Source organism: Gobio gobio, assembly GCF_949357685.1.
Source record: "Gobio gobio genome assembly, chromosome: 4".
NCBI classification, from domain to species: domain Eukaryota; kingdom Metazoa; phylum Chordata; class Actinopteri; order Cypriniformes; family Gobionidae; genus Gobio; species Gobio gobio.
The window spans coordinates 19,244,387-19,316,475 of record NC_137100.1 but is presented as its reverse complement, the minus strand read 5'-3'; positions in this window follow the sequence as shown (position 1 = coordinate 19,316,475).

Here is a 72,089-nt window from a genome sequence, read left to right as displayed (position 1 = left end):
GTTAAATTTTTCTTTTCTTTTTACATATTATGGCTGTACAAAGTCCATATTTGACCTACTGAACAAATTTTTGTCCCAAAGGTCAAAAAGTCACTCATCGACTTTCCTTCTGGTTCCAATAAGTAGCTAAAGGGTCTAGAAAAGGTTAAAAAAGTTTTTTTTCTTTTTACATATTATGGCTGTACAAAGTCCATATTTGACCTACTGAACAAATTTTTGTCCCAAAGGTCAAAAAGTCACTCACTCATTGACTTCCCTTCTGATTCCAATAAGTAGCTTACAGGTCTAAAAAAGTTTGGAATTTTTTTTTTTTTTTTACATATTATGGCTGTACAAGAAGTCCATATTTGACCTACTGAACAATTTTTTTTTCCAAAGGTCAAAAAGTCACTCATTGACTTCCCTTCTGATTCAAATAAGTAGCTTACAGGTCTAAAAAAGGTTTGAATTTTTTTTTTTTTTGTTGTTTTTTGTTTTTTTTTGTTTTTACATATTATGGCTGTACAAGAAGTCCATATTTGACCTACTGAACAAATTTTTGTCCCAAAGGTCAAGAAGTCACTCATTGAATTTCCTTCTGGTTCCAATAAATAGCTAAAGGGTCTACAAAAGGTTAAAAATGTTTTTTTTCTTTTTACATATTATGGCTGTACAAGAAGTCCATATTTGACCTACTGAACAATTTTTTTTTCCAAAGGTCAAAAAGTCACTCCTTGACTTTCCTTCTGGTTCCAATAAGTAGCTAAAAGGTCTACAAAAGGTTATTATTTTTATTTTATTATTATTTTTTTTTACATATTATGGCTGTACAAGAAGTCCATATTTGACCTACTGAACATGTTTTTGGACTAAGAGTCCATACACACTAATTCACTATACATACTTATAGACTTCCCTTCTGATTCCAATAAGTAGCTTACAGGTCTAAAAAAGGTTAGAATTTTTTTTTTTTTTTTTTTTTTACATATTATGGCTGTACAAGAAGTCCATATTTGACCTACTGAACAAATTTTTGTCCCAAAGGTCAAAAAGTCATTCACTCATTGACTTCCCTTCTGATTCAAATAAGTAGCTTACAGGTAAAAAAAGGTTTGAATTTTTGTTGTTGTTGTTGTTTGTTTTTTTGTTTTTTTACATATTATGGCTGTACAAGAAGTCCATATTTGACCTACTGAACAATTTTTTTTTCCAAAGGTCAAAAAGTCACTCCTTGACTTTCCTTCTGGTTCCAATAAGTAGCTAAAAGGTCTACAAAAGGTAAATATTTTTTTTTATTTATTTTTTTTATTTTTTTTTTACATATTATGGCTGTACAAGAAGTCCAAATTTGACCTACTGAACATGTTTTTGGACTAAGAGTCCATACACACTAATTCACTATACATACTTATAGACTTCCCTTCTGATTCCAATAAGTAGCTTACAGGTCTAAAAAAGGTTAGAATTTTTTTTTTTTTTTTTTTTACATATTATGGCTGAACAAGAAGTCCAAATTTGACCTACTGAACACATTTTGGTCCCAAAGGTCAAAAAGTCACTCATTGACTTCCCTTCTGATTCAAATAAGTAGCTTACAGGTTAAAAAAGGTTTGAATTTTTGTTGTTGTTGTTGTTTTTTGTTTTTTTGTTTTTTTTACATATTATGGCTGTACAAGAAGTCCATATTTGACCTACTGAACAAATTTTTGTCCCAAAGGTCAAAAAGCCACTCATTGAATTTCCTTCTGGTTCCAATAAGTAGCTAAAGGGTCTACAAAAGGTTAAAAATGTTTTTTTTTTCTTTTTACATATTATGGCTGTACAAAGTCCATATTTGACCTACTGAACAAATTTTTGTCCCAAAGGTCAAAAAGTCACTCACTCATTGACTTCCCTTCTGATTCCAATAAGTAGCTTACAGGTCTAAAAAAGGTTTGAATTTTTTTTTTTTTTTTTTTTTTTTTTTTTTTACATATTATGGCTGTACAAGAAGTCCATATTTGACCTTCTGAACAATTTTTTTTTCCAAAGGTCAAAAAGTCAATCCTTGACTTTCTTTCTGGTTCCAATAAGTAGCTAAAAGGTCTACAAAAGGTTAATTTTTTATTTTATTATTATAATTTTTTTACATTTTATGGCTGTACAAGAAGTCCATATTTGACCTACTGAACATGTTTTTGGACTAAGAGTCCATACAAACTAATTCACTATACATACTTATAGACTTCCCTTCTGATTCCAATAAGTAGCGTACAGGTCTAAAAAGGCTAGAAATTTTTTTTTTTTTTTTTTTTTTTTTTTTTTTTTTACATATTATGGCTGTACAAGAAGTCCATATTTGACCTACTGAACACATTTTTTTTTCCAAAGGTCAAAAAGTCACTCCTTGACTTTCCTTCTGGTTCCAATAAGTAGCTAAAAGGTCTACAAAAGGTAAATTTGTTTTTTTGGTTTTTTTTTTACATATTATGGCTGTACAAGAAGTCCATATTGACCTACTGAACAATTTTTTTTTCCAAAGGTCAAAAAGTCACTCCTTGACTTTCCTTCTGGTTCCAATAAGTAGCTAAAAGGTCTACAAAAGGTAATTTTTTTTATTTTATTATTATTATTATTTTTTTACATATTATGGCTGTACAAGAAGTCCATATTTGACCTACTGAACATGTTTTTGGACTAAGAGTCCATACACACTAATTCACTATACATACTTATAGACTTCCCTTCTGATTCCAATAAGTAGCTTACAGGTCTAAAAAAGGTTAGAATTTTTTTTTTTTTTTTTTACATATTATGGCTGTACAAGAAGTCCATATTTGACCTACTGAACAAATTTTTGTCCCAAATGTCAAAAAGTCATTCACTCATTGACTTCCCTTCTGATTCAAATAAGTAGCTTACAGGTTAAAAAAGGTTTGAATTTTTGTTGTTGTTGTTGTTTTTTTTTTTTTTTTTTTTTTTACATATTATGGCTGTACAAGAAGTCCATATTTGACCTACTGAACACATTTTTTTTCCAAAGGTCAAAAAGTCACTCCTTGACTTTCCTTCTGGTTCCAACAAGTAGCTAAAAGGTTTACAAAAGGTTTTTTTTTTTTTTTTTTTTATTTTTTTACATATTATGGCTGTACAAGAAGTCCATATTTGACCTACTGAACCAATCTTTGTCTCACAGGTCAAAAAGTCACTCATTGACTTCCCTTCTGGTTCCAATAAGTAGCTAAAAGGTCTACAAAAGGTTTATTTTTTTATTTTTTATTTTTTACATATTATGGCTGTACAAGAAGTCCATATTTGACCTACTGAACAAATTTATGTCCCACAGGTCAAAAAGTCACTCATTGACTTTCCTTCTGGTTCCAATAAGTAGCTAAAGGGTCTACAAAAGGTTAAAAATGTTTTTTTTCTTTTTACATATTATGGCTGTACAAAGTCCATATTTGACCTACTGAACAAATTTTTGTCCCAAAGGTCAAAAAGTCACTCACTCATTGACTTCCCTTCTGATTCCAATAAGTAGCTTACAGGTCTAAAAAAGGTTTGAATTTTTTTTATTTTTTTATTTTTATTTTTTTACATATTATGGCTGTACGAGAAGTCCATATTTGACCTTCTGAACAATTTTTTTTTCCAAAGGTCAAAAATTCACTCCTTGACTTTCCTTTTGGTTCCAATAAGTAGCTAAAAGGTCTACAAAAGGTTAATTTTTATTTTTTTATTATTATAATTTTTTTACATATTATGGCTGTACAAGAAGTCCATATTTGACCTACTGAACAATTTTTTTTTCCAAAGGTCAAAAAGTCACTCCTTGACTTTCCTTCTGGTTCCAATAAGTAGCTAAAAGGTCTACAAAAGGTAATTTTTTTTATTTTATTATTATTATTTTTTTTTTTACATCTTATGGCTGTACAAGAAGTCCATATTTGACCTACTGAACATGTTTTTGGACTAAGAGTCCATACACACTAATTCACTATACATACTTATAGACTTCCCTTCTGATTCCAATAAGTAGCTTACAGGTCTAAAAAAGGTTAGAATTATTATTTTTTTTTTTTTTTTTTTTTTTTTTTTTTACATATTATGGCTGTACAAGAAGTCCATATTTGACCTACTGAACACATTTTTTTTCCAAAGGTCAAAAAGTCACTCCTTGACTTTCCTTCTGGTTCCAATAAGTAGCTAAAAGGTCTACAAAAGGTTTATTTTTTTTATTTTTTATTTTTTACATATTATGGCTGTACAAGAAGTCCATATTTGACCTACTGAACATGTTTTTGGACTAAGAGTCCATACACACTAATTCACTATACGTACTTATAGACTTCCCTTCTGATTCCAATAAGTAGCTTACAGGTCTAAAAAAGGTTACATTTTTCTTTTCTTTTTACATATTATGGCTGTACAAAGTCCATATTTGACCTACTGAACAAATTTTTGTCCCAAAGGTCAAAAAGTCACTCATTGACTCTCCTTCTGGTACCAATAAGTAGCTAAAAGGTCTACAAAAGGTTACATTTTTCTTTTCTTTTTACATATTATGGCTGTACAAAGTACATATTTGACGTACTGAACAAATTTTTGTCCCAAAGGTCAAAAAGTCACTCACTCATTGACTTCCCTTCTGATTCAGATAAGTAGCTTACAGGTCTAAAAAAGTTTTGAATTTTTTTTTTTTTTTTTTTTTTACATATTATGGCTGTACAAGAAGTCCATATTTGAACTACTGAACACATTTTTTTTTCCAAAGGTCAAAAAGTCACTCCTTGACTTTCCTTCTGGTTCCAATAAGTAGCTAAAAGGTCTACAAAAGGTAAATTTGTTTTTTTGTTTTTTTTTTTACATATTATGGCTGTACAAGAAGTCCATATTGACCTACTGAACAATTTTTTTTTCCAAAGGTCAAAAAGTCACTCCTTGACTTTCCTTCTGGTTCCAATAAGTAGCTAAAAGGTCTACAAAAGGTTAATTTTTTTATTTATTTTTTTAATTTTTTACATATTATGGCTGTACAAGAAGTCCATATTTGACCTACTGAACATGTTTTTGGACTAAGAGTCCATACACACTAATTCACTATACGTACTTATAGACTTCCCTTCTGATTCCAATAAGTAGCTAAAAGGTCTACAAAAGGTAAATTTTTTTTTTTGTTTTTTTTTTTTACATATTATGGCTGTACAAGAAGTCCATATTGACCTACTGAACAATTTTTTTTTCCAAAGGTCAAAAAGTCACTCCTTGACTTTCCTTCTGGTTCCAATAAGTAGCTAAAAGGTCTACAAAAGGTAATTTTTTTTATTTTATTATTATTATTATTTTTTTACATATTATGGCTGTACAAGAAGTCCATATTTGACCTACTGAACATGTTTTTGGACTAAGAGTCCATACACACTAATTCACTATACATACTTATAGACTTCCCTTCTGATTCCAATAAGTAGCTTACAGGTCTAAAAAAGGTTAGAATTTTTTTTTTTTTTTTTTACATATTATGGCTGTACAAGAAGTCCATATTTGACCTACTGAACAAATTTTTGTCCCAAATGTCAAAAAGTCATTCACTCATTGACTTCCCTTCTGATTCAAATAAGTAGCTTACAGGTTAAAAAAGGTTTGAATTTTTGTTGTTGTTGTTGTTTTTTGTTTTTTTGTTTTTTTTACATATTATGGCTGTACAAGAAGTCCATATTTGACCTACTGAACACATTTTTTTTCCAAAGGTCAAAAAGTCACTCCTTGACTTTCCTTCTGGTTCCAACAAGTAGCTAAAAGGTTTACAAAAGGTTTATTTTTTTATTTTTATTTTTTTTTTACATATTATGGCTGTACAAGAAGTCCATATTTGACCTACTGAACCAATCTTTGTCTCACAGGTCAAAAAGTCACTCATTGACTTCCCTTCTGGTTCCAATAAGTAGCTAAAAGGTCTACAAAAGGTTTATTTTTTTATTTTTTATTTTTTACATATTATGGCTGTACAAGAAGTCCATATTTGACCTACTGAACAAATTTATGTCCCACAGGTCAAAAAGTCACTCATTGACTTTCCTTCTGGTTCCAATAAGTAGCTAAAGGGTCTACAAAAGGTTAAAAATGTTTTTTTTCTTTTTACATATTATGGCTGTACAAAGTCCATATTTGACCTACTGAACAAATTTTTGTCCCAAAGGTCAAAAAGTCACTCACTCATTGACTTCCCTTCTGATTCCAATAAGTAGCTTACAGGTCTAAAAAAGGTTTGAATTTTTTTTATTTTTTTATTTTTATTTTTTTACATATTATGGCTGTACGAGAAGTCCATATTTGACCTTCTGAACAATTTTTTTTTCCAAAGGTCAAAAATTCACTCCTTGACTTTCCTTTTGGTTCCAATAAGTAGCTAAAAGGTCTACAAAAGGTTAATTTTTATTTTTTTATTATTATAATTTTTTTACATATTATGGCTGTACAAGAAGTCCATATTTGACCTACTGAACAATTTTTTTTTCCAAAGGTCAAAAAGTCACTCCTTGACTTTCCTTCTGGTTCCAATAAGTAGCTAAAAGGTCTACAAAAGGTAATTTTTTTTATTTTATTATTATTATTTTTTTTTTTACATCTTATGGCTGTACAAGAAGTCCATATTTGACCTACTGAACATGTTTTTGGACTAAGAGTCCATACACACTAATTCACTATACATACTTATAGACTTCCCTTCTGATTCCAATAAGTAGCTTACAGGTCTAAAAAAGGTTAGAATTATTATTATTTTTTTTTTTTATTATTATTTTTTTTTTACATATTATGGCTGTACAAGAAGTCCATATTTGACCTACTGAACACATTTTTTTTCCAAAGGTCAAAAAGTCACTCCTTGACTTTCCTTCTGGTTCCAATAAGTAGCTAAAAGGTCTACAAAAGGTTTATTTTTTTTATTTTTTATTTTTTACATATTATGGCTGTACAAGAAGTCCATATTTGACCTACTGAACATGTTTTTGGACTAAGAGTCCATACACACTAATTCACTATACGTACTTATAGACTTCCCTTCTGATTCCAATAAGTAGCTTACAGGTCTAAAAAAGGTTACATTTTTCTTTTCTTTTTACATATTATGGCTGTACAAAGTCCATATTTGACCTACTGAACAAATTTTTGTCCCAAAGGTCAAAAAGTCACTCATTGACTCTCCTTCTGGTACCAATAAGTAGCTAAAAGGTCTACAAAAGGTTACATTTTTCTTTTCTTTTTACATATTATGGCTGTACAAAGTACATATTTGACGTACTGAACAAATTTTTGTCCCAAAGGTCAAAAAGTCACTCACTCATTGACTTCCCTTCTGATTCAGATAAGTAGCTTACAGGTCTAAAAAAGTTTTGAATTTTTTTTTTTTTTTTTTTTTTACATATTATGGCTGTACAAGAAGTCCATATTTGAACTACTGAACAAATTTTTTTTTTCCAAAGGTCAAAAAGTCACTCCTTGACTTTCTTTCTGGTTCCAATAAGTAGCTAAAAGGTCTACAAAAGGTTAATTTTTTTATTTATTTTTTTAATTTTTTACATATTATGGCTGTACAAGAAGTCCATATTTGACCTACTGAACATGTTTTTGGACTAAGAGTCCATACACACTAATTCACTATACGTACTTATAGACTTCCCTTCTGATTCCAATAAGTAGCTTACAGGTCTAAAAAAGGTTACATTTTTCTTTTCTTTTTACATATTATGGCTGTACAAAGTCCATATTTGACCTACTGAACAAATTTTTGTCCCAAAGGTCAAAAAGTCACTCATTGACTCTCCTTCTGGTACCAATAAGTAGCTAAAAGGTCTACAAAAGGTTACATTTTTCTTTTCTTTTTACATATTATGGCTGTACAAAGTACATATTTGACGTACTGAACAAATTTTTGTCCCAAAGGTCAAAAAGTCACTCACTCATTGACTTCCCTTCAGATTCAAATAAGTAGCTTACAGGTCTAAAAAAGGTTGGATTTTTTTTTATTTTTTTTTACATATTATGGCTGTACAAGAAGTCCATATTTGACCTACTGAACACATTTTTTTTCCAAAGGTCAAAAAGTCACTCCTTGACTTCCCTTCTGGTTCCAAGAAGTAGCTAAAAGGTCTACAAAAGGTAATTATTTTTTTTTTTTTTTTTTTTACATATTATGGCTGTACAAAGTCCATATTTGACCTACTGAACAAATTTTTGTCCCAAAGGTCAAAAAGTCACTCACTCATTGACTTCCCTTCTGATTCCAATAAGTAGCTTACAGGTCTAAAAAAGTTTGGAATTTTTTTTTTTTTTTTTTTTTTTTTTTTTACATATTATGGCTGTACAAGAAGTCCATATTTGACCTACTGAACACATTTTTTTTCCAAAGGTCAAAAAGTCACTCATTGACTTCCCTTCTGATTCAAATAAGTAGCTTACAGGTCTAAAAAAGGTTTGAATTTTATTTTTTTTTGTTGTTTTTTTATTTTTTTTTTTTTACATATTATGGCTGTACAAGAAGTCCATATTTGACCTACTGAACAAATTTTTGTCCCAAAGGTCAAGAAGTCACTCATTGAATTTCCTTCTGGTTCCAATAAATAGCTAAAGGGTCTACAAAAGGTTAAAAATGTTTTTTTTCTTTTTACATATTATGGCTGTACAAGAAGTCCATATTTGACCTACTGAACAATTTTTTTTTCCAAAGGTCAAAAAGTCACTCCTTGACTTTCCTTCTGGTTCCAATAAGTAGCTAAAAGGTCTACAAAAGGTTATTATTTTTATTTTATTATTATTTTTTTTACATATTATGGCTGTACAAGAAGTCCATATTTGACCTACTGAACATGTTTTTGGACTAAGAGTCCATACACACTAATTCACTATACATACTTATAGACTTCCCTTCTGATTCCAATAAGTAGCTTACAGGTCTAAAAAAGGTTAGAATTTTTTTTTTTTTTTTTTTACATATTATGGCTGTACAAGAAGTCCATATTTGACCTACTGAACAAATTTTTGTCCCAAATGTCAAAAAGTCATTCACTCATTGACTTCCCTTCTGATTCAAATAAGTAGCTTACAGGTTAAAAAAGGTTTGAATTTTTGTTGTTGTTGTTGTTTTTTGTTTTTTTGTTTTTTTACATATTATGGCTGTACAAGAAGTCCATATTTGACCTACTGAACACATTTTTTTTCCAAAGGTCAAAAAGTCACTCCTTGACTTTCCTTCTGGTTCCAACAAGTAGCTAAAAGGTTTACAAAAGGTTTATTTTTTTTTATTTTTTTTTTTTTACATATTATGGCTGTACAAGAAGTCCATATTTGACCTACTGAACCAATCTTTGTCTCACAGGTCAAAAAGTCACTCATTGACTTCCCTTCTGGTTCCAATAAGTAGCTAAAAGGTCTACAAAAGGTTTAGTTTTTTTATTTTTTATTTTTTACATATTATGGCTGTACAAGAAGTCCATATTTGACCTACTGAACAAATGTATGTCCCACAGGTCAAAAAGTCACTCATTGACTTTCCTTCTGGTTCCAATAAGTAGCTAAAGGGTCTACAAAAGGTTAAAAATGTTTTTTTTCTTTTTACATATTATGGCTGTACAAAGTCCATATTTGACCTACTGAACAAATTTTTGTCCCAAAGGTCAAAAAGTCACTCACTCATTGACTTCCCTTCTGATTCCAATAAGTAGCTTACAGGTCTAAAAAAGGTTTGAATTTTTTTTATTTTATTTTTTTATTTTTTTACATATTATGGCTGTACGAGAAGTCCATATTTGACCTTCTGAACAATTTTTTTTTCCAAAGGTCAAAAATTCACTCCTTGACTTTCCTTTTGGTTCCAATAAGTAGCTAAAAGGTCTACAAAAGGTTAATTTTTATTTTTTTATTATTATAATTTTTTTTACATATTATGGCTGTACAAGAAGTCCATATTTGACCTACTGAACAATTTTTTTTTCCAAAGGTCAAAAAGTCACTCCTTGACTTTCCTTCTGGTTCCAATAAGTAGCTAAAAGGTCTACAAAAGGTAATTTTTTTTATTTTATTATTATTATTTTTTTTTTTACATATTATGGCTGTACAAGAAGTCCATATTTGACCTACTGAACATGTTTTTGGACTAAGAGTCCATACACACTAATTCACTATACATACTTATAGACTTCCCTTCTGATTCCAATAAGTAGCTTACAGGTCTAAAAAAGGTTAGAATTATTATTATTTTTTTTTTTTTTTTATTTTTTTTTTTACATATTATGGCTGTACAAGAAGTCCATATTTGACCTACTGAACACATTTTTTTTCCAAAGGTCAAAAAGTCACTCCTTGACTTTCCTTCTGGTTCCAATAAGTAGCTAAAAGGTCTACAAAAGGTTTATTTTTTTTATTTTTTATTTTTTACATATTATGGCTGTACAAGAAGTCCATATTTGACCTACTGAACATGTTTTTGGACTAAGAGTCCATACACACTAATTCACTATACGTACTTATAGACTTCCCTTCTGATTCCAATAAGTAGCTTACAGGTCTAAAAAAGGTTACATTTTTCTTTTCTTTTTACATATTATGGCTGTACAAAGTCCATATTTGACCTACTGAACAAATTTTTGTCCCAAAGGTCAAAAAGTCACTCATTGACTCTCCTTCTGGTACCAATAAGTAGCTAAAAGGTCTACAAAAGGTTACATTTTTCTTTTCTTTTTACATATTATGGCTGTACAAAGTACATATTTGACGTACTGAACAAATTTTTGTCCCAAAGGTCAAAAAGTCACTCACTCATTGACTTCCCTTCAGATTCAAATAAGTAGCTTACAGGTCTAAAAAAGGTTGGATTTTTTTTTTTTTTTTTTTTACATATTATGGCTGTACAAGAAGTCCATATTTGACCTACTGAACACATTTTTTTTCCAAAGGTCAAAAAGTCACTCCTTGACTTCCCTTCTGGTTCCAAGAAGTAGCTAAAAGGTCTACAAAAGGTAATTTTTTTTTTTTTTTTTTTTTTACATATTGTGGCTGTACAAGAAGTCCATATTTGACCTACTGAACAAATTTTTGTCCCAAAGGTCAAAAAAGTCACTCATCGACTTTCCTTCTGGTTCCAATAAGTAGCTAAAGGGTCTAGAAAAGGTTAAAAAAGTTTTTTTTCTTTTTACATATTATGGCTGTACAAAGTCCATATTTGACCTACTGAACAAATTTTTGTCCCAAAGGTCAAAAAGTCACTCACTCATTGACTTCCCTTCTGATTCCAATAAGTAGCTTACAGGTCTAAAAAAGTTTGGAATTTTTTTTTTTTTTTTTTTTTACATATTATGGCTGTACAAGAAGTCCATATTTGACCTACTGAACAAATTTTTTTTCCAAAGGTCAAAAAGTCACTCATTGACTTCCCTTCTGATTCAAATAAGTAGCTTACAGGTCTAAAAAAGGTTTGAATTTTTTTTTTTTTTTTTTTTTTTTTTTTTTTTTTTTTTTTACATATTATGGCTGTACAAGAAGTCCATATTTGACCTACTGAACAAATTTTTGTCCCAAAGGTCAAGAAGTCACTCATTGAATTTCCTTCTGGTTCCAATAAATAGCTAAAGGGTCTACAAAAGGTTAAAAATGTTTTTTTTCTTTTTACATATTATGGCTGTACAAGAAGTCCATATTTGACCTACTGAACAATTTTTTTTTCCAAAGGTCAAAAAGTCACTCCTTGACTTTCCTTCTGGTTCCAATAAGTAGCTAAAAGGTCTACAAAAGGTTATTATTTTTATTTTATTATTATTTTTTTTTACATATTATGGCTGTACAAGAAGTCCATATTTGACCTACTGAACATGTTTTTGGACTAAGAGTCCATAAACACTAATTCACTATACATACTTATAGACTTCCCTTCTGATTCCAATAAGTAGCTTACAGGTCTAAAAAAGGTTAGAATTTTTTTTTTTTTTTTTTACATATTATGGCTGTACAAGAAGTCCATATTTGACCTACTGAACAAATTTTTGTCCCAAATGTCAAAAAGTCATTCACTCATTGACTTCCCTTCTGATTCAAATAAGTAGCTTACAGGTTAAAAAAGGTTTGAATTTTTGTTGTTGTTGTTGTTTTTTGTTTTTTTGTTTTTTTACATATTATGGCTGTACAAGAAGTCCATATTTGACCTACTGAACACATTTTTTTTCCAAAGGTCAAAAAGTCACTCCTTGACTTTCCTTCTGGTTCCAACAAGTAGCTAAAAGGTTTACAAAAGGTTTATTTTTTTTTATTTTTATTTTTTTACATATTATGGCTGTACAAGAAGTCCATATTTGACCTACTGAACCAATCTTTGTCTCACAGGTCAAAAAGTCACTCATTGACTTCCCTTCTGGTTCCAATAAGTAGCTAAAAGGTCTACAAAAGGTTTATTTTTTTATTTTTTATTTTTTACATATTATGGCTGTACAAGAAGTCCATATTTGACCTACTGAACAAATTTATGTCCCACAGGTCAAAAAGTCACTCATTGACTTTCCTTCTGGTTCCAATAAGTAGCTTACAGGTCTAAAAAAGGTTTGAATTTTTTTTTATTTTATTTTTTATTTTTTTACATATTATGGCTGTACGAGAAGTCCATATTTGACCTTCTGAACAATTTTTTTTTCCAAAGGTCAAAAATTCACTCCTTGACTTTCCTTTTGGTTCCAATAAGTAGCTAAAAGGTCTACAAAAGGTTAATTTTTATTTTTTTATTATTATAATTTTTTTACATATTATGGCTGTACAAGAAGTCCATATTTGACCTACTGAACAATTTTTTTTTCCAAAGGTCAAAAAGTCACTCCTTGACTTTCCTTCTGGTTCCAATAAGTAGCTAAAAGGTCTACAAAAGGTAATTTTTTTTATTTTATTATTATTATTATTTTTTTTACATATTATGGCTGTACAAGAAGTCCATATTTGACCTACTGAACATGTTTTTGGACTAAGAGTCCATACACACTAATTCACTATACATACTTATAGACTTCACTTCTGATTCCAATAAGTAGCTTACAGGTCTAAAAAAGGTTAGAATTATTATTATTTTTTTTTTTTTTATTTTTTTTTTACATATTATGGCTGTACAAGAAGTCCATATTTGACCTACTGAACACATTTTTTTTCCAAAGGTCAAAAAGTCACTCCTTGACTTTCCTTCTGGTTCCAATAAGTAGCTAAAAGGTCTACAAAAGGTTTATTTTTTTTATTTTTTATTTTTTACATATTATGGCTGTACAAGAAGTCCATATTTGACCTACTGAACAAATTTATGTCCCACAGGTCAAAAAGTCACTCATTGACTTTCCTTCTGGTTCCAATAAGTAGCTAAAGGGTCTACAAAAGGTTAAAAATGTTTTTTTTCTTTTTACATATTATGGCTGTACAAAGTCCATATTTGACCTACTGAACAAATTTTTGTCCCAAAGGTCAAAAAGTCACTCACTCATTGACTTCCCTTCTGATTCCAATAAGTAGCTTACAGGTCTAAAAAAGTTTTGAATTTTTTTTTTTTTTTTTTTTACATATTATGGCTGTACAAGAAGTCCATATTTGAACTAATGAACAAATTTTTTTTTTCCAAAGGTCAAAAAGTCACTCCTTGACTTTCTTTCTGGTTCCAATAAATAGCTAAAAGGTCTACAAAAGGTTAATTTTTTTATTTATTTTTTTAATTTTTTACATATTATGGCTGTACAAGAAGTCCATATTTGACCTACTGAACATGTTTTTGGACTAAGAGTCCATACACACTAATTCACTATACGTACTTATAGACTTCCCTTCTGATTCCAATAAGTAGCTTACAGGTCTAAAAAAGGTTAAATTTTTCTTTTCTTTTTACATATTATGGCTGTACAAAGTCCATATTTGACCTACTGAATACATTTTTTTTCCGAAGGTCAAAAAGTCACTCCTTGACTTTCCTTCTGGTTCCAATAAGTAGCTAAAAGGTCTACAAAAGGTTTATTTTTTTTATTTTTTATTTTTTACATATTATGGCTGTACAAGAAGTCCATATTTGACCTACTGAACAAATTTATGTCCCACAGGTCAAAAAGTCACTCATTGACTTTCCTTCTGGTTCCAATAAGTAGCTAAAGGGTCTTCAAAAGGTTAAAAATGTTTTTTTTCTTTTTACATATTATGGCTGTACAAAGTCCATATTTGACCTACTGAACAAATTTTTGTCCCAAAGGTCAAAAAGTCACTCACTCATTGACTTCCCTTCTGATTCAGATAAGTAGCTTACAGGTCTAAAAAAGTTTTGAATTTTTTTTTTTTTTTTTTTACATATTATGGCTGTACAAGAAGTCCATATTTGACCCACTGAACAATTTTTTTTTCCAAAGGTCAAAAAGTCACTCCTTGACTTTCCTTCTGGTTCCAATAAGTAGCTAAAAGGTCTACAAAAGGAAAATTTTTTTTTTTTCTTTCTTTTTTTACATATTATGGCTGTACAAGAAGTCCATATTTGACCTACTGAACAAATTTTTGTCCCAAAGGTCAAAAAGTCACTCATTGACTTTACTTCTGTTTCCAATAAGTAGCTTAAGGGTCTAAAAAAGGTTAAAAATGTTTTTTTTTCTTTTTACATATTATGGCTGTACAATAAGTCCATATTTGACCTACTGAATACATTTTTTTTCCGAAGGTCAAAAAGTCACTCCTTGACTTTCCTTCTGGTTCCAATAAGTAGCTAAAAGGTCTACAAAAGGTTTATTTTTTTTATTTTTTTTTTTTTACATATTATGGCTGTACAAGAAGTCCATATTTGACCTACTGAACAAATTTATGTCCCACAGGTCAAAAAGTCACTCATTGACTTTCCTTCTGGTTCCAATAAGTAGCTAAAGGGTCTACAAAAGGTTAAAAATGTTTTTTTTCTTTTTACATATTATGGCTGTACAAAGTCCATATTTGACCTACTGAACAAATTTTTGTCCCAAAGGTCAAAAAGTCACTCACTCATTGACTTACCTTCTGATTCCAATAAGTAGCTTACAGGTCTAAAAAAGTTTTGAATTTTTTTTTTTTTTTTTTACATATTATGGCTGTACAAGAAGTCCATATTTGAACTACTGAACAAATTTTTTTTTTCCAAAGGTCAAAAAGTCACTCCTTGACTTTCTTTCTGGTTCCAATAAGTAGCTAAAAGGTCTACAAAAGGTTAATTTTTTTATTTATTTTTTTAATTTTTTACATATTATGGCTGTACAAGAAGTCCATATTTGACCTACTGAACATGTTTTTGGACTAAGAGTCCATACACACTAATTCACTATACGTACTTATAGACTTCCCTTCTGATTCCAATAAGTAGCTTACAGGTCTAAAAAAGGTTAAATTTTTCTTTTCTTTTTACATATTATGGCTGTACAAAGTCCATATTTGACCTACTGAACAAATTTTTGTCCCAAAGGTCAAAAAGTCACTCATTGACTCTCCTTTTGGTACCAATAAGTAGCTAAAAGGTCTACAAAAGGTTACATTTTTCTTTTCTTTTTACATATTATGGCTGTACAAAGTACATATATGACCTACTGAACAAATTTTTGTCCCAAAGGTCAAAAAGTCACTCACTCATTGACTTCCCTTCAGATTCAAATAAGTAGCTTACAGGTCTAAAAAAGGTTGGATTTATTTTTTTTTTTTACATATCATGGCTGTACAAGAAGTCCATATTTGACCTACTGAACACATTTTTTTTCCAAAGGTCAAAAAGTCACTCCTTGACTTCCCTTCTGGTTCCAAGAAGTAGCTAAAAGGTCTACAAAAGGTTAAAAAAAAATTTTTTCTTTTTACATATTATGGCTGTACAAGAAGTCCATATTTGACCTACTGAACAATTTTTTGACCCAAAGGTCAAAAAGTCATTCACTCATTGACTTCCCTTCTGATTCAAATAAGTAGCTTACAGGTAAAAAAAGGTTAGAATTTTTGTTGTTGTTGTTGTTTGTTTTTTTTTTTTTTTTTTAACATATTATGGCTGTACAAGAAGTCCATATTTGAACTACTGAACAAATTTTTTTTTTCCAAAGGTCAAAAAGTCACTCCTTGACTTTCTTTCTGGTTCCAATAAGTAGCTAAAAGGTCTACAAAAGGTTAATTTTTTTATTTATTTTTTTAATTTTTTACATATTATGGCTGTACAAGAAGTCCATATTTGACCTACTGAACATGTTTTTGGACTAAGAGTCCATACACACTAATTCACTATACGTACTTATAGACTTCCCTTCTGATTCCAATAAGTAGCTTACAGGTCTAAAAAAGGTTAAATTTTTCTTTTCTTTTTACATATTATGGCTGTACAAAGTCCATATTTGACCTACTGAATACATTTTTTTTCCGAAGGTCAAAAAGTCACTCCTTGACTTTCCTTCTGGTTCCAATAAGTAGCTAAAAGGTCTACAAAAGGTTTATTTTTTTTATTTTTTATTTTTTACATATTATGGCTGTACAAGAAGTCCATATTTGACCTACTGAACAAATTTATGTCCCACAGGTCAAAAAGTCACTCATTGACTTTCCTTCTGGTTCCAATAAGTAGCTAAAGGGTCTACAAAAGGTTAAAAATGTTTTTTTTCTTTTTACATATTATGGCTGTACAAAGTCCATATTTGACCTACTGAACAAATTTTTGTCCCAAAGGTCAAAAAGTCACTCACTCATTGACTTCCCTTCTGATTCAGATAAGTAGCTTACAGGTCTAAAAAAGTTTTGAATTTTTTTTTTTTTTTTTTTTACATATTATGGCTGTACAAGAAGTCCATATTTGACCCACTGAACAATTTTTTTTTCCAAAGGTCAAAAAGTCACTCCTTGACTTTCCTTCTGGTTCCAATAAGTAGCTAAAAGGTCTACAAAAGGAAAATTTTTTTTTTTTTTTTTTTTTTTTTTTACATATTATGGCTGTACAAGAAGTCCATATTTGACCTACTGAACAAATTTTTGTCCCAAAGGTCAAAAAGTCACTCATTGACTTTACTTCTGTTTCCAATAAGTAGCTTAAGGGTCTAAAAAAGGTTAAAAATGTTTTTTTTTCTTTTTACATATTATGGCTGTACAATAAGTCCATATTTGACCTACTGAATACATTTTTTTTCCGAAGGTCAAAAAGTCACTCCTTGACTTTCCTTCTGGTTCCAATAAGTAGCTAAAAGGTCTACAAAAGGTTTATTTTTTTTATTTTATTTTTTTTACATATTATGGCTGTACAAGAAGTCCATATTTGACCTACTGAACAAATTTATGTCCCACAGGTCAAAAAGTCACTCATTGACTTTCCTTCTGGTTCCAATAAGTAGCTAAAGGGTCTACAAAAGGTTAAAAATGTTTTTTTTCTTTTTACATATTATGGCTGTACAAAGTCCATATTTGACCTACTGAACAAATTTTTGTCCCAAAGGTCAAAAAGTCACTCACTCAATGACTTACCTTCTGATTCCAATAAGTAGCTTACAGGTCTAAAAAAGTTTTGAATTTTTTTTTTTTTTTTTTTTTTTTACATATTATGGCTGTACAAGAAGTCCATATTTGAACTACTGAACAAATTTTTTTTTTCCAAAGGTCAAAAAGTCACTCCTTGACTTTCTTTCTGGTTCCAATAAGTAGCTAAAAGGTCTACAAAAGGTTAATTTTTTTATTTATTTTTTTAATTTTTTACATATTATGGCTGTACAAGAAGTCCATATTTGACCTACTGAACATGTTTTTGGACTAAGAGTCCATACACACTAATTCACTATACGTACTTATAGACTTCCCTTCTGATTCCAATAAGTAGCTTACAGGTCTAAAAAAGGTTAAATTTTTCTTTTCTTTTTACATATTATGGCTGTACAAAGTCCATATTTGACCTACTGAACAAATTTTTGTCCCAAAGGTCAAAAAGTCACTCATTGACTCTCCTTTTGGTACCAATAAGTAGCTAAAAGGTCTACAAAAGGTTACATTTTTCTTTTCTTTTTACATATTATGGCTGTACAAAGTACATATATGACCTACTGAACAAATTTTTGTCCCAAAGGTCAAAAAGTCACTCACTCATTGACTTCCCTTCAGATTCAAATAAGTAGCTTACAGGTCTAAAAAAGGTTGGATTTTTTTTTTTTTTTTTACATATCATGGCTGTACAAGAAGTCCATATTTGACCTACTGAACACATTTTTTTTCCAAAGGTCAAAAAGTCACTCCTTGACTTCCCTTCTGGTTCCAAGAAGTAGCTAAAAGGTCTACAAAAGGTTAAAAAAAATTTTTTTCTTTTTACATATTATGGCTGTACAAGAAGTCCATATTTGACCTACTGAACAATTTTTTGACCCAAAGGTCAAAAAGTCATTCACTCATTGACTTCCCTTCTGATTCAAATAAGTAGCTTACAGGTAAAAAAAGGTTAGAATTTTTGTTGTTGTTGTTGTTTTTTTTTTTTTTTTTTTTACATATTATGGCTGTACAAGAAGTCCATATTTGAACTACTGAACAAATTTTTTTTTTCCAAAGGTCAAAAAGTCACTCCTTGACTTTCTTTCTGGTTCCAATAAGTAGCTAAAAGGTCTACAAAAGGTTAATTTTTTTATTTATTTTTTTAATTTTTTACATATTATGGCTGTACAAGAAGTCCATATTTGACCTACTGAACATGTTTTTGGACTAAGAGTCCATACACACTAATTCACTATACGTACTTATAGACTTCCCTTCTGATTCCAATAAGTAGCTTACAGGTCTAAAAAAGGTTAAATTTTTCTTTTCTTTTTACATATTATGGCTGTACAAAGTCCATATTTGACCTACTGAACAAATTTTTGTCCCAAAGGTCAAAAAGTCACTCATTGACTTTCCTTCTGGTTCCAATAAGTAGCTTAAGGGTCTAAAAAAGGTTTGAATTTTTTTTTTTTTTTTTTTTTTACATATTATGGCTGTACAAGAAGTCCATATTTGACCCACTGAACAATTTTTTTTTCCAAAGGTCAAAAAGTCACTCCTTGACTTTCCTTCTGGTTCCAATAAGTAGCTAAAAGGTCTACAAAAGGAAAAAAAAAAATTTTCTTTTTTTTTTTTCTTTTTTTTACATATTATGGCTGTACAAGAAGTCCATATTTGACCTACTGAACAAATTTTTGTCCCAAAGGTCAAAAAGTCACTCATTGACTTTACTTCTGTTTCCAATAAGTAGCTTAAGGGTCTAAAAAAGGTTTGAATTTTTTTTTTTTTTTTTTTTATTTTTTTACATATTATGGCTGTACGAGAAGTCCATATTTGACCTTCTGAACAATTTTTTTTTCCAAAGGTCAAAAATTCACTCCTTGACTTTCCTTTTGGTTCCAATAAGTAGCTAAAAGGTCTACAAAAGGTTAATTTTTATTTTTTTATTATTATAATTTTTTTACATATTATGGCTGTACAAGAAGTCCATATTTGACCTACTGAACAATTTTTTTTTCCAAAGGTCAAAAAGTCACTCCTTGACTTTCCTTCTGGTTCCAATAAGTAGCTAAAAGGTCTACAAAAGGTAATTTTTTTTATTTTATTATTATTATTATTTTTTTTACATATTATGGCTGTACAAGAAGTCCATATTTGACCTACTGAACATGTTTTTGGACTAAGAGTCCATACACACTAATTCACTATACATACTTATAGACTTCACTTCTGATTCCAATAAGTAGCTTACAGGTCTAAAAAAGGTTAGAATTATTATTATTTTTTATTTATTTTTTTTTTTTTTACATATTATGGCTGTACAAGAAGTCCATATTTGACCTACTGAACACATTTTTTTTCCAAAGGTCAAAAAGTCACTCCTTGACTTTCCTTCTGGTTCCAATAAGTAGCTAAAAGGTCTACAAAAGGTTTATTTTTTTTATTTTTTATTTTTTACATATTATGGCTGTACAAGAAGTCCATATTTGACCTACTGAACAAATTTATGTCCCACAGGTCAAAAAGTCACTCATTGACTTTCCTTCTGGTTCCAATAAGTAGCTAAAGGGTCTACAAAAGGTTAAAAATGTTTTTTTTCTTTTTACATATTATGGCTGTACAAAGTCCATATTTGACCTACTGAACAAATTTTTGTCCCAAAGGTCAAAAAGTCACTCACTCATTGACTTCCCTTCTGATTCCAATAAGTAGCTTACAGGTCTAAAAAAGTTTTGAATTTTTTTTTTTTTTTTTTTTTTACATATTATGGCTGTACAAGAAGTCCATATTTGAACTAATGAACAAATTTTTTTTTTCCAAAGGTCAAAAAGTCACTCCTTGACTTTCTTTCTGGTTCCAATAAATAGCTAAAAGGTCTACAAAAGGTTAATTTTTTTATTTATTTTTTTAATTTTTTACATATTATGGCTGTACAAGAAGTCCATATTTGACCTACTGAACATGTTTTTGGACTAAGAGTCCATACACACTAATTCACTATACGTACTTATAGACTTCCCTTCTGATTCCAATAAGTAGCTTACAGGTCTAAAAAAGGTTAAATTTTTCTTTTCTTTTTACATATTATGGCTGTACAAAGTCCATATTTGACCTACTGAATACATTTTTTTTCCGAAGGTCAAAAAGTCACTCCTTGACTTTCCTTCTGGTTCCAATAAGTAGCTAAAAGGTCTACAAAAGGTTTATTTTTTTTATTTTTTATTTTTTACATATTATGGCTGTACAAGAAGTCCATATTTGACCTACTGAACAAATTTATGTCCCACAGGTCAAAAAGTCACTCATTGACTTTCCTTCTGGTTCCAATAAGTAGCTAAAGGGTCTTCAAAAGGTTAAAAATGTTTTTTTTCTTTTTACATATTATGGCTGTACAAAGTCCATATTTGACCTACTGAACAAATTTTTGTCCCAAAGGTCAAAAAGTCACTCACTCATTGACTTCCCTTCTGATTCAGATAAGTAGCTTACAGGTCTAAAAAAGTTTTGAATTTTTTTTTTTTTTTTTTTACATATTATGGCTGTACAAGAAGTCCATATTTGACCCACTGAACAATTTTTTTTTCCAAAGGTCAAAAAGTCACTCCTTGACTTTCCTTCTGGTTCCAATAAGTAGCTAAAAGGTCTACAAAAGGAAATTTTTTTTTTTTTCTTTCTTTTTTTACATATTATGGCTGTACAAGAAGTCCATATTTGACCTACTGAACAAATTTTTGTCCCAAAGGTCAAAAAGTCACTCATTGACTTTACTTCTGTTTCCAATAAGTAGCTTAAGGGTCTAAAAAAGGTTAAAAATGTTTTTTTTTCTTTTTACATATTATGGCTGTACAATAAGTCCATATTTGACCTACTGAATACATTTTTTTTCCGAAGGTCAAAAAGTCACTCCTTGACTTTCCTTCTGGTTCCAATAAGTAGCTAAAAGGTCTACAAAAGGTTTATTTTTTTTATTTATTTTTTTTTACATATTATGGCTGTACAAGAAGTCCATATTTGACCTACTGAACAAATTTATGTCCCACAGGTCAAAAAGTCACTCATTGACTTTCCTTCTGGTTCCAATAAGTAGCTAAAGGGTCTACAAAAGGTTAAAAATGTTTTTTTTCTTTTTACATATTATGGCTGTACAAAGTCCATATTTGACCTACTGAACAAATTTTTGTCCCAAAGGTCAAAAAGTCACTCACTCATTGACTTACCTTCTGATTCCAATAAGTAGCTTACAGGTCTAAAAAAGTTTTGAATTTTTTTTTTTTTTTTTACATATTATGGCTGTACAAGAAGTCCATATTTGAACTACTGAACAAATTTTTTTTTTCCAAAGGTCAAAAAGTCACTCCTTGACTTTCTTTCTGGTTCCAATAAGTAGCTAAAAGGTCTACAAAAGGTTAATTTTTTTATTTATTTTTTTAATTTTTTACATATTATGGCTGTACAAGAAGTCCATATTTGACCTACTGAACATGTTTTTGGACTAAGAGTCCATACACACTAATTCACTATACGTACTTATAGACTTCCCTTCTGATTCCAATAAGTAGCTTACAGGTCTAAAAAAGGTTAAATTTTTCTTTTCTTTTTACATATTATGGCTGTACAAAGTCCATATTTGACCTACTGAACAAATTTTTGTCCCAAAGGTCAAAAAGTCACTCATTGACTCTCCTTTTGGTACCAATAAGTAGCTAAAAGGTCTACAAAAGGTTACATTTTTCTTTTCTTTTTACATATTATGGCTGTACAAAGTACATATATGACCTACTGAACAAATTTTTGTCCCAAAGGTCAAAAAGTCACTCACTCATTGACTTCCCTTCAGATTCAAATAAGTAGCTTACAGGTCTAAAAAAGGTTGGATTTTTTTTTTTTTTTTACATATCATGGCTGTACAAGAAGTCCATATTTGACCTACTGAACACATTTTTTTTCCAAAGGTCAAAAAGTCACTCCTTGACTTCCCTTCTGGTTCCAAGAAGTAGCTAAAAGGTCTACAAAAGGTTAAAAAAAAAATTTTTCTTTTTACATATTATGGCTGTACAAGAAGTCCATATTTGACCTACTGAACAATTTTTTGACCCAAAGGTCAAAAAGTCATTCACTCATTGACTTCCCTTCTGATTCAAATAAGTAGCTTACAGGTAAAAAAAGGTTAGAATTTTTGTTGTTGTTGTTGTTTGTTTTTTTTTTTTTTTTTAACATATTATGGCTGTACAAGAAGTCCATATTTGAACTACTGAACAAATTTTTTTTTTCCAAAGGTCAAAAAGTCACTCCTTGACTTTCTTTCTGGTTCCAATAAGTAGCTAAAAGGTCTACAAAAGGTTAATTTTTTTATTTATTTTTTTAATTTTTTACATATTATGGCTGTACAAGAAGTCCATATTTGACCTACTGAACATGTTTTTGGACTAAGAGTCCATACACACTAATTCACTATACGTACTTATAGACTTCCCTTCTGATTCCAATAAGTAGCTTACAGGTCTAAAAAAGGTTAAATTTTTCTTTTCTTTTTACATATTATGGCTGTACAAAGTCCATATTTGACCTACTGAATACATTTTTTTTCCGAAGGTCAAAAAGTCACTCCTTGACTTTCCTTCTGGTTCCAATAAGTAGCTAAAAGGTCTACAAAAGGTTTATTTTTTTTATTTTTTATTTTTTACATATTATGGCTGTACAAGAAGTCCATATTTGACCTACTGAACAAATTTATGTCCCACAGGTCAAAAAGTCACTCATTGACTTTCCTTCTGGTTCCAATAAGTAGCTAAAGGGTCTACAAAAGGTTAAAAATGTTTTTTTTCTTTTTACATATTATGGCTGTACAAAGTCCATATTTGACCTACTGAACAAATTTTTGTCCCAAAGGTCAAAAAGTCACTCACTCATTGACTTCCCTTCTGATTCAGATAAGTAGCTTACAGGTCTAAAAAAGTTTTGAATTTTTTTTTTTTTTTTTTTTTACATATTATGGCTGTACAAGAAGTCCATATTTGACCCACTGAACAATTTTTTTTTCCAAAGGTCAAAAAGTCACTCCTTGACTTTCCTTCTGGTTCCAATAAGTAGCTAAAAGGTCTACAAAAGGAAAATTTTTTTTTTTTTTTTTTTCTTTTTTTACATATTATGGCTGTACAAGAAGTCCATATTTGACCTACTGAACAAATTTTTGTCCCAAAGGTCAAAAAGTCACTCATTGACTTTACTTCTGTTTCCAATAAGTAGCTTAAGGGTCTAAAAAAGGTTAAAAATGTTTTTTTTTCTTTTTACATATTATGGCTGTACAATAAGTCCATATTTGACCTACTGAATACATTTTTTTTCCGAAGGTCAAAAAGTCACTCCTTGACTTTCCTTCTGGTTCCAATAAGTAGCTAAAAGGTCTACAAAAGGTTTATTTTTTTTATTTTATTTTTTTTACATATTATGGCTGTACAAGAAGTCCATATTTGACCTACTGAACAAATTTATGTCCCACAGGTCAAAAAGTCACTCATTGACTTTCCTTCTGGTTCCAATAAGTAGCTAAAGGGTCTACAAAAGGTTAAAAATGTTTTTTTTCTTTTTACATATTATGGCTGTACAAAGTCCATATTTGACCTACTGAACAAATTTTTGTCCCAAAGGTCAAAAAGTCACTCACTCAATGACTTACCTTCTGATTCCAATAAGTAGCTTACAGGTCTAAAAAAGTTTTGAATTTTTTTTTTTTTTTTTTTTTTTTTACATATTATGGCTGTACAAGAAGTCCATATTTGAACTACTGAACAAATTTTTTTTTTCCAAAGGTCAAAAAGTCACTCCTTGACTTTCTTTCTGGTTCCAATAAGTAGCTAAAAGGTCTACAAAAGGTTAATTTTTTTATTTATTTTTTTAATTTTTTACATATTATGGCTGTACAAGAAGTCCATATTTGACCTACTGAACATGTTTTTGGACTAAGAGTCCATACACACTAATTCACTATACGTACTTATAGACTTCCCTTCTGATTCCAATAAGTAGCTTACAGGTCTAAAAAAGGTTAAATTTTTCTTTTCTTTTTACATATTATGGCTGTACAAAGTCCATATTTGACCTACTGAACAAATTTTTGTCCCAAAGGTCAAAAAGTCACTCATTGACTCTCCTTTTGGTACCAATAAGTAGCTAAAAGGTCTACAAAAGGTTACATTTTTCTTTTCTTTTTACATATTATGGCTGTACAAAGTACATATATGACCTACTGAACAAATTTTTGTCCCAAAGGTCAAAAAGTCACTCACTCATTGACTTCCCTTCAGATTCAAATAAGTAGCTTACAGGTCTAAAAAAGGTTGGATTTTTTTTTTTTTTTTTACATATCATGGCTGTACAAGAAGTCCATATTTGACCTACTGAACACATTTTTTTTCCAAAGGTCAAAAAGTCACTCCTTGACTTCCCTTCTGGTTCCAAGAAGTAGCTAAAAGGTCTACAAAAGGTTAAAAAATTTTTTTTTCTTTTTACATATTATGGCTGTACAAGAAGTCCATATTTGACCTACTGAACAATTTTTTGACCCAAAGGTCAAAAAGTCATTCACTCATTGACTTCCCTTCTGATTCAAATAAGTAGCTTACAGGTAAAAAAAGGTTAGAATTTTTGTTGTTGTTGTTGTTTGTTTTTTTTTTTTTTTTACATATTATGGCTGTACAAGAAGTCCATATTTGAACTACTGAACAAATTTTTTTTTTCCAAAGGTCAAAAAGTCACTCCTTGACTTTCTTTCTGGTTCCAATAAGTAGCTAAAAGGTCTACAAAAGGTTAATTTTTTTATTTATTTTTTTAATTTTTTACATATTATGGCTGTACAAGAAGTCCATATTTGACCTACTGAACATGTTTTTGGACTAAGAGTCCATACACACTAATTCACTATACGTACTTATAGACTTCCCTTCTGATTCCAATAAGTAGCTTACAGGTCTAAAAAAGGTTAAATTTTTCTTTTCTTTTTACATATTATGGCTGTACAAAGTCCATATTTGACCTACTGAACAAATTTTTGTCCCAAAGGTCAAAAAGTCACTCATTGACTTTCCTTCTGGTTCCAATAAGTAGCTTAAGGGTCTAAAAAAGGTTTGAATTTTTTTTTTTTTTTTTTTTTTACATATTATGGCTGTACAAGAAGTCCATATTTGACCCACTGAACAATTTTTTTTTCCAAAGGTCAAAAAGTCACTCCTTGACTTTCCTTCTGGTTCCAATAAGTAGCTAAAAGGTCTACAAAAGGAAAAAAAAAAAATTTCTTTTTTTTTTTTTTTTTTTTTACATATTATGGCTGTACAAGAAGTCCATATTTGACCTACTGAACAAATTTTTGTCCCAAAGGTCAAAAAGTCACTCATTGACTTTACTTCTGTTTCCAATAAGTAGCTTAAGGGTCTAAAAAAGGTTAAAAATGTTTTTTTTTCTTTTTACATATTATGGCTGTACAATAAGTCCATATTTGACCTACTGAATACATTTTTTTTCCGAAGGTCAAAAAGTCACTCCTTGACTTTCCTTCTGGTTCCAATAAGTAGCTAAAAGGTCTACAAAAGGTTTATTTTTTTTATTTATTTTTTTTTACATATTATGGCTGTACAAGAAGTCCATATTTGACCTACTGAACAAATTTATGTCCCACAGGTCAAAAAGTCACTCATTGACTTTCCTTCTGGTTCCAATAAGTAGCTAAAGGGTCTACAAAAGGTTAAAAATGTTTTTTTTCTTTTTACATATTATGGCTGTACAAAGTCCATATTTGACCTACTGAACAAATTTTTGTCCCAAAGGTCAAAAAGTCACTCACTCATTGACTTCCCTTCTGATTCAGATAAGTAGCTTACAGGTCTAAAAAAGTTTTGATTTTTTTTTTTTTTTTTTTTTACATATTATGGCTGTACAAGAAGTCCATATTTGAACTACTGAACACATTTTTTTTTTCCAAAGGTCAAAAAGTCACTCCTTGACTTTCTTTCTGGTTCCAATAAGTAGCTAAAAGGTCTACAAAAGGTTAATTTTTTTATTTATTTTTTTAATTTTTTACATATTATGGCTGTACAAGAAGTCCATATTTGACCTACTGAACATGTTTTTGGACTAAGAGTCCATACACACTAATTCACTATACGTACTTATAGACTTCCCTTCTGATTCCAATAAGTAGCTTACAGGTCTAAAAAAGGTTACATTTTTCTTTTCTTTTTACATATTATGGCTGTACAAAGTCCATATTTGACCTACTGAACAAATTTTTGTCCCAAAGGTCAAAAAGTCACTCATTGACTCTCCTTCTGGTACCAATAAGTAGCTAAAAGGTCTACAAAAGGTTACATTTTTCTTTTCTTTTTACATATTATGGCTGTACAAAGTACATATTTGACGTACTGAACAAATTTTTGTCCCAAAGGTCAAAAAGTCACTCACTCATTGACTTCCCTTCAGATTCAAATAAGTAGCTTAAGGGTCTAAAAAAGGTTGGATTTTTTTTTTTTTTTTTTTTTTACATATTGTGGCTGTACAAGAAGTCCATATTTGACCTACTGAACAAATTTTTGTCCCAAAGGTCAAAAAGTCACTCATCGACTTTCCTTCTGGTTCCAATAAGTAGCTAAAGGGTCTAGAAAAGGTTAAAAAAGTTTTTTTTCTTTTTACATATTATGGCTGTACAAAGTCCATATTTGACCTACTGAACAAATTTTTGTCCCAAAGGTCAAAAAGTCACTCACTCATTGACTTCCCTTCTGATTCCAATAAGTAGCTTACAGGTCTAAAAAAGTTTGGAATTTTTTTTTTTTTTTTTACATATTATGGCTGTACAAAGTACATATTTGACGTACTGAACAATTTTTTGTCCCAAAGGTCAAAAAGTCACTCACTCATTGACTTCCCTTCAGATTCAAATAAGTAGCTTAAGGGTCTAAAAAAGGTTGGATTTTTTTTTTTTTTTTTTTTTTACATATTATGGCTGTACAAGAAGTCCATATTTGACCTACTGAACACATTTTTTTTCCAAAGGTCAAAAAGTCACTCCTTGACTTCCCTTCTGGTTCCAAGAAGTAGCTAAAAGGTCTACAAAAGGTAATTTTTTTTTTTTTTTTTTTTTTTTTTTTACATATTGTGGCTGTACAAGAAGTCCATATTTGACCTACTGAACAAATTTTTGTCCCAAAGGTCAAAAAGTCACTCATCGACTTTCCTTCTGGTTCCAATAAGTAGCTAAAGGGTCTAGAAAAGGTTAAAAAAGTTTTTTTTCTTTTTACATATTATGGCTGTACAAAGTCCATATTTGACCTACTGAACAAATTTTTGTCCCAAAGGTCAAAAAGTCACTCACTCATTGACTTCCCTTCTGATTCCAATAAGTAGCTTACAGATCTAAAAAAGTTTGGAATTTTTTTTTTTTTTTTTTACATATTATGGCTGTACAAGAAGTCCATATTTGACCTACTGAACAAATTTTTTTTCCAAAGGTCAAAAAGTCACTCATTGACTTCCCTTCTGATTCAAATAAGTAGCTTACAGGTCTAAAAAAGGTTTGAATTTTTTTTTGTTGTTGTTTTTTTTTTTTTTTTTTTTTTTACATATTATGGCTGTACAAGAAGTCCATATTTGACCTACTGAACAAATTTTTGTCCCAAAGGTCAAGAAGTCACTCATTGAATTTCCTTCTGGTTCCAATAAATAGCTAAAGGGTCTACAAAAGGTTAAAAATGTTTTTTTTCTTTTTACATATTATGGCTGTACAAGAAGTCCATATTTGACCTACTGAACAATTTTTTTTTCCAAAGGTCAAAAAGTCACTCCTTGACTTTCCTTCTGGTTCCAATAAGTAGCTAAAAGGTCTACAAAAGGTTATTATTTTTATTTTATTATTATTTTTTTTTACATATTATGGCAGTACAAGAAGTCCATATTTGACCTACTGAACATGTTTTTGGACTAAGAGTCCATGCACACTAATTCACTATACATACTTATAGACTTCCCTTCTGATTCCAATAAGTAGCTTACAGGTCTAAAAAAGGTTAGAATTTTTTTTTTTTTTTTTTTTTTTACATATTATGGCTGTACAAGAAGTCCATATTTGACCTACTGAACAAATTTTTGTCCCAAAGGTCAAAAAGTCATTCACTCATTGACTTCCCTTCTGATTCAAATAAGTAGCTTACAGGTAAAAAAAGGTTTGAATTTTTGTTGTTGTTGTTGTTGTTTGTTTTTTTGTTTTTTCTACATATTATGGCTGTACAAGAAGTCCATATTTGACCTACTGAACAATTTTTTTTTCCAAAGGTCAAAAAGTCACTCCTTGACTTTCCTTCTGGTTCCAATAAGTAGCTAAAAGGTCTACAAAAGGTAATTTTTTTTTTTTTTTTTTTTTTTTTTTTACATATTATGGCTGTACAAGAAGTCCAAATTTGACCTACTGAACACATTTTGGTCCCAAAGGTCAAAAAGTCACTCATTGACTTCCCTTCTGATTCAAATAAGTAGCTTACAGGTTAAAAAAGGTTTGAATTTTTGTTGTTGTTGTTGTTTTTTGTTTTTTTGTTTTTTTACATATTATGGCTGTACAAGAAGTCCATATTTGACCTACTGAACAAATTTTTTTTCCAAAGGTCAAAAAGTCACTCCTTGACTTTCCTTCTGGTTCCAACAAGTAGCTAAAAGGTTTACAAAAGGTTTATTTTTTTTTATTTTTATTTTTTTACATATTATGGCTGTACAAGAAGTCCATATTTGACCTACTGAACCAATCTTTGTCCCACAGGTCAAAAAGTCACTCATTGACTTCCCTTCTGGTTCCAATAAGTAGCTAAAAGGTCTACAAAAGGTTTATTTTTTTATTTTTTATTTTTTACATATTATGGCTGTACAAGAAGTCCATATTTGACCTACTGAACAAATTTATGTCCCACAGGTCAAAAAGTCACTCATTGACTTTCCTTCTGGTTCCAATAAGTAGCTAAAGGGTCTACAAAAGCTTAAAAAAGTTTTTTTTCTTTTTACATATTATGGCTGTACAAAGTCCATATTTGACCTACTGAACAAATTTTTGTCCCAAAGGTCAAAAAGTCACTCACTCATTGACTTCCCTTCTGATTCACATAAGTAGCTTACAGGTCTAAAAAAGTTTTGATTTTTTTTTTTTTTACATATTATGGCTGTACAAGAAGTCCATATTTGAACTACTGAACACATTTTTTTTTTCCAAAGGTCAAAAAGTCACTCCTTGACTTTCTTTCTGGTTCCAATAAGTAGCTAAAAGGTCTACAAAAGGTTAATTTTTTTATTTATTTTTTTAATTTTTTACATATTATGGCTGTACAAGAAGTCCATATTTGACCTACTGAACATGTTTTTGGACTAAGAGTCCATACACACTAATTCACTAAAGGTACTTATAGACTTCCCTTCTGATTCCAATAAGTAGCTTACAGGTCTAAAAAAGGTTACATTTTTCTTTTCTTTTTACATATTATGGCTGTACAAAGTCCATATTTGACCTACTGAACAAATTTTTGTCCCAAAGGTCAAAAAGTCACTCATTGACTCTCCTTCTGGTACCAATAAGTAGCTAAAAGGTCTACAAAAGGTTACATTTTTCTTTTCTTTTTACATATTATGGCTGTACAAAGTACATATTTGACGTACTGAACAAATTTTTGTCCCAAAGGTCAAAAAGTCACTCACTCATTGACTTCCCTTCAGATTCAAATAAGTAGCTTAAGGGTCTAAAAAAGGTTGGATTTTTTTTTTTTTTTTTTTTTTTTACATATTATGGCTGTACAAGAAGTCCATATTTGACCTACTGAACACATTTTTTTTCCAAAGGTCAAAAAGTCACTCCTTGACTTCCCTTCTGGTTCCAAGAAGTAGCTAAAAGGTCTACAAAAGGTAATTTTTTTTTTTTTTTTTTTTTTTTTTACATATTGTGGCTGTACAAGAAGTCCATATTTGACCTACTGAACAAATTTTTGTCCCAAAGGTCAAAAAGTCACTCATCGACTTTCCTTCTGGTTCCAATAAGTAGCTAAAGGGTCTAGAAAAGGTTAAAAAAGTTTTTTTTCTTTTTACATATTATGGCTGTACAAAGTCCATATTTGACCTACTGAACAAATTTTTGTCCCAAAGGTGAAAAAGTCACTCACTCATTGACTTCCCTTCTGATTCCAATAAGTAGCTTACAGGTCTAAAAAAGTTTGGAATTTTTTTTTTTTTTTTTTACATATTATGGCTGTACAAAGTACATATTTGACGTACTGAACAAATTTTTGTCCCAAAGGTCAAAAAGTCACTCACTCATTGACTTCCCTTCAGATTCAAATAAGTAGCTTAAGGGTCTAAAAAAGGTTGGATTTTTTTTTTTTTTTTTTTTACATATTATGGCTGTACAAGAAGTCCATATTTGACCTACTGAACACATTTTTTTTCCAAAGGTCAAAAAGTCACTCCTTGACTTCCCTTCTGGTTCCAAGAAGTAGCTAAAAGGTCTACAAAAGGTAATTTTTTTTTTTTTTTTTTTTTTTTTTTTACATATTATGGCTGTACAAGAAGTCCATATTTGAACTACTGAACAAATTTTTTTTTTCCAAAGGTCAAAAAGTCACTCCTTGACTTTCTTTCTGGTTCCAATAAGTAGCTAAAAGGTCTACAAAAGGTTAATTTTTTTATTTATTTTTTTAATTTTTTACATATTATGGCTGTACAAGAAGTCCATATTTGACCTACTGAACATGTTTTTGGACTAAGAGTCCATACACACTAATTCACTATACGTACTTATAGACTTCCCTTCTGATTCCAATAAGTAGCTTACAGGTCTAAAAAAGGTTAAATTTTTCTTTTCTTTTTACATATTATGGCTGTACAAAGTCCATATTTGACCTACTGAACAAATTTTTGTCCCAAAGGTCAAAAAGTCACTCATTGACTCTCCTTTTGGTACCAATAAGTAGCTAAAAGGTCTACAAAAGGTTACATTTTTCTTTTCTTTTTACATATTATGGCTGTACAAAGTACATATATGACCTACTGAACAAATTTTTGTCCCAAAGGTCAAAAAGTCACTCACTCATTGACTTCCCTTCAGATTCAAATAAGTAGCTTACAGGTCTAAAAAAGGTTGGATTTTTTTTTTTTTTTTACATATCATGGCTGTACAAGAAGTCCATATTTGACCTACTGAACACATTTTTTTTCCAAAGGTCAAAAAGTCACTCCTTGACTTCCCTTCTGGTTCCAAGAAGTAGCTAAAAGGTCTACAAAAGGTTAAAAAAAAATTTTTTCTTTTTACATATTATGGCTGTACAAGAAGTCCATATTTGACCTACTGAACAATTTTTTGACCCAAAGGTCAAAAAGTCATTCACTCATTGACTTCCCTTCTGATTCAAATAAGTAGCTTACAGGTAAAAAAAGGTTAGAATTTTTGTTGTTGTTGTTGTTTGTTTTTTTTTTTTTTTTTTACATATTATGGCTGTACAAGAAGTCCATATTTGAACTACTGAACAAATTTTTTTTTTCCAAAGGTCAAAAAGTCACTCCTTGACTTTCTTTCTGGTTCCAATAAGTAGCTAAAAGGTCTACAAAAGGTTAATTTTTTTATTTATTTTTTTAATTTTTTACATATTATGGCTGTACAAGAAGTCCATATTTGACCTACTGAACATGTTTTTGGACTAAGAGTCCATACACACTAATTCACTATACGTACTTATAGACTTCCCTTCTGATTCCAATAAGTAGCTTACAGGTCTAAAAAAGGTTAAATTTTTCTTTTCTTTTTACATATTATGGCTGTACAAAGTCCATATTTGACCTACTGAATACATTTTTTTTCCGAAGGTCAAAAAGTCACTCCTTGACTTTCCTTCTGGTTCCAATAAGTAGCTAAAAGGTCTACAAAAGGTTTATTTTTTTTATTTTTTATTTTTTACATATTATGGCTGTACAAGAAGTCCATATTTGACCTACTGAACAAATTTATGTCCCACAGGTCAAAAAGTCACTCATTGACTTTCCTTCTGGTTCCAATAAGTAGCTAAAGGGTCTACAAAAGGTTAAAAATGTTTTTTTTCTTTTTACATATTATGGCTGTACAAAGTCCATATTTGACCTACTGAACAAATTTTTGTCCCAAAGGTCAAAAAGTCACTCACTCATTGACTTCCCTTCTGATTCAGATAAGTAGCTTACAGGTCTAAAAAAGTTTTGAATTTTTTTTTTTTTTTTTTTTACATATTATGGCTGTACAAGAAGTCCATATTTGACCCACTGAACAATTTTTTTTTCCAAAGGTCAAAAAGTCACTCCTTGACTTTCCTTCTGGTTCCAATAAGTAGCTAAAAGGTCTACAAAAGGAAATTTTTTTTTTTTTTTTTCTTTTTTTACATATTATGGCTGTACAAGAAGTCCATATTTGACCTACTGAACAAATTTTTGTCCCAAAGGTCAAAAAGTCACTCATTGACTTTACTTCTGTTTCCAATAAGTAGCTTAAGGGTCTAAAAAAGGTTAAAAATGTTTTTTTTTCTTTTTACATATTATGGCTGTACAATAAGTCCATATTTGACCTACTGAATACATTTTTTTTCCGAAGGTCAAAAAGTCACTCCTTGACTTTCCTTCTGGTTCCAATAAGTAGCTAAAAGGTCTACAAAAGGTTTATTTTTTTTATTTTATTTTTTTTACATATTATGGCTGTACAAGAAGTCCATATTTGACCTACTGAACAAATTTATGTCCCACAGGTCAAAAAGTCACTCATTGACTTTCCTTCTGGTTCCAATAAGTAGCTAAAGGGTCTACAAAAGGTTAAAAATGTTTTTTTTCTTTTTACATATTATGGCTGTACAAAGTCCATATTTGACCTACTGAACAAATTTTTGTCCCAAAGGTCAAAAAGTCACTCACTCAATGACTTACCTTCTGATTCCAATAAGTAGCTTACAGGTCTAAAAAAGTTTTGAATTTTTTTTTTTTTTTTTTTTTTTTACATATTATGGCTGTACAAGAAGTCCATATTTGAACTACTGAACAAATTTTTTTTTTCCAAAGGTCAAAAAGTCACTCCTTGACTTTCTTTCTGGTTCCAATAAGTAGCTAAAAGGTCTACAAAAGGTTAATTTTTTTATTTATTTTTTTAATTTTTTACATATTATGGCTGTACAAGAAGTCCATATTTGACCTACTGAACATGTTTTTGGACTAAGAGTCCATACACACTAATTCACTATACGTACTTATAGACTTCCCTTCTGATTCCAATAAGTAGCTTACAGGTCTAAAAAAGGTTAAATTTTTCTTTTCTTTTTACATATTATGGCTGTACAAAGTCCATATTTGACCTACTGAACAAATTTTTGTCCCAAAGGTCAAAAAGTCACTCATTGACTCTCCTTTTGGTACCAATAAGTAGCTAAAAGGTCTACAAAAGGTTACATTTTTCTTTTCTTTTTACATATTATGGCTGTACAAAGTACATATATGACCTACTGAACAAATTTTTGTCCCAAAGGTCAAAAAGTCACTCACTCATTGACTTCCCTTCAGATTCAAATAAGTAGCTTACAGGTCTAAAAAAGGTTGGATTTTTTTTTTTTTTTTTTTACATATCATGGCTGTACAAGAAGTCCATATTTGACCTACTGAACACATTTTTTTTCCAAAGGTCAAAAAGTCACTCCTTGACTTCCCTTCTGGTTCCAAGAAGTAGCTAAAAGGTCTACAAAAGGTTAAAAAAAAAATTTTTCTTTTTACATATTATGGCTGTACAAGAAGTCCATATTTGACCTACTGAACAATTTTTTGACCCAAAGGTCAAAAAGTCATTCACTCATTGACTTCCCTTCTGATTCAAATAAGTAGCTTACAGGTAAAAAAAGGTTAGAATTTTTGTTGTTGTTGTTGTTTGTTTTTTTTTTTTTTTTTTACATATTATGGCTGTACAAGAAGTCCATATTTGAACTACTGAACAAATTTTTTTTTTCCAAAGGTCAAAAAGTCACTCCTTGACTTTCTTTCTGGTTCCAATAAGTAGCTAAAAGGTCTACAAAAGGTTAATTTTTTTATTTATTTTTTTAATTTTTTACATATTATGGCTGTACAAGAAGTCCATATTTGACCTACTGAACATGTTTTTGGACTAAGAGTCCATACACACTAATTCACTATACGTACTTATAGACTTCCCTTCTGATTCCAATAAGTAGCTTACAGGTCTAAAAAAGGTTAAATTTTTCTTTTCTTTTTACATATTATGGCTGTACAAGAAGTCCATATTTGACCCACTGAACAATTTTTTTTTCCAAAGGTCAAAAAGTCACTCCTTGACTTTCCTTCTGGTTCCAATAAGTAGCTAAAAGGTCTACAAAAGGAAAAAAATTTTCTTTTTTTTTTTTCTTTTTTTTACATATTATGGCTGTACAAGAAGTCCATATTTGACCTACTGAACAAATTTTTGTCCCAAAGGTCAAAAAGTCACTCATTGACTTTACTTCTGTTTCCAATAAGTAGCTTAAGGGTCTAAAAAAGGTTAAAAATGTTTTTTTTCTTTTTACATATTATGGCTGTACAATAAGTCCATATTTGACCTACTGAATACATTTTTTTTCCGAAGGTCAAAAAGTCACTCCTTGACTTTCCTTCTGGTTCCAATAAGTAGCTAAAAGGTCTACAAAAGGTTTATTTTTTTTATTTTTTTTTTTTTACATATTATGGCTGTACAAGAAGTCCATATTTGACCTACTGAACAAATTTATGTCCCACAGGTCAAAAAGTCACTCATTGACTTTCCTTCTGGTTCCAATAAGTAGCTAAAGGGTCTACAAAAGGTTAAAAATGTTTTTTTTCTTTTTACATATTATGGCTGTACAAAGTCCATATTTGACCTACTGAACAAATTTTTGTCCCAAAGGTCAAAAAGTCACTCACTCATTGACTTCCCTTCTGATTCAGATAAGTAGCTTACAGGTCTAAAAAAGTTTTGATTTTTTTTTTTTTTTTTTTTTACATATTATGGCTGTACAAGAAGTCCATATTTGAACTACTGAACACATTTTTTTTTTCCAAAGGTCAAAAAGTCACTCCTTGACTTTCTTTCTGGTTCCAATAAGTAGCTAAAAGGTCTACAAAAGGTTAATTTTTTTATTTATTTTTTTAATTTTTTACATATTATGGCTGTACAAGAAGTCCATATTTGACCTACTGAACATGTTTTTGGACTAAGAGTCCATACACACTAATTCACTATACGTACTTATAGACTTCCCTTCTGATTCCAATAAGTAGCTTACAGGTCTAAAAAAGGTTACATTTTTCTTTTCTTTTTACATATTATGGCTGTACAAAGTCCATATTTGACCTACTGAACAAATTTTTGTCCCAAAGGTCAAAAAGTCACTCATTGACTCTCCTTCTGGTACCAATAAGTAGCTAAAAGGTCTACAAAAGGTTACATTTTTCTTTTCTTTTTACATATTATGGCTGTACAAAGTACATATTTGACGTACTGAACAAATTTTTGTCCCAAAGGTCAAAAAGTCACTCACTCATTGACTTCCCTTCAGATTCAAATAAGTAGCTTAAGGGTCTAAAAAAGGTTGGATTTTTTTTTTTTTTTTTTTTTACATATTGTGGCTGTACAAGAAGTCCATATTTGACCTACTGAACAAATTTTTGTCCCAAAGGTCAAAAAGTCACTCATCGACTTTCCTTCTGGTTCCAATAAGTAGCTAAAGGGTCTAGAAAAGGTTAAAAAAGTTTTTTTTCTTTTTACATATTATGGCTGTACAAAGTCCATATTTGACCTACTGAACAAATTTTTGTCCCAAAGGTCAAAAAGTCACTCACTCATTGACTTCCCTTCTGATTCCAATAAGTAGCTTACAGGTCTAAAAAAGTTTGGAATTTTTTTTTTTTTTTTTACATATTATGGCTGTACAAAGTACATATTTGACGTATTGAACAAATTTTTGTCCCAAAGGTCAAAAAGTCACTCACTCATTGACTTCCCTTCAGATTCAAATAAGTAGCTTAAGGGTCTAAAAAAGGTTGGATTTTTTTTTTTTTTTTTTTTTTACATATTATGGCTGTACAAGAAGTCCATATTTGACCTACTGAACAAATTTTTGTCCCAAAGGTCAAGAAGTCACTCATTGAATTTCCTTCTGGTTCCAATAAATAGCTAAAGGGTCTACAAAAGGTTAAAAATGTTTTTTTTCTTTTTACATATTATGGCTGTACAAGAAGTCCATATTTGACCTACTGAACAATTTTTTTTTCCAAAGGTCAAAAAGTCACTCCTTGACTTTCCTTCTGGTTCCAATAAGTAGCTAAAAGGTCTACAAAAGGTTATTATTTTTATTTTATTATTATTTTTTTTTACATATTATGGCAGTACAAGAAGTCCATATTTGACCTACTGAACATGTTTTTGGACTAAGAGTCCATGCACACTAATTCACTATACATACTTATAGACTTCCCTTCTGATTCCAATAAGTAGCTTACAGGTCTAAAAAAGGTTAGAATTTTTTTTTTTTTTTTTTTTTTTTTTACATATTATGGCTGTACAAGAAGTCCATATTTGACCTACTGAACAAATTTTTGTCCCAAAGGTCAAAAAGTCATTCACTCATTGACTTCCCTTCTGATTCAAATAAGTAGCTTACAGGTAAAAAAAGGTTTGAATTTTTGTTGTTGTTGTTGTTGTTTGTTTTTTTGTTTTTTTTACATATTATGGCTGCACAAGAAGTCCATATTTGACCTACTGAACAATTTTTTTTTCCAAAGGTCAAAAAGTCACTCCTTGACTTTCCTTCTGGTTCCAATAAGTAGCTAAAAGGTCTACAAAAGGTAATTTTTTTTTTTTTTTTTTTTTTTTTTTTTTTTTACATATTATGGCTGTACAAGAAGTCCAAATTTGACCTACTGAACACATTTTGGTCCCAAAGGTCAAAAAGTCACTCATTGACTTCCCTTCTGATTCAAATAAGTAGCTTACAGGTTAAAAAAGGTTTGAATTTTTGTTGTTGTTGTTGTTTTTTGTTTTTTTGTTTTTTTACATATTATGGCTGTACAAGAAGTCCATATTTGACCTACTGAACAAATTTTTTTTCCAAAGGTCAAAAAGTCACTCCTTGACTTTCCTTCTGGTTCCAACAAGTAGCTAAAAGGTTTACAAAAGGTTTATTTTTTTTTATTTTTATTTTTTTACATATTATGGCTGTACAAGAAGTCCATATTTGACCTACTGAACCAATCTTTGTCCCACAGGTCAAAAAGTCACTCATTGACTTCCCTTCTGGTTCCAATAAGTAGCTAAAAGGTCTACAAAAGGTTTATTTTTTTATTTTTTATTTTTTTACATATTATGGCTGTACAAGAAGTCCATATTTGACCTACTGAACAAATTTATGTCCCACAGGTCAAAAAGTCACTCATTGACTTTCCTTCTGGTTCCAAGAAGTAGCTAAAGGGTCTACAAAAGCTTAAAAAAGTTTTTTTTCTTTTTACATATTATGGCTGTACAAAGTCCATATTTGACCTACTGAACAAATTTTTGTCCCAAAGGTCAAAAAGTCACTCACTCATTGACTTCCCTTCTGATTCAGATAAGTAGCTTACAGGTCTAAAAAAGTTTTGATTTTTTTTTTTTTACATATTATGGCTGTACAAGAAGTCCATATTTGAACTACTGAACACATTTTTTTTTTCCAAAGGTCAAAAAGTCACTCCTTGACTTTCTTTCTGGTTCCAATAAGTAGCTAAAAGGTCTACAAAAGGTTAATTTTTTTATTTATTTTTTTAATTTTTTACATATTATGGCTGTACAAGAAGTCCATATTTGACCTACTGAACATGTTTTTGGACTAAGAGTCCATACACACTAATTCACTAAAGGTACTTATAGACTTCCCTTCTGATTCCAATAAGTAGCTTACAGGTCTAAAAAAGGTTACATTTTTCTTTTCTTTTTACATATTATGGCTGTACAAAGTCCATATTTGACCTACTGAACAAATTTTTGTCCCAAAGGTCAAAAAGTCACTCATTGACTCTCCTTCTGGTACCAATAAGTAGCTAAAAGGTCTACAAAAGGTTACATTTTTCTTTTCTTTTTACATATTATGGCTGTACAAAGTACATATTTGACGTACTGAACAAATTTTTGTCCCAAAGGTCAAAAAGTCACTCACTCATTGACTTCCCTTCAGATTCAAATAAGTAGCTTAAGGGTCTAAAAAAGGTTGGATTTTTTTTTTTTTTTTTTTTTACATATTATGGCTGTACAAGAAGTCCATATTTGACCTACTGAACACATTTTTTTTCCAAAGGTCAAAAAGTCACTCCTTGACTTCCCTTCTGGTTCCAAGAAGTAGCTAAAAGGTCTACAAAAGGTAATTTTTTTTTTTTTTTTTTTTTTTTTACATATTGTGGCTGTACAAGAAGTCCATATTTGACCTACTGAACAAATTTTTGTCCCAAAGGTCAAAAAGTCACTCATCGACTTTCCTTCTGGTTCCAATAAGTAGCTAAAGGGTCTAGAAAAGGTTAAAAAAGTTTTTTTTCTTTTTACATATTATGGCTGTACAAAGTCCATATTTGACCTACTGAACAAATTTTTGTCCCAAAGGTGAAAAAGTCACTCACTCATTGACTTCCCTTCTGATTCCAATAAGTAGCTTACAGGTCTAAAAAAGTTTGGATTTTTTTTTTTTTTTTTTACATATTATGGCTGTACAAAGTACATATTTGACGTACTGAACAAATTTTTGTCCCAAAGGTCAAAAAGTCACTCACTCATTGACTTCCCTTCAGATTCAAATAAGTAGCTTAAGGGTCTAAAAAAGGTTGGATTTTTTTTTTTTTTTTTTTTTACATATTATGGCTGTACAAGAAGTCCATATTTGACCTACTGAACACATTTTTTTTCCAAAGGTCAAAAAGTCACTCCTTGACTTCCCTTCTGGTTCCAAGAAGTAGCTAAAAGGTCTACAAAAGGTAATTTTTTTTTTTTTTTTTTTTTTTTTTTCATATTGTGGCTGTACAAGAAGTCCATATTTGACCTACTGAACAAATTTTTGTCCCAAAGGTCAAAAAGTCACTCATCGACTTTCCTTCTGGTTCCAATAAGTAGCTAAAGGGTCTAGAAAAGGTTAAAAAAGTTTTTTTTCTTTTTACATATTATGGCTGTACAAAGTCCATATTTGACCTACTGAACAAATTTTTGTCCCAAAGGTCAAAAAGTCACTCACTCATTGACTTCCCTTCTGATTCCAATAAGTAGCTTACAGGTCTAAAAAAGTTTGGAATTTTTTTTTTTTTTTTTTACATATTATGGCTGTACAAAGTACATATTTGACGTACTGAACAAATTTTTGTCCCAAAGGTCAAAAAGTCACTCACTCATTGACTTCCCTTCAGATTCAAATAAGTAGCTTAAGGGTCTAAAAAAGGTTGGATTTTTTTTTATTTTTTTTTTTACATATTATGGCTGTACAAGAAGTCCATATTTGACCTACTGAACACATTTTTTTTCCAAAGGTCAAAAAGTCACTCCTTGACTTCCCTTCTGGTTCCAAGAAGTAGCTAAAAGGTCTACAAAAGGTAATTTTTTTTTTTTTTTTTTTTTTTTTTTTTACATATTGTGGCTGTACAAGAAGTCCATATTTGACCTACTGAACAAATTTTTGTCCCAAAGGTCAAAAAGTCACTCATCGACTTTCCTTCTGGTTCCAATAAGTAGCTAAAGGGTCTAGAAAAGGTTAAAAAAGTTTTTTTTCTTTTTACATATTATGGCTGTACAAAGTCCATATTTGACCTACTGAACAAATTTTTGTCCCAAAGGTCAAAAAGTCACTCACTCATTGACTTCCCTTCTGATTCCAATAAGTAGCTTACAGGTCTAAAAAAGTTTGGAATTTTTTTTTTTTTTTTTTACATATTATGGCTGTACAAGAAGTCCATATTTGACCTACTGAACAAATTTTTTTTCCAAAGGTCAAAAAGTCACTCATTGACTTCCCTTCTGATTCAAATAAGTAGCTTACAGGTCTAAAAAAGGTTTGAATTTTTTTTTGTTGTTGTTGTTTTTTTTTTTTTTTTTTTACATATTATGGCTGTACAAGAAGTCCATATTTGACCTACTGAACAAATTTTTGTCCCAAAGGTCAAGAAGTCACTCATTGAATTTCCTTCTGGTTCCAATAAATAGCTAAAGGGTCTACAAAAGGTTAAAAATGTTTTTTTTCTTTTTACATATTATGGCTGTACAAGAAGTCCATATTTGACCTACTGAACAATTTTTTTTTCCAAAGGTCAAAAAGTCACTCCTTGACTTTCCTTCTGGTTCCAATAAGTAGCTAAAAGGTCTACAAAAGGTTATTATTTTTATTTTATTTTTTTTTTTTTTTTACATATTATGGCTGTACAAGAAGTCCATATTTGACCTACTGAACATGTTTTTGGACTAAGAGTCCATACACACTAATTCACTATACATACTTATAGACTTCCCTTCTGATTCCAATAAGTAGCTTACAGGTCTAAAAAAGGTTAGAATTTTTTTTTTTATTTTTTTTTTTTACATATTATGGCTGTACAAGAAGTCCATATTTGACCTACTGAACAAATTTTTGTCCCAAAGGTCAAAAAGTCATTCACTCATTGACTTCCCTTCTGATTCAAATAAGTAGCTTACACGTAAAAAAAGGTTTGAATTTTTGTTGTTGTTGTTGTTGTTTGTTTTTTTGTTTTTTTTACATATTATGGCTGTACAAGAAGTCCATATTTGACCTACTGAACAATTTTTTTTTCCAAAGGTCAAAAAGTCACTCCTTGACTTTCCTTCTGGTTCCAATAAGTAGCTAAAAGGTCTACAAAAAGGTAATTTTTTTTTTTTTTTTTTTTTTTTACATATTATGGCTGTACAAGAAGTCCAAATTTGACCTACTGAACACATTTTGGTCCCAAAGGTCAAAAAGTCACTCATTGACTTCCCTTCTGATTCAAATAAGTAGCTTACAGGTTAAAAAAGGTTTGAATTTTTGTTGTTGTTGTTGTTTTTTGTTTTTTTGTTTTTTTACATATTATGACTGTACAAGAAGTCCATATTTGACCTACTGAACAAATTTTTTTTCCAAAGGTCAAAAAGTCACTCCTTGACTTTCCTTCTGGTTCCAACAAGTAGCTAAAAGGTTTACAAAAGGTTTATTTTTTTATTTTTATTTTTTTTACATATTATGGCTGTACAAGAAGTCCATATTTGACCTACTGAACCAATCTTTGTCCCACAGGTCAAAAAGTCACTCATTGACTTCCCTTCTGGTTCCAATAAGTAGCTAAAAGGTCTACAAAAGGTTTATTTTTTTATTTTTTATTTTTTACATATTATGGCTGTACAAGAAGTCCATATTTGACCTACTGAACAAATTTATGTCCCACAGGTCAAAAAGTCACTCATTGACTTTCCTTCTGGTTCCAATAAGTAGCTAAAGGGTCTACAAAAGGTTAAAAATGTTTTTTTTCTTTTTACATATTATGGCTGTACAAAGTCCATATTTGACCTACTGAACAAATTTTTGTCCCAAAGGTCAAAAAGTCACTCACTCATTGACTTCCCTTCTGATTCAGATAAGTAGCTTACAGGTCTAAAAAAGTTTTGATTTTTTTTTTTTTTTTTTTTTTACATATTATGGCTGGACAAGAAGTCCATATTTGAACTACTGAACACATTTTTTTTTTCCAAAGGTCAAAAAGTCACTCCTTGACTTTGTTTCTGGTTCCAATAAGTAGCTAAAAGGTCTACAAAAGGTTAATTTTTTTATTTATTTTTTTAATTTTTTACATATTATGGCTGTACAAGAAGTCCATATTTGACCTACTGAACATGTTTTTGGACTAAGAGTCCATACACACTAATTCACTAAAGGTACTTATAGACTTCCCTTCTGATTCCAATAAGTAGCTTACAGGTCTAAAAAAGGTTACATTTTTCTTTTCTTTTTACATATTATGGCTGTACAAAGTCCATATTTGACCTACTGAACAAATTTTTGTCCCAAAGGTCAAAAAGTCACTCATTGACTCTCCTTCTGGTACCAATAAGTAGCTAAAAGGTCTACAAAAGGTTACATTTTTCTTTTCTTTTTACATATTATGGCTGTACAAAGTACATATTTGACGTACTGAACAAATTTTTGTCCCAAAGGTCAAAAAGTCACTCACTCATTGACTTCCCTTCAGATTCAAATAAGTAGCTTAAGGGTCTAAAAAAGGTTGGATTTTTTTTTTTTTTTTTTTTACATATTATGGCTGTACAACAAGTCCATATTTGACCTACTGAACACATTTTTTTTCCAAAGGTCAAAAAGTCACTCCTTGACTTCCCTTCTGGTTCCAAGAAGTAGCTAAAAGGTCTACAAAAGGAAATTTTTTTTTTTTTTTTTTTTTTTTTTTTACATATTGTGGCTGTACAAGAAGTCCATTTTTGACCTACTGAACAAATTTTTGTCCCAAAGGTCAAAAAGTCACTCATCGACTTTCCTTCTGGTTCCAATAAGTAGCTAAAGGGTCTAGAAAAGGTTAAAAAAGTTTTTTTTCTTTTTACATATTATGGCTGTACAAAGTCCATATTTGACCTACTGAACAAATTTTTGTCCCAAAGGTCAAAAAGTCACTCACTCATTGACTTCCCTTCTGATTCCAATAAGTAGCTTACAGGTCTAAAAAAGTTTGGAATTTTTTTTTTTTTTCTTTACATATTATGGCTGTACAAAGTACATATTTGACGTACTGAACAAATTTTTGTCCCAAAGGTCAAAAAGTCACTCACTCATTGACTTCCCTTCAGATTCAAATAAGTAGCTTAAGGGTCTAAAAAAGGTTGGATTTTTTTTTTTTTTTTTTTTACATATTATGGCTGTACAAGAAGTCCATATTTGACCTACTGAACACATTTTTTTTCCAAAGGTCAAAAAGTCACTCCTTGACTTCCCTTCTGGTTCCAAGAAGTAGCTAAAAGGTCTACAAAAGGTAATTTTTTTTTTTTTTTTTTTTTTTTTTACATATTGTGGCTGTACAAGAAGTCCATATTTGACCTACTGAACAAATTTTTGTCCCAAAGGTCAAAAAGTCACTCATCGACTTTCCTTCTGGTTCCAATAAGTAGCTAAAGGGTCTAGAAAAGGTTAAAAAAGTTTTTTTTCTTTTTACATATTATGGCTGTACAAAGTCCATATTTGACCTACTGAACAAATTTTTGTCCCAAAGGTCAAAAAGTCACTCACTCATTGACTTCCCTTCTGATTCCAATAAGTAGCTTACAGGTCTAAAAAAGTTTGGAATTTTTTTTTTTTTTTTTTACATATTATGGCTGTACAAGAAGTCCATATTTGACCTACTGAACAAATTTTTTTTCCAAAGGTCAAAAAGTCACTCATTGACTTCCCTTCTGATTCAAATAAGTAGCTTACAGGTCTAAAAAAGGTTTGAATTTTTTTTTGTTGTTGTTGTTTTTTTTTTTTTTTTTTTTTACATATTATGGCTGTACAAGAAGTCCATATTTGACCTACTGAACAAATTTTTGTCCCAAAGGTCAAGAAGTCACTCATTGAATTTCCTTCTGGTTCCAATAAATAGCTAAAGGGTCTACAAAAGGTTAAAAATGTTTTTTTTCTTTTTACATATTATGGCTGTACAAGAAGTCCATATTTGACCTACTGAACAATTTTTTTTTCCAAAGGTCAAAAAGTCACTCCATGACTTTCCTTCTGGTTCCAATAAGTAGCTAAAAGGTCTACAAAAGGTTATTATTTTTATTTTATTATTATTTTTTTTTACATATTATGGCTGTACAAGAAGTCCATATTTGACCTACTGAACATGTTTTTGGACTAAGAGTCCATACACACTAATTCACTATACATACTTATAGACTTCCCTTCTGATTCCAATAAGTAGCTTACAGGTCTAAAAAATGTTAGAATTTTTTTTTTTTTTTTTTTTACATATTATGGCTGTACAAGAAGTCCATATTTGACCTACTGAACAAATTTTTGTCCCAAAGGTCAAAAAGTCATTCACTCATTGACTTCCCTTCTGATTCAAATAAGTAGCTTACAGGTAAAAAAAGGTTTGAATTTTTGTTGTTGTTGTTGTTGTTTGTTTTTTTGTTTTTTTTACATATTATGGCTGTACAAGAAGTCCATATTTGACCTACTGAACAATTTTTTTTTCCAAAGGTCAAAAAGTCACTCCTTGACTTTCCTTCTGGTTCCATTAAGTAGCTAAAAGGTCTACAAAAGGTAATTTTTTTTTTTTTTTTTTTTTTTTTTACATATTATGGCTGTACAAGAAGTCCAAATTTGACCTACTGAACACATTTTGGTCCCAAAGGTCAAAAAGTCACTCATTGACTTCCCTTCTGATTCAAATAAGTAGCTTACAGGTTAAAAAAGGTTTGAATTTTTGTTGTTGTTGTTGTTTTTTGTTTTTTTGTTTTTTTACATATTATGGCTGTACAAGAAGTCCATATTTGACCTACTGAACAAATTTTTTTTCCAAAGGTCAAAAAGTCACTCCTTGACTTTCCTTCTGGTTCCAACAAGTAGCTAAAAGGTTTACAAAAGGTTTATTTTTTTTTATTTTTATTTTTTTACATATTATGGCTGTACAAGAAGTCCATATTTGACCTACTGAACCAATTTATGTCCCACAGGTCAAAAAGTCACTCATTGACTTTCCTTCTGGTTCCAATAAGTAGCTAAAGGGTCTACAAAAGGTTAAAAATGTTTTTTTTCTTTTTACATATTATGGCTGTACAAAGTCCATATTTGACCTACTGAACAAATTTTTGTCCCAAAGGTCAAAAAGTCACTCACTCATTGACTTCCCTTCTGATTCCAATAAGTAGCTTACAGGTCTAAAAAAGGTTTGAATTTTTTTTTTTTTTTTTTTTTTTTACATATTATGGCTGTACGAGAAGTCCATATTTGACCTTCTGAACAATTTTTTTTTCAAAAGGTCAAAAATTCACTCCTTGACTTTCCTTTTGGTTCCAATAAGTAGCTAAAAGGTCTACAAAAGGTTAATTTTTATTTTTTTATTATTATAATTTTTTTACATATTATGGCTGTACAAGAAGTCCATATTTGACCTACTGAACAATTTTTTTTTCCAAAGGTCAAAAAGTCACTCCTTGACTTTCCTTCTGGTTCCAATAAGTAGCTAAAAGGTCTACAAAAGGTAATTTTTTTTATTTTATTATTATTATTATTTTTTTAACATATTATGGCTGTACAAGAAGTCCATATTTGACCTACTGAACATGTTTTTGGACTAAGAGTCCATACACACTAATTCACTATACATACTTATAGACTTCCCTTCTGATTCCAATAAGTAGCTTACAGGTCTAAAAAGGGTTAGAATTATTATTATTTTTTTTTATTTTTATTTTTTTTACATATTGTGGCTGTACAAGAAGTCCATATTTGACCTACTGAACAAATTTTTGTCCCAAAGGTCAAAAAGTCACTCATTGACTTTCCTTCTGGTTCCAATAAGTAGCTTAAGGGTCTACAAAAGGTTAAAAATGTTTTTTTTTCTTTTTACATATTATGGCTGTACAAGAAGTCCATATTTGACCTACTGAACAAATTTTTGTCCCAAAGGTCAAAAAGTCACTCACTCATTGACTTCCCTTCTGATTCAAATAAGTAGCTTACAGGTCTAAAAAAGGTTTGAATATTTTTTTTTATTTATTTATTTTTTTTTTTTTTACATATTATGGCTGTACAAGAAGTCCATATTTGACCTACTGAACACATTTTTTTTCCAAAGGTCAAAAAGTCACTCCTTGACTTTCCTTCTGGTTCCAATAAGTAGCTAAAAGGTCTACAAAAGGTTTATTTTTTTTATTTTTTATTTTTTACATATTATGGCTGTACAAGAAGTCCATATTTGACCTACTGAACAAATTTATGTCCCACAGGTCAAAAAGTCACTCATTGACTTTCCTTCTGGTTCCAATAAGTAGCTAAAGGGTCTACAAAAGGTTAAAAATGTTTTTTTTCTTTTTACATATTATGGCTGTACAAGAAGTCCATATTTGACCTACTGAACAATTTTTTTTTCCAAAGGTCAAAAAGTCACTCCTTGACTTTCCTTCTGGTTCCAATAAGTAGCTAAAAGGTCTACAAAAGGTAATTTTTTTTTTTTTTTTTTTTTTTTTTTACATATTATGGCTGTACAAGAAGTCCAAATTTGACCTACTGAACACATTTTGGTCCCAAAGGTCAAAAAGTCACTCATTGACTTCCCTTCTGATTCAAATAAGTAGCTTACAGGTTAAAAAAGGTTTGAATTTTTGTTGTTGTTGTTGTTTTTTGTTTTTTTGTTTTTTTACATATTATGGCTGTACAAGAAGTCCATATTTGACCTACTGAACAAATTTTTTTTCCAAAGGTCAAAAAGTCACTCCTTGACTTTCCTTCTGGTTCCAACAAGTAGCTAAAAGGTTTACAAAAGGTTTATTTTTTTTTATTTTTATTTTTTTACATATTATGGCTGTACAAGAAGTCCATATTTGACCTACTGAACCAATCTTTGTCCCACAGGTCAAAAAGTCACTCATTGACTTCCCTTCTGGTTCCAATAAGTAGCTAAAAGGTCTACAAAAGGTTTATTTTTTTATTTTTTATTTTTTACATATTATGGCTGTACAAGAAGTCCATATTTGACCTACTGAACAAATTTATGTCCCACAGGTCAAAAAGTCACTCATTGACTTTCCTTCTGGTTCCAATAAGTAGCTAAAGGGTCTACAAAAGGTTAAAAATGTTTTTTTTCTTTTTACATATTATGGCTGTACAAAGTCCATATTTGACCTACTGAACAAATTTTTGTCCCAAAGGTCAAAAAGTCACTCACTCATTGACTTCCCTTCTGATTCCAATAAGTAGCTTACAGGTCTAAAAAAGGTTTGAATTTTTTTTTTTTTTTTTTTTTTACATATTATGGCTGTACGAGAAGTCCATATTTGACCTTCTGAACAATTTTTTTTTCAAAAGGTCAAAAATTCACTCCTTGACTTTCCTTTTGGTTCCAATAAGTAGCTAAAAGGTCTACAAAAGGTTAATTTTTATTTTTTTATTATTATAATTTTTTTACATATTATGGCTGTACAAAAAGTCCATATTTGACCTACTGAACAATTTTTTTTTCCAAAGGTCAAAAAGTCACTCCTTGACTTTCCTTCTGGTTCCAATAAGTAGCTAAAAGGTCTACAAAAGGTAATTTTTTTTATTTTATTATTATTATTATTTTTTTAACATATTATGGCTGTACAAGAAGTCCATATTTGACCTACTGAACATGTTTTTGGACTAAGAGTCCATACACACTAATTCACTATACATACTTATAGACTTCCCTTCTGATTCCAATAAGTAGCTTACAGGTCTAAAAAGGGTTAGAATTATTATTATTTTTTTTTATTTTTATTTTTTTTACATATTGTGGCTGTACAAGAAGTCCATATTTGACCTACTGAACAAATTTTTGTCCCAAAGGTCAAAAAGTCACTCATTGACTTTCCTTCTGGTTCCAATAAGTAGCTTAAGGGTCTATAAAAGGTTAAAAATGTTTTTTTTTCTTTTTACATATTATGGCTGTACAAGAAGTCCATATTTGACCTACTGAACAAATTTTTGTCCCAAAGGTCAAAAAGTCACTCACTCATTGACTTCCCTTCTGATTCAAATAAGTAGCTTACAGGTCTAAAAAAGGTTTGAATATTTTTTTTTATTTATTTATTTTTTTTTTTTTTTACATATTATGGCTGTACAAGAAGTCCATATTTGACCTACTGAACACATTTTTTTTCCAAAGGTCAAAAAGTCACTCCTTGACTTTCCTTCTGGTTCCAATAAGTAGCTAAAAGGTCTACAAAAGGTTTATTTTTTTTATTTTTTATTTTTTACATATTATGGCTGTACAAGAAGTCCATATTTGACCTACTGAACAAATTTATGTCCCACAGGTCAAAAAGTCACTCATTGACTTTCCTTCTGGTTCCAATAAGTAGCTAAAGGGTCTACAAAAGGTTAAAAATGTTTTTTTTCTTTTTACATATTATGGCTGTACAAAGTCCATATTTGACCTACTGAACAAATTTTTGTCCCAAAGGTCAAAAAGTCACTCCTTGACTTTCTTTCTGGTTCCAATAAGTAGCTAAAAGGTCTACAAAAGGTTAATTTTTTTATTTATTTTTTCAATTTTTTACATATTATGGCTGTACAAGAAGTCCATATTTGACCTACTGAACATGTTTTTGGACTAAGAGTCCATACACACTAATTCACTATACGTACTTATAGACTTCCCTTCTGATTCCAATAAGTAGCTTACAGGTCTAAAAAAGGTTAAATTTTTCTTTTCTTTTTACATATTATGGCTGTACAAAGTCCATATTTGACCTACTGAACAAATTTTTGTCCCAAAGGTCAAAAAGTCACTCATTGACTCTCCTTCTGGTACCAATAAGTAGCTAAAAGGTCTACAAAAGGTAATTTTTTTTATTTTATTATTATTTTATTTTTTTTACATATTATGGCTGTACAAGAAGTCCATATTTGACCTACTGAACATGTTTTTGGACTAAGAGTCCATACACACTAATTCACTATACATACTTATAGACTTCCCTTCTGATTCCAATAAGTAGCTTACAGGTCTAAAAAAGGTTAGAATTATTATTATTTATTTTTATTTTTATTTTTTTTACATATTGTGGCTGTAAAAGAAGTCCATATTTGACCTACTGAACAAATTTCTGTCCCAAAGGTCAAAAAGTCACTCATTGACTTTCCTTCTGGTTCCAATAAGTAGCTTAAGGGTCTACAAAAGGTTAAAAATGTTTTTTTTCTTTTTACATATTATGGCTGTACAAAGTCCATATTTGACCTACTGAACAAATTTTTGTCCCAAAGGTCAAAAAGTCACTCACTCATTGACTTCCCTTCTGATTCCAATAAGTAGCTTACAGGTCTAAAAAAGTTTGGAATTTTTTTTTTTTTTCTTTACATATTATGGCTGTACAAAGTACATATTTGACGTACTGAACAAATTTTTGTCCCAAAGGTCAAAAAGTCACTCACTCATTGACTTCCCTTCAGATTCAAATAAGTAGCTTAAGGGTCTAAAAAAGGTTGGATTTTTTTTTTTTTTTTTTTTACATATTATGGCTGTACAAGAAGTCCATATTTGACCTACTGAACACATTTTTTTTCCAAAGGTCAAAAAGTCACTCCTTGACTTCCCTTCTGGTTCCAAGAAGTAGCTAAAAGGTCTACAAAAGGTAATTTTTTTTTTTTTTTTTTTTTTTTTTACATATTGTGGCTGTACAAGAAGTCCATATTTGACCTACTGAACAAATTTTTGTCCCAAAGGTCAAAAAGTCACTCATCGACTTTCCTTCTGGTTCCAATAAGTAGCTAAAGGGTCTAGAAAAGGTTAAAAAAGTTTTTTTTCTTTTTACATATTATGGCTGTACAAAGTCCATATTTGACCTACTGAACAAATTTTTGTCCCAAAGGTCAAAAAGTCACTCACTCATTGACTTCCCTTCTGATTCCAATAAGTAGCTTACAGGTCTAAAAAAGTTTGGAATTTTTTTTTTTTTTTTTACATATTATGGCTGTACAAGAAGTCCATATTTGACCTACTGAACAAATTTTTTTTCCAAAGGTCAAAAAGTCACTCATTGACTTCCCTTCTGATTCAAATAAGTAGCTTACAGGTCTAAAAAAGGTTTGAATTTTTTTTTGTTGTTGTTGTTTTTTTTTTTTTTTTTTTTTACATATTATGGCTGTACAAGAAGTCCATATTTGACCTACTGAACAAATTTTTGTCCCAAAGGTCAAGAAGTCACTCATTGAATTTCCTTCTGGTTCCAATAAATAGCTAAAGGGTCTACAAAAGGTTAAAAATGTTTTTTTTCTTTTTACATATTATGGCTGTACAAGAAGTCCATATTTGACCTACTGAACAATTTTTTTTTCCAAAGGTCAAAAAGTCACTCCATGACTTTCCTTCTGGTTCCAATAAGTAGCTAAAAGGTCTACAAAAGGTTATTATTTTTATTTTATTATTATTTTTTTTTACATATTATGGCTGTACAAGAAGTCCATATTTGACCTACTGAACATGTTTTTGGACTAAGAGTCCATACACACTAATTCACTATACATACTTATAGACTTCCCTTCTGATTCCAATAAGTAGCTTACAGGTCTAAAAAATGTTAGAATTTTTTTTTTTTTTTTTTTTACATATTATGGCTGTACAAGAAGTCCATATTTGACCTACTGAACAAATTTTTGTCCCAAAGGTCAAAAAGTCATTCACTCATTGACTTCCCTTCTGATTCAAATAAGTAGCTTACAGGTAAAAAAAGGTTTGAATTTTTGTTGTTGTTGTTGTTGTTTGTTTTTTTGTTTTTTTTACATATTATGGCTGTACAAGAAGTCCATATTTGACCTACTGAACAATTTTTTTTTCCAAAGGTCAAAAAGTCACTCCTTGACTTTCCTTCTGGTTCCATTAAGTAGCTAAAAGGTCTACAAAAGGTAATTTTTTTTTTTTTTTTTTTTTTTTTTTACATATTATGGCTGTACAAGAAGTCCAAATTTGACCTACTGAACACATTTTGGTCCCAAAGGTCAAAAAGTCACTCATTGACTTCCCTTCTGATTCAAATAAGTAGCTTACAGGTTAAAAAAGGTTTGAATTTTTGTTGTTGTTGTTGTTTTTTGTTTTTTTGTTTTTTTACATATTATGGCTGTACAAGAAGTCCATATTTGACCTACTGAACAAATTTTTTTTCCAAAGGTCAAAAAGTCACTCCTTGACTTTCCTTCTGGTTCCAACAAGTAGCTAAAAGGTTTACAAAAGGTTTATTTTTTTTTATTTTTATTTTTTTACATATTATGGCTGTACAAGAAGTCCATATTTGACCTACTGAACCAATTTATGTCCCACAGGTCAAAAAGTCACTCATTGACTTTCCTTCTGGTTCCAATAAGTAGCTAAAGGGTCTACAAAAGGTTAAAAATGTTTTTTTTCTTTTTACATATTATGGCTGTACAAAGTCCATATTTGACCTACTGAACAAATTTTTGTCCCAAAGGTCAAAAAGTCACTCACTCATTGACTTCCCTTCTGATTCCAATAAGTAGCTTACAGGTCTAAAAAAGGTTTGAATTTTTTTTTTTTTTTTTTTTTTTACATATTATGGCTGTACGAGAAGTCCATATTTGACCTTCTGAACAATTTTTTTTTCAAAAGGTCAAAAATTCACTCCTTGACTTTCCTTTTGGTTCCAATAAGTAGCTAAAAGGTCTACAAAAGGTTAATTTTTATTTTTTTATTATTATAATTTTTTTACATATTATGGCTGTACAAGAAGTCCATATTTGACCTACTGAACAATTTTTTTTTCCAAAGGTCAAAAAGTCACTCCTTGACTTTCCTTCTGGTTCCAATAAGTAGCTAAAAGGTCTACAAAAGGTAATTTTTTTTATTTTATTATTATTATTATTTTTTTAACATATTATGGCTGTACAAGAAGTCCATATTTGACCTACTGAACATGTTTTTGGACTAAGAGTCCATACACACTAATTCACTATACATACTTATAGACTTCCCTTCTGATTCCAATAAGTAGCTTACAGGTCTAAAAAGGGTTAGAATTATTATTATTTTTTTTTATTTTTATTTTTTTTACATATTGTGGCTGTACAAGAAGTCCATATTTGACCTACTGAACAAATTTTTGTCCCAAAGGTCAAAAAGTCACTCATTGACTTTCCTTCTGGTTCCAATAAGTAGCTTAAGGGTCTACAAAAGGTTAAAAATGTTTTTTTTTCTTTTTACATATTATGGCTGTACAAGAAGTCCATATTTGACCTACTGAACAAATTTTTGTCCCAAAGGTCAAAAAGTCACTCACTCATTGACTTCCCTTCTGATTCAAATAAGTAGCTTACAGGTCTAAAAAAGGTTTGAATATTTTTTTTTATTTATTTATTTTTTTTTTTTTTACATATTATGGCTGTACAAGAAGTCCATATTTGACCTACTGAACACATTTTTTTTCCAAAGGTCAAAAAGTCACTCCTTGACTTTCCTTCTGGTTCCAATAAGTAGCTAAAAGGTCTACAAAAGGTTTATTTTTTTTATTTTTTATTTTTTACATATTATGGCTGTACAAGAAGTCCATATTTGACCTACTGAACAAATTTATGTCCCACAGGTCAAAAAGTCACTCATTGACTTTCCTTCTGGTTCCAATAAGTAGCTAAAGGGTCTACAAAAGGTTAAAAATGTTTTTTTTCTTTTTACATATTATGGCTGTACAAGAAGTCCATATTTGACCTACTGAACAATTTTTTTTTCCAAAGGTCAAAAAGTCACTCCTTGACTTTCCTTCTGGTTCCAATAAGTAGCTAAAAGGTCTACAAAAGGTAATTTTTTTTTTTTTTTTTTTTTTTTTTTACATATTATGGCTGTACAAGAAGTCCAAATTTGACCTACTGAACACATTTTGGTCCCAAAGGTCAAAAAGTCACTCATTGACTTCCCTTCTGATTCAAATAAGTAGCTTACAGGTTAAAAAAGGTTTGAATTTTTGTTGTTGTTGTTGTTTTTTGTTTTTTTGTTTTTTTACATATTATGGCTGTACAAGAAGTCCATATTTGACCTACTGAACAAATTTTTTTTCCAAAGGTCAAAAAGTCACTCCTTGACTTTCCTTCTGGTTCCAACAAGTAGCTAAAAGGTTTACAAAAGGTTTATTTTTTTTTATTTTTATTTTTTTACATATTATGGCTGTACAAGAAGTCCATATTTGACCTACTGAACCAATCTTTGTCCCACAGGTCAAAAAGTCACTCATTGACTTCCCTTCTGGTTCCAATAAGTAGCTAAAAGGTCTACAAAAGGTTTATTTTTTTATTTTTTATTTTTTACATATTATGGCTGTACAAGAAGTCCATATTTGACCTACTGAACAAATTTATGTCCCACAGGTCAAAAAGTCACTCATTGACTTTCCTTCTGGTTCCAATAAGTAGCTAAAGGGTCTACAAAAGGTTAAAAATGTTTTTTTTCTTTTTACATATTATGGCTGTACAAAGTCCATATTTGACCTACTGAACAAATTTTTGTCCCAAAGGTCAAAAAGTCACTCACTCATTGACTTCCCTTCTGATTCCAATAAGTAGCTTACAGGTCTAAAAAAGGTTTGAATTTTTTTTTTTTTTTTTTTTTTTTACATATTATGGCTGTACGAGAAGTCCATATTTGACCTTCTGAACAATTTTTTTTTCAAAAGGTCAAAAATTCACTCCTTGACTTTCCTTTTGGTTCCAATAAGTAGCTAAAAGGTCTACAAAAGGTTAATTTTTATTTTTTTATTATTATAATTTTTTTACATATTATGGCTGTACAAAAAGTCCATATTTGACCTACTGAACAATTTTTTTTTCCAAAGGTCAAAAAGTCACTCCTTGACTTTCCTTCTGGTTCCAATAAGTAGCTAAAAGGTCTACAAAAGGTAATTTTTTTTATTTTATTATTATTATTATTTTTTTAACATATTATGGCTGTACAAGAAGTCCATATTTGACCTACTGAACATGTTTTTGGACTAAGAGTCCATACACACTAATTCACTATACATACTTATAGACTTCCCTTCTGATTCCAATAAGTAGCTTACAGGTCTAAAAAGGGTTAGAATTATTATTATTTTTTTTTATTTTTATTTTTTTTACATATTGTGGCTGTACAAGAAGTCCATATTTGACCTACTGAACAAATTTTTGTCCCAAAGGTCAAAAAGTCACTCATTGACTTTCCTTCTGGTTCCAATAAGTAGCTTAAGGGTCTATAAAAGGTTAAAAATGTTTTTTTTTCTTTTTACATATTATGGCTGTACAAGAAGTCCATATTTGACCTACTGAACAAATTTTTGTCCCAAAGGTCAAAAAGTCACTCACTCATTGACTTCCCTTCTGATTCAAATAAGTAGCTTACAGGTCTAAAAAAGGTTTGAATATTTTTTTTTATTTATTTATTTTTTTTTTTTTTTACATATTATGGCTGTACAAGAAGTCCATATTTGACCTACTGAACACATTTTTTTTCCAAAGGTCAAAAAGTCACTCCTTGACTTTCCTTCTGGTTCCAATAAGTAGCTAAAAGGTCTACAAAAGGTTTATTTTTTTTATTTTTTATTTTTTACATATTATGGCTGTACAAGAAGTCCATATTTGACCTACTGAACAAATTTATGTCCCACAGGTCAAAAAGTCACTCATTGACTTTCCTTCTGGTTCCAATAAGTAGCTAAAGGGTCTACAAAAGGTTAAAAATGTTTTTTTTCTTTTTACATATTATGGCTGTACAAAGTCCATATTTGACCTACTGAACAAATTTTTGTCCCAAAGGTCAAAAAGTCACTCCTTGACTTTCTTTCTGGTTCCAATAAGTAGCTAAAAGGTCTACAAAAGGTTAATTTTTTTATTTATTTTTTCAATTTTTTACATATTATGGCTGTACAAGAAGTCCATATTTGACCTACTGAACATGTTTTTGGACTAAGAGTCCATACACACTAATTCACTATACGTACTTATAGACTTCCCTTCTGATTCCAATAAGTAGCTTACAGGTCTAAAAAAGGTTAAATTTTTCTTTTCTTTTTACATATTATGGCTGTACAAAGTCCATATTTGACCTACTGAACAAATTTTTGTCCCAAAGGTCAAAAAGTCACTCATTGACTCTCCTTCTGGTACCAATAAGTAGCTAAAAGGTCTACAAAAGGTAATTTTTTTTATTTTATTATTATTTTATTTTTTTTACATATTATGGCTGTACAAGAAGTCCATATTTGACCTACTGAACATGTTTTTGGACTAAGAGTCCATACACACTAATTCACTATACATACTTATAGACTTCCCTTCTGATTCCAATAAGTAGCTTACAGGTCTAAAAAAGGTTAGAATTATTATTATTTATTTTTATTTTTATTTTTTTTACATATTGTGGCTGTAAAAGAAGTCCATATTTGACCTACTGAACAAATTTCTGTCCCAAAGGTCAAAAAGTCACTCATTGACTTTCCTTCTGGTTCCAATAAGTAGCTTAAGGGTCTACAAAAGGTTAAAAATGTTTTTTTTCTTTTTACATATTATGGCTGTACAAAGTCCATATTTGACCTACAGAACAAATTTTTGTCCCAAAGGTCAAAAAGTCACTCACTCATTGACTTACCTTCTGATTCCAATAAGTAGCTTACAGGTCTAAAAAAGTTTTGAATTTTTTTTTTTTTTTTTTTTTTTACATATTATGGCTGTACAAGAAGTCCATATTTGAACTACTGAACAAATTTTTTTTTTCCAAAGGTCAAAAAGTCACTCCTTGACTTTCTTTCTGGTTCCAATAAGTAGCTAAAAGGTCTACAAAAGGTTAATTTTTTTATTTATTTTTTTTATTTTTTACATATTATGGCTGTACAAGAAGTCCATATTTGACCTACTGAACATGTTTTTGGACTAAGAGTCCATACACACTAATTCACTATACGTACTTATAGACTTCCCTTCTGATTCCAATAAGTAGCTTACAGGTCTAAAAAAGGTTAAATTTTTCTTTTCTTTTTACATATTATGGCTGTACAAAGTACATATATTACCTACTGAACAAATTTTTGTCCCAAAGGTCAAAAAGTCACTCACTCATTGACTTCCCTTCAGATTCAAATAAGTAGCTTACAGGTCTAAAAAAGGTTGGATTTTTTTTTTTTTTTTTACATATCATGGCTGTACAAGAAGTCCATATTTGACATACTGAACACATTTTTTTTCCAAAGGTCAAAAAGTCACTCCTTGACTTCCCTTCTGGTTCCAAGAAGTAGCTAAAAGGTCTACAAAAGGTTAAAAATGTTTTTTTTCTTTTTACATATTATGGCTGTACAAGAAGTCCATATTTGACCTACTGAACAATTTTTTGTCCCAAAGGTCAAAAAGTCATTCACTCATTGACTTCCCTTCTGATTCAAATAAGTAGCTTACAGGTAAAAAAAGGTTTGAATTTTTGCTGTTGTTGTTGTTGTTTTTTTTTTACATATTATGGCTGTACAAGAAGTCCATATTTGAACTGCTGAACAAATTTTTTTTTTCCAAAGGTCAAAAAGTCACTCCTTGACTTTCTTTCTGGTTCCAATAAGTAGCTAAAAGGTCTACAAAAGGTTAATTTTTTTATTTATTTTTTTAATTTTTTACATATTATGGCTGTACAAGAAGTCCATGTTTGACCTACTGAACATGTTTTTGGACTAAGAGTCCATACACACTAATTCACTATACGTACTTATAGACTTCCCTTCTGATTCCAATAAGTAGCTTACAGGTCTAAAAAAGGTTAAATTTTTCTTTTCTTTTTACATATTATGGCTGTACAAAGTCCATATTTGACCTACTGAACAAATTTTTGTTCCAAAGGTCAAAAAGTCACTCATTGACTTTCCTTCTGGTTCCAATAAGTAGCTTAAGGGTCTAAAAAAGGTTAAAAATGTTTTTTTTCTTTTTACATATTATGGCTGTACAATAAGTCCATATTTGACCTACTGAATACATTTTTTTTCCGAAGGTCAAAAAGTCACTCCTTGACTTTCCTTCTGGTTCCAATAAGTAGCTAAAAGGTCTACAAAAGGTTTATTTTTTTTATTTTTTATTTTTTACATATTATGGCTGTACAAGAAGTCCATATTTGACCTACTGAACAAATTTATGTCCCACAGGTCAAAAAGTCACTCATTGACTTTCCTTCTGGTTCCAATAAGTAGCTAAAGGGTCTACAAAAGGTTAAAAATGTTTTTTTTCTTTTTACATATTATGGCTGTACAAAGTCCATATTTGACCTACTGAACAAATTTTTGTCCCAAAGGTCAAAAAGTCACTCACTCATTGACTTCCCTTCTGATTCAGATAAGTAGCTTACAGGTCTAAAAAAGTTTTGAATTTTTTTTTTTTTTTTTTTACATATTATGGCTCTACAAGAAGTCCATATTTGACCCACTGAACAATTTTTTTTTCCAAAGGTCAAAAAGTCACTCCTTGACTTTCCTTCTGGTTCCAATAAGTAGCTAAAAGGTCTACAAAAGGAAATTTTTTTTTTTTTTTTCTTTTCTTTTTTTACATATTATGGCTGTACAAGAAGTCCATATTTGACCTACTGAACACATTTTTGTCCCAAAGGTCAAAAAGTCACTCATTGACTTCCCTTCTCATTCAAATAAGTACCTTACAGGTTAAAAAAGGTTTGAATTTTTGTTGTTGTTGTTGTTGTTTTTTTTTTTTTTTTTGTTCTTTTTACATATTATGGCTGTACAAAGTCCATATTTGACCTACTGAACAAATTTTTGTCCCAAAGGTCAAAAAGTCACTCACTCATTGACTTCCCTTCTGATTCCAATAAGTAGCTTACAGGTCTAAAAAAGTTTTGAATTTTTTTTTTTTTTTTTTTTTTTTTACATATTATGGCTGTACAAGAAGTCCATATTTGACCTACTGAACACATTTTTTTTCCAAAGGTCAAAAAGTCACTCCTTGACTTTCCTTCTGGTTCCAATAAGTAGCTAAAAGGTCTACAAAAGGTTTATTTTTTTTATTTTTTATTTTTTACATATTATGGCTGTACAAGAAGTCCATATTTGACCTACTGAACAAATTTTTGTCCCAAAGGTCAAAAAGTCACTCACTCATTGACTTCCCTTCTGATTCAGATAAGTAGCTTACAGGTCTAAAAAAGTTTTGAATTTTTTTTTTTTTTTTTTTTACATATTATGGCTGTACAAGAAGGCCATATTTGACCCACTGAACAATTTTTTTTTCCAAAGGTCAAAAAGTCACTCCTTGACTTTCCTTCTGGTTCCAATAAGTAGCTAAAAGGTCTACAAAAGGAAAAATTTTTTTTTTTTTTTTTTCTTTTTTTACATATTATGGCTGTACAAGAAGTCCATATTTGACCTACTGAACAAATTTTTGTCCCAAAGGTCAAAAAGTCACTCATTGACTTTACTTCTGTTTCCAATAAGTAGCTTAAGGGTCTAAAAAAGGTTAAAAATGTTTTTTTTTCTTTTTACATATTATGGCTGTACAATAAGTCCATATTTGACCTACTGAATACATTTTTTTTCCGAAGGTCAAAAAGTCACTCCTTGACTTTCCTTCTGGTTCCAATAAGTAGCTAAAAGGTCTACAAAAGGTTTATTTTTTATTTTATTTTTTTTTACATATTATGGCTGTACAAGAAGTCCATATTTGACCTACTGAACAAATTTATGTCCCACAGGTCAAAAAGTCACTCATTGACTTTCCTTCTGGTTCCAATAAGTAGCTAAAGGGTCTACAAAAGGTTAAAAATGTTTTTTTTCTTTTTACATATTATGGCTGTACAAAGTCCATATTTGACCTACTGAACAAATTTTTGTCCCAAAGGTCAAAAAGTGACTCACTCATTGACTTCCCTTCTGATTCAGATAAGTAGCTTACAGGTCTAAAAAAGTTTTGATTTTTTTTTTTTTTTTTTTTTTACATATTATGGCTGTACAAGAAGTCCATATTTGAACTACTGAACACATTTTTTTTTTCCAAAGGTCAAAAAGTCACTCCTTGACTTTCTTTCTGGTTCCAATAAGTAGCTAAAAGGTCTACAAAAGGTTAATTTTTTTATTTATTTTTTTAATTTTTTACATATTATGGCTGTACAGGAAGTCCATATTTGACCTACTGAACATGTTTTTGGACTAAGAGTCCATACACACTAATTCACGATACGTACTTATAGACTTCCCTTCTGATTCCAATAAGTAGCTTACAGGTCTAAAAAAGGTTACATTTTTCTTTTCTTTTTACATATTATGGCTGTACAAAGTCCATATTTGACCTACTGAACAAATTTTTGTCCCAAAGGTCAAAAAGTCACTAATTGACTCTCCTTCTGGTACCAATAAGTAGCTAAAAGGTCTACAAAAGGTTACATTTTTCTTTTCTTTTTACATATTATGGCTGTACAAAGTACATATTTGACGTACTGAACAAATTTTTGTCCCAAAGGTCAAAAAGTCACTCACTCATTGACTTCCCTTCAGATTCAAATAAGTAGCTTAAGGGTCTAAAAAAGGTTGGATTTTTTTTTTTTTTTTTTTTTACATATTGTGGCTGTACAAGAAGTCCATATTTGACCTACTGAACAAATTTTTGTCCCAAAGGTCAAAAAGTCACTCATCGACTTTCCTTCTGGTTCCAATAAGTAGCTAAAGGGTCTAGAAAAGGTTAAAAAAGTTTTTTTTCTTTTTACATATTATGGCTGTACAAAGTCCATATTTGACCTACTGAACAAATTTTTGTCCCAAAGGTCAAAAAGTCACTCACTCATTGACTTCCCTTCTGATTCCAATAAGTAGCTTACAGGTCTAAAAAAGTTTGGAATTTTTTTTTTTTTTTTTTTACATATTATGGCTGTACAAGAAGTCCATATTTGACCTACTGAACAATTTTTTTTTCCAAAGGTCAAAAAGTCACTCATTGACTTCCCTTCTGATTCAAATAAGTAGCTTACAGGTCTAAAAAAGGTTTGAATTTTTTTTTGTTGTTGTTGTTATTTTTTTTTTTTTTTTTTACATATTATGGCTGTACAAGAAGTCCATATTTGACCTACTGAACAAATTTTTGTCCCAAAGGTCAAGAAGTCACTCATTGAATTTCCTTCTGGTTCCAATAAATAGCTAAAGGGTCTACAAAAGGTTAAAAATGTTTTTTTTCTTTTTACATATTATGGCTGTACAAGAAGTCCATATTTGACCTACTGAACAATTTTTTTTTCCAAAGGTCAAAAAGTCACTCCTTGACTTTCCTTCTGGTTCCAATAAGTAGCTAAAAGGTCTACAAAAGGTTATTATTTTTATTTTATTATTATTTTTTTTTACATATTATGGCTGTACAAGAAGTCCATATTTGACCTACTGAACATGTTTTTGGACTAAGAGTCCATACACACTAATTCACTATACATACTTATAGACTTCCCTTCTGATTCCAATAAGTAGCTTACAGGTCTAAAAAAGGTTAGAATTTTTTTTTTTTTTTTTTTTTTTTACATATTATGGCTGTACAAGAAGTCCATATTTGACCTACTGAACAAATTTTTGTCCCAAAGGTCAAAAAGTCATTCACTCATTGACTTCCCTTCTGATTCAAATAAGTAGCTTACAGGTAAAAAAAGGTTTGAATTTTTGTTGTTGTTGTTGTTGTTTGTTTTTTTGTTTTTTTTTACATATTATGGCTGTACAAGAAGTCCATATTTGACCTACTGAACAATTTTTTTTTCCAAAGGTCAAAAAGTCACTCCTTGACTTTCCTTCTGGTTCCAATAAGTAGCTAAAAGGTCTACAAAAGGTAATTTTTTTTTATTTTTTTTTATTTTTTTTTTACATATTATGGCTGTACAAGAAGTCCAAATTTGACCTACTGAACACATTTTGGTCCCAAAGGTCAAAAAGTCACTCATTGACTTCCCTTCTGATTCAAATAAGTAGCTTACAGGTTAAAAAAGGTTTGAATTTTTGTTGTTGTTGTTGTTTTTTGTTTTTTTGTTTTTTTACATATTATGGCTGTACAAGAAGTCCATATTTGACCTTCTGAACAAATTTTTTTTCCAAAGGTCAAAAAGTCACTCCTTGACTTTCCTTCTGGTTCCAACAAGTAGCTAAAAGGTTTACAAAAGGTTTATTTTTTTTTATTTTTATTTTTTTACATATTATGGCTGTACAAGAAGTCCATATTTGACCTACTGAACCAATCTTTGTCCCACAGGTCAAAAAGTCACTCATTGACTTCCCTTCTGGTTCCAATAAGTAGCTAAAAGGTCTACAAAAGGTTTATTTTTTTTATTTTTTATTTTTTACATATTATGGCTGTACAAGAAGTCCATATTTGACCTACTGAACAAATTTATGTCCCACAGGTCAAAAAGTCACTCATTGACTTTCCTTCTGGTTCCAATAAGTAGCTAAAGGGTCTACAAAAGCTTAAAAATGTTTTTTTTCTTTTTACATATTATGGCTGTACAAAGTCCATATTTGACCTACTGAACAAATTTTTGTCCCAAAGGTCAAAAAGTCACTCACTCATTGACTTCCCTTCTGATTCAGATAAGTAGCTTACAGGTCTAAACAAGTTTTGATTTTTTTTTTTTTTTTTTTTTACATATTATGGCTGTACAAGAAGTCCATATTTGAACTACTGAACACATTTTTTTTTTCCAAAGGTCAAAAAGTCACTCCTTGACTTTCTTTCTGGTTCCAATAAGTAACTAAAAGGTCTACAAAAGGTTAATTTTTTTATTTATTTTTTTAATTTTTTACATATTATGGCTGTACAAGAAGTCCATATTTGACCTACTGAACATGTTTTTGGACTAAGAGTCCATACACACTAATTCACTAAAGGTACTTATAGACTTCCCTTCTGATTCCAATAAGTAGCTTACAGGTCTAAAAAAGGTTGCATTTTTCTTTTCTTTTTACATATTATGGCTGTACAAAGTCCATATTTGACCTACTGAACAAATTTTTGTCCCAAAGGTCAAAAAGTCACTCATTGACTCTCCTTCTGGTACCAATAAGTAGCTAAAAGGTCTACAAAAGGTTACATTTTTCTTTTCTTTTTACATATTATGGCTGTACAAAGTACATATTTGACGTACTGAACAAATTTTTGTCCCAAAGGTCAAAAAGTCACTCACTCATTGACTTCCCTTCAGATTCAAATAAGTAGCTTAAGGGTCTAAAAAAGGTTGGATTTTTTTTTTTTTTTTTTTTTTACATATTATGGCTGTACAAGAAGTCCATATTTGACCTACTGAACACATTTTTTTTCCAAAGGTCAAAAAGTCACTCCTTGACTTCCCTTCTGGTTCCAAGAAGTAGCTAAAAGGTCTACAAAAGGTAATTTTTTTTTTTTTTTTTTTTTTTTTTTACATATTGTCGCTGTACAAGAAGTCCATATTTGACCTACTGAACAAATTTTTGTCCCAAAGGTCAAAAAGTCACTCATCGACTTTCCTTCTGGTTCCAATAAGTAGCTAAAGGGTCTAGAAAAGGTTAAAAAAGTTTTTTTTCTTTTTACATATTATGGCTGTACAAAGTCCATATTTGACCTACTGAACAAATTTTTGTCCCAAAGGTCAAAAAGTCACTCACTCATTGACTTCCCTTCTGATTCCAATAAGTAGCTTACAGGTCTAAAAAAGTTTGGAATTTTTTTTTTTTTTTTTTACATATTATGGCTGTACAAAGTACATATTTGACGTACTGAACAAATTTTTGTCCCAAAGGTCAAAAAGTCACTCACTCATTGACTTCCCTTCAGATTCAAATAAGTAGCTTAAGGGTCTAAAAAAGGTTGGATTTTTTTTTTTTTTTTTTTTTTTACATATTATGGCTGTACAAGAAGTCCATATTTGACCTACTGAACACATTTTTTTTCCAAAGGTCAAAAAGTCACTCCTTGACTTCCCTTCTGGTTCCAAGAAGTAGCTAAAAGGTCTACAAAAGGTAATTTTTTTTTTTTTTTTTTTTTTTTTTACATATTGTGGCTGTACAAGAAGTCCATATTTGACCTACTGAACAAATTTTTGTCCCAAAGGTCAAAAAGTCACTCATCGACTTTCCTTCTGGTTCCAATAAGTAGCTAAAGGGTCTAGAAAAGGTTAAAAAAGTTTTTTTTCTTTTTACATATTATGGCTGTACAAAGTCCATATTTGACCTACTGAACAAATTTTTGTCCCAAAGGTCAAAAAGTCACTCACTCATTGACTTCCCTTCTGATTCCAATAAGTAGCTTACAGGTCTAAAAAAGTTTGGAATTTTATTTTATTTTTTTACATATTATGGCTGTACAAAGTACATATTTGACGTACTGAACAAATTTTTGTCCCAAAGGTCAAAAAGTCACTCACTCATTGACTTCCCTTCAGATTCAAATAAGTAGCTTAAGGGTCTAAAAAAGGTTGGATTTTTTTTTTTTTTTTTTTTTACATATTATGGCTGTACAAGAAGTCCATATTTGACCTACTGAACACATTTTTTTTTCCAAAGGTCAAAAAGTCACTCCTTGACTTCCCTTCTGGTTCCAAGAAGTAGCTAAAAGGTCTACAAAAGGTAATTTTTTTTTTTTTTTTTTTTTTTTTGTTACATATTGTGGCTGTACAAGAAGTCCATATTTGACCTACTGAACAAATTTTTGTCCCAAAGGTCAAAAAGTCACTCATCGACTTTCCTTCTGGTTCCAATAAGTAGCTAAAGGGTCTAGAAAAGGTTAAAAAAGTTTTTTTTCTTTTTAAATATTATGGCTGTACAAAGTCCATATTTGACCTACTGAACAAATTTTTGTCCCAAAGGTCAAAAAGTCACTCACTCATTGACTTCCCTTCTGATTCCAATAAGTAGCTTACAGGTCTAAAAAAGTTTGGAATTTTTTTTTTTTTTTTTACATATTATGGCTGTACAAGAAGTCCATATTTGACCTACTGAACAAATTTTTTTTCCAAAGGTCAAAAAGTCACTCATTGACTTCCCTTCTGATTCAAATAAGTAGCTTACAGGTCTAAAAAAGGTTTGAATTTTTTTTTGTTGTTGTTGTTTTTTTTTTTTTTTTTTTTACATATTATGGCTGTACAAGAAGTCCATATTTGACCTACTGAACAAATTTTTGTCCCAAAGGTCAAGAAGTCACTCATTGAATTTCCTTCTGGTTCCAATAAGTAGCTAAAAGGTCTACAAAAGGTTAAAAATGTTTTTTTTCTTTTTACATATTATGGCTGTACAAGAAGTCCATATTTGACCTACTGAACAATTTTTTTTTCCAAAGGTCAAAAAGTCACTCCTTGACTTTCCTTCTGGTTCCAATAAATAGCTAAAGGGTCTACAAAAGGTTAAAAATGTTTTTTTTTCTTTTTACATATTATGGCTGTACAAGAAGTCCATATTTGACCTACTGAACAATTTTTTTTTCCAAAGGTCAAAAAGTCACTCCTTGACTTTCCTTCTGGTTCCAATAAGTAGCTAAAAGGTCTACAAAAGGTTATTATTTTTATTTTATTTTTTTTTTTTTTTACATATTATGGCTGTACAAGAAGTCCATATTTGACCTACTGAACATGTTTTTGGACGAAGAGTCCATACACACTAATTCACTATACATACTTATAGACTTCCCTTCTGATTCCAATAAGTAGCTTACAGGTCTAAAAAAGGTTAGAATTTTTTTTTTATTTTTTTTTTTACATATTATGGCTGTACAAGAAGTCCATATTTGACCTACTGAACAAATTTTTGTCCCAAAGGTCAAAAAGTCATTCACTCATTGACTTCCCTTCTGATTCAAATAAGTAGCTTACACGTAAAAAAAGGTTTGAATTTTTGTTGTTGTTGTTGTTGTTTTTTTTTTTGTTTTTTTTTTACATATTATGGCTGTACAAGAAGTCCATATTTGACCTACTGAACAATTTTTTTTTCCAAAGGTCAAAAAGTCACTCCTTGACTTTCCTTCTGGTTCCAATAAGTAGCTAAAAGTTCTACAAAAAGGTAATTTTTTTTTTTTTTTTTTTTTTTTTTACATATTATGGCTGTACAAGAAGTCCAAATTTGACCTACTGAACACATTTTGGTCCCAAAGGTCAAAAAGTCACTCATTGACTTCCCTTCTGATTCAAATAAGTAGCTTACAGGTTAAAAAAGGTTTGAATTTTTGTTGTTGTTGTTGTTTTTTGTTTTTTTGTTTTTTTACATATTATGGCTGTACAAGAAGTCCATATTTGACCTACTGAACAAATTTTTTTTCCAAAGGTCAAAAAGTCACTCCTTGACTTTCCTTCTGGTTCCAACAAGTAGCTAAAAGGTTTACAAAAGGTTTATTTTTTTTATTTTTATTTTTTTACATATTATGGCTGTACAAGAAGTCCATATTTGACCTACTGAACCAATCTTTGTCCCACAGGTCAAAAAGTCACTCATTGACTTCCCTTCTGGTTCCAATAAGTAGCTAAAAGGTCTACAAAAGGTTTATTTTTTTATTTTTTATTTTTTACATATTATGGCTGTACAAGAAGTCCATATTTGACCTACTGAACAAATTTATGTCCCACAGGTCAAAAAGTCACTCATTGACTTTCCTTCTGGTTCCAATAAGTAGCTAAAGGGTCTACAAAAGGTTAAAAATGTTTTTTTTCTTTTTACATATTATGGCTGTACAAAGTCCATATTTGACCTACTGAACAAATTTTTGTCCCAAAGGTCAAAAAGTCACTCACTCATTGACTTCCCTTCTGATTCAGATAAGTAGCTTACAGGTCTAAAAAAGTTTTGATTTTTTTTTTTTTTTTTTTTTTACATATTATGGCTGTACAAGAAGTCCATATTTGAACTACTGAACACATTTTTTTTTTCCAAAGGTCAAAAAGTCACTCCTTGACTTTGTTTCTGGTTCCAATAAGTAGCTAAAAGGTCTACAAAAGGTTAATTTTTTTATTTATTTTTTTAATTTTTTACATATTATGGCTGTACAAGAAGTCCATATTTGACCTACTGAACATGTTTTTGGACTAAGAGTCCATACACACTAATTCACTAAAGGTACTTATAGACTTCCCTTCTGATTCCAATAAGTAGCTTACAGGTCTAAAAAAGGTTACATTTTTCTTTTCTTTTTACATATTATGGCTGTACAAAGTCCATATTTGACCTACTGAACAAATTTTTGTCCCAAAGGTCAAAAAGTCACTCATTGACTCTCCTTCTGGTACCAATAAGTAGCTAAAAGGTCTACAAAAGGTTACATTTTTCTTTTCTTTTTACATATTATGGCTGTACAAAGTACATATTTGACGTACTGAACAAATTTTTGTCCCAAAGGTCAAAAAGTCACTCACTCATTGACTTCCCTTCAGATTCAAATAAGTAGCTTAAGGGTCTAAAAAAGGTTGGATTTTTTTTTTTTTTTTTTTTTTACATATTATGGCTGTACAAGAAGTCCATATTTGACCTACTGAACACATTTTTTTTCCAAAGGTCAAAAAGTCACTCCTTGACTTCCCTTCTGGTTCCAAGAAGTAGCTAAAAGGTCTACAAAAGGTAATTTTTTTATTTTTTTATTTTTTTTTTACATATTGTGGCTGTACAAGAAGTCCATATTTGACCTACTGAACAAATTTTTGTCCCAAAGGTCAAAAAGTCACTCATCGACTTTCCTTCTGGTTCCAATAAGTAGCTAAAGGGTCTAGAAAAGGTTAAAAAAGTTTTTTTTCTTTTTACATATTATGGCTGTACAAAGTCCATATTTGACCTACTGAACAAATTTTTGTCCCAAAGGTCAAAAAGTCACTCACTCATTGACTTCCCTTCTGATTCCAATAAGTAGCTTACAGGTCTAAAAAAGTTTGGAATTTTTTTTTTTTTCTTTACATATTATGGCTGTACAAAGTACATATTTGACGTACTGAACAAATTTTTGTCCCAAAGGTCAAAAAGTCACTCACTCATTGACTTCCCTTCAGATTCAAATAAGTAGCTTAAGGGTCTAAAAAAGGTTGGATTTTTTTTTTTTTTTTTTTTACATATTATGGCTGTACAAGAAGTCCATATTTGACCTACTGAACACATTTTTTTTCCAAAGGTCAAAAAGTCACTCCTTGACTTCCCTTCTGGTTCCAAGAAGTAGCTAAAATGTCTACAAAAGGTAATTTTTTTTTTTAGTTTTTTTTTTTTACATATTGTGGCTGTACAAGAAGTCCATATTTGACCTACTGAACAAATTTTTGTCCCAAAGGTCAAAAAGTCACTCATCGACTTTCCTTCTGGTTCCAATAAGTAGCTAAAGGGTCTAGAAAAGGTTAAAAAAGTTTTTTTTCTTTTTACATATTATGGCTGTACAAAGTCCATATTTGACCTACTGAACAAATTTTTGTCCCAAAGGTCAAAAAGTCATTGACTTCCCTTCTGATTCCAATAAGTAGCTTACAGGTCTAAAAAAGTTTGGAATTTTTTTTTTTTTTTTTTTACATATTATGGCTGTACAAGAAGTCCATATGTGACCTACTGAACAAATTTTTTTTCCAAAGGTCAAAAAGTCACTCATTGACTTCCCTTCTGATTCAAATAAGTAGCTTACAGGTCTAAAAAAGGTTTGAATTTTTTTTTGTTGTTGTTGTTTTTTTGTTTGTTTTTTTTTACATATTATGGCTGTACAAGAAGTCCATATTTGACCTACTGAACAAATTTTTGTCCCAAAGGTCAAGAAGTCACTCATTGAATTTCCTTCTGGTTCCAATAAATAGCTAAAGGGTCTACAAAAGGTTAAAAATGTTTTTTTTCTTTTTACATATTATGGCTGTACAAGAAGTCCATATTTGACCTACTGAACAATTTTTTTTTCCAAAGGTCAAAAAGTCACTCCATGACTTTCCTTCTGGTTCCAATAAGTAGCTAAAAGGTCTACAAAAGGTTATTATTTTTATTTTATTATTATTTTTTTTTACATATTATGGCTGTACAAGAAGTCCATATTTGACCTACTGAACATGTTTTTGGACTAAGAGTCCATACACACTAATTCACTATACATACTTATAGACTTCCCTTCTGATTCCAATAAGTAGCTTACAGGTCTAAAAAAGGTTAGAATTTTTTTTTTATTTTATTTTTTTACATATTATGGCTGTACAAGAAGTCCATATTTGACCTACTGAACAAATTTTTGTCCCAAAGGTCAAAAAGTCATTCACTCATTGACTTCCCTTCTGATTCAAATAAGTAGCTTACAGGTAAAAAAAGGTTTGAATTTTTGTTGTTGTTGTTGTTGTTTGTTTTTTTGTTTTTTTTACATATTATGGCTGTACAAGAAGTCCATATTTGACCTACTGAACAATTTTTTTTTCCAAAGGTCAAAAAGTCACTCCTTGACTTTCCTTCTGGTTCCAATAAGTAGCTAAAAGGTCTACAAAAGGTAATTTTTTTTTTTTTTTTTTTTTTTTTTTTTACATATTATGGCTGTACAAGAAGTCCAAATTTGACCTACTGAACACATTTTGGTCCCAAAGGTCAAAAAGTCACTCATTGACTTCCCTTCTGATTCAAATAAGTAGCTTACAGGTTAAAAAAGGTTTGAATTTTTGTTGTTGTTGTTGTTTTTTGTTTTTTTGTTTTTTTACATATTATGGCTGTACAAGAAGTCCATATTTGACCTACTGAAAAATTTTTTTTTCCAAAGGTCAAAAAGTCACTCCTTGACTTTCCTTCTGGTTCCAACAAGTAGCTAAAAGGTTTACAAAAGGTTTATTTTTTTTTATTTTTATTTTTTTACATATTATGGCTGTACAAGAAGTCCATATTTGACCTACTGAACCAATCTTTGTCCCACAGGTCAAAAAGTCACTCATTGACTTCCCTTCTGGTTCCAATAAGTAGCTAAAAGGTCTACAAAAGGTTTATTTTTTTATTTTTTATTTTTTACATATTATGGCTGTACAAGAAGTCCATATTTGACCTACTGAACAAATTTATGTCCCACAGGTCAAAAAGTCACTCATTGACTTTCCTTCTGGTTCCAATAAGTAGCTAAAGGGTCTACAAAAGGTTAAAAATGTTTTTTTTCTTTTTACATATTATGGCTGTACAAAGTCCATATTTGACCTACTGAACAAATTTTTGTCCCAAAGGTCAAAAAGTCACTCACTCATTGACTTCCCTTCTGATTCCAATAAGTAGCTTACAGGTCTAAAAAAGGTTTGAATTTTTTTTTTTTTTTTTTTACATATTATGGCTGTACGAGAAGTCCATATTTGACCTTCTGAACAATTTTTTTTTCAAAAGGTCAAAAATTCACTCCTTGACTTTCCTTTTGGTTCCAATAAGTAGCTAAAAGGTCTACAAAAGGTTAATTTTTATTTTTTTATTATTATAATTTTTTTACATATTATGGCTGTACAAGAAGTCCATATTTGACCTACTGAACAAATTTTTTTTTTCCAAAGGTCAAAAAGTCACTCCTTGACTTTCTTTCTGGTTCCAATAAGTAGCTAAAAGGTCTACAAAAGGTTAATTTTTTTATTTTTATTTTTTATTTTTTACATATTATGGCTGTACAAGAAGTCCATATTTGACCTACTGAACATGTTTTTGGACTAAGAGTCCATACACACTAATTCACTATACGTACTTATAGACTTCCCTTCTGATTCCAATAAGTAGCTTACAGGTCTAAAAAAGGTTAAATTTTTCTTTTCTTTTTACATATTATGGCTGTACAAAGTACATATATGACCTACTGAAAAAAATTTTGTCCCAAAGGTCAAAAAGTCACTCACTCATTGACTTCCCTTCAGATTCAAATAAGTAGCTTACAGGTCTAAAAAAGGTTGGATTTTTTTTTTTTTTTTTTACATATCATGGCTGTACAAGAAGTCCATATTTGACATACTGAACACATTTTTTTTCCAAAGGTCAAAAAGTCACTCCTTGACTTCCCTTCTGGTTCCAAGAAGTAGCTAAAAGGTCTACAAAAGGTTAAAAATGTTTTTTTTCTTTTTACATATTATGGCTGTACAAGAAGTCCATATTTGACCTACTGAACAATTTTTTGTCCCAAAGGTCAAAAAGTCATTCACTCATTGACTTCCCTTCTGATTCAAATAAGTAGCTTACAGGTAAAAAAAGGTTTGAATTTTTGCTGTTGTTGTTGTTTTTTTTTTTTACATATTATGGCTGTACAAGAAGTCCATATTTGAACTGCTGAACAAATTTTTTTTTTCCAAAGGTCAAAAAGTCACTCCTTGACTTTCTTTCTGGTTCCAATAAGTAGCTAAAAGGTCTACAAAAGGTTAATTTTTTTATTTATTTTTTTAATTTTTTACATATTATGGCTGTACAAGAAGTCCATGTTTGACCTACTGAACATGTTTTTGGACTAAGAGTCCATACACACTAATTCACTATACGTACTTATAGACTTCCCTTCTGATTCCAATAAGTAGCTTACAGGTCTAAAAAAGGTTAAATTTTTCTTTTCTTTTTACATATTATGGCTGTACAAAGTCCATATTTGACCTACTGAACAAATTTTTGTTCCAAAGGTCAAAAAGTCACTCATTGACTTTCCTTCTGGTTCCAATAAGTAGCTTAAGGGTCTAAAAAAGGTTAAAAATGTTTTTTTTCTTTTTACATATTATGGCTGTACAATAAGTCCATATTTGACCTACTGAATACATTTTTTTTCCGAAGGTCAAAAAGTCACTCCTTGACTTTCCTTCTGGTTCCAATAAGTAGCTTACAGGTAAAAAAAGGTTTGAATTTTTGCTGTTGTTGTTGTTTTTTTTTTTTACATATTATGGCTGTACAAGAAGTCCATATTTGAACTGCTGAACAAATTTTTTTTTTCCAAAGGTCAAAAAGTCACTCCTTGACTTTCTTTCTGGTTCCAATAAGTAGCTAAAAGGTCTACAAAAGGTTAATTTTTTTATTTATTTTTTTAATTTTTTACATATTATGGCTGTACAAGAAGTCCATGTTTGACCTACTGAACATGTTTTTGGACTAAGAGTCCATACACACTAATTCACTATACGTACTTATAGACTTCCCTTCTGATTCCAATAAGTAGCTTACAGGTCTAAAAAAGGTTAAATTTTTCTTTTCTTTTTACATATTATGGCTGTACAAAGTCCATATTTGACCTACTGAACAAATTTTTGTTCCAAAGGTCAAAAAGTCACTCATTGACTTTCCTTCTGGTTCCAATAAGTAGCTTAAGGGTCTAAAAAAGGTTAAAAATGTTTTTTTTCTTTTTACATATTATGGCTGTACAATAAGTCCATATTTGACCTACTGAATACATTTTTTTTCCGAAGGTCAAAAAGTCACTCCTTGACTTTCCTTCTGGTTCCAATAAGTAGCTAAAAGGTCTACAAAAGGTTTATTTTTTTTATTTTTTATTTTTTACATATTATGGCTGTACAAGAAGTCCATATTTGACCTACTGAACAAATTTATGTCCCACAGGTCAAAAAGTCACTCATTGACTTTCCTTCTGGTTCCAATAAGTAGCTAAAGGGTCTACAAAAGGTTAAAAATGTTTTTTTTCTTTTTACATATTATGGCTGTACAAAGTCCATATTTGACCTACTGAACAAATTTTTGTCCCAAAGGTCAAAAAGTCACTCACTCATTGACATCCCTTCTGATTCAGATAAGTAGCTTACAGGTCTAAAAAAGTTTTGATTTTTTTTTTTTTTTTTTACATATTATGGCTGTACAAGAAGTCCATATTTGACCCACTGAACAATTTTTTTTTCCAAAGGTCAAAAAGTCACTCCTTGACTTTCCTTCTGGTTCCAATAAGTAGCTAAAAGGTCTACAAAAGGAAATTTTTTTTTTTTTTTCTTTTCTTTTTTTACATATTATGGCTGTACAAGAAGTCCATATTTGACCT